At 48.4% G+C, this 71546-nt stretch overlaps 1 long non-coding RNA gene and 1 other non-coding gene across 3 annotated transcripts; one reads left to right on the forward strand and one right to left on the reverse strand.

The window, feature by feature from the left end:
* Nucleotides 1-19818: 19818 nt before the first annotated feature.
* LOC112427117 (U6 spliceosomal RNA) lies at nucleotides 19819-19922 on the reverse strand. The gene has a single exon (XR_003018593.1). It is a non-coding gene; the product is annotated as a U6 spliceosomal RNA (small nuclear RNA).
* Nucleotides 19923-34655: 14733 nt separating this feature from the next.
* Nucleotides 34656-52738, forward strand: LOC105483984 (uncharacterized). 2 transcript variants are annotated; one of them, XR_011624195.1, is made up of 3 exons: nucleotides 34656-34975; nucleotides 36249-36375; nucleotides 52157-52738. It is a non-coding gene; the product is annotated as an uncharacterized lncRNA (long non-coding RNA). The 2 variants fall into 2 exon arrangements; XR_011624196.1 differs by having other exon boundaries at nucleotides 36249-36364.
* Nucleotides 52739-71546: the final 18808 nt, after the last annotated feature.

A 71546-nucleotide genomic window follows, 5' to 3' on the forward strand; every position in this document is an offset into this window, starting at 1 on the left:
TTTATGCAGAATTGCAGAACTTCTAAAATTTTATTTTTGAGACAGAATCTTGCTCTTGTCACCCAGGCTGGAGTGCAGTGGCACAATCTCAGCTCACTGCAACCTCTGCCTCGCAGGCTCAAACTATCCTCCCACCTCAGCCTCCCAAGTAGCTGGGATTACAGATGCACGCCACTAAACCCAGCTAATTTTTGTATTTTTAGTAGAGACGGGGTTTGCCATATTGGCCAGGCTGGTCTTGGACTCCTGGCCTCCCAAAGTGTTGAGATTACAGACGTGAGCCACCGCACCCAGCCTCAGACTTCTTTTATAGATTCATGCTTTGCTGAGCGTAGGGTCTCCCCTTTGTTTCTGGCCAAGTGCCCAGTGCTTGGGGACTGCCATGAACGCCTCCTCTGCTCCCTGTGCACAGAAGGGAAGCCTGGCTGAGCGCTCGACCGCTCATTTTCTGGACAGGGTCAGGCAGGCGTACCTGGGAACAACCACACGGGCCTGTGGCGTGACTGAGGGACAGGTCTGGGAACCGTGGAAGCGCATTAGGCCTGAAGCTCAGAATACAGAAGCTTGAGCTGAGTACTGGGCAGCCATGGAAAATGCTGCATCCCTACTCTGCCTGGGGAACGAGGCAAGGCAGAGAGGACTCCGCGTAGTGGCGTCTGTGCAGGCTGTCCGCAGCCACAGGGCTCTGGACGGGCGTTGTCTGGGGAGAGGGAGCCAGTAGCCGTGGGGGAAGGTGCTGTGCCTGCCAGACCTGCAGCTCCTAGCCTGAGCCACTTTTGGACAGGTCTCCCCCGACCCCGGAGCCCCAATCCACAGTCCCCAGAGTGCCCTGTGCTGATAGCTTTCCTGGAGGGCGTGAACCTCGCTGAACGTTACCAGGTGGCCATCGGGTTAGCATGGACAAGTCCAGCCTGGAGCTACTGAACTGGGGACACACTCCAGTCCAAGGCACCTTCTCTTGACTCAGCCACGTACAGCAACTGCCTGGACTGTGGGCCGGCTCGCGTTTGGACAGGGCCTTTTAGCCTCCCCCTAGCCCAGGCAGGTCAGTTTGCAGATGAGGAAACTGAGGTTACAGAGGTTGGCACACGATTCTCCAGGGTGTTATGTGGCAGACGTGTCTTCACTCCCCTGCTGCCTGTCCCTGTCGTTTCTGGGTGGGGAAGGTGAGGGGGGTTTCCTGGCAGGAATCAGTCTGGTCCCTACAAAGGGCTGAGGCCATGATGCTGCGGCTGAGGCAGATGCCGGCCAGCAGGCTCCCTAGGGCAGAGAGGACCACACGGCACGCTCAGTGGCCAGAAGCACCAGTGCCAGGGCGAGCAGCCTGTCAGCAGCAGGGAGGTGGGGTGCACCTAGTGTGTCCAGAGTTTGTCCCTTCCGGTGGGTTCGTAGTCTCGCTGACTTCAGGAATGAAGCTGTGGACCTTCGTGTTGAGTGTTAAAGCTCTTAAAGGTGGTGTGTCCGGAGTTCCCTAGTCTCATTGACTTCAAGAATGAAGCTGTGGACCTTCGCACTAAGTGTTACAGCTCTCAAAGGTGGCACAGACCCAAAGACTGAGCAACAGCAAGATTTATTGTGAAGAGTGAAACAAAACTTCCACAGCGTGGAACGGGGCCCTAGGGAATTGCTGCTACTGGCCAGGGGTGGGGTGGGTGGCCAGCATTTTTATTTCCTTATTTGTCCCTGCCCAAGTCCTGCTGATTGGTCCATTTTACAGAGCGCTGATTGGTCCATTTTACAGAGTGCTGATTGGTCCGTTTTACAAACCTCTAGCCAGCCACAAAGCGCTGATTGGTGCATTTTTACAGAGCGCTGATTGGCACATTTTACAAACCTCTAGCTAGCCACAGAGCACTGATTGGTGTGTTTTACAATCCTAGCTACAGAGTGCTGATTGGTGCATTTTACAATCCTCTTGTAAGACAGAAAAGTTCTCCAAGTCCCCACTCAACCCAGGAAGTCCGGCTGGCTTCACCTCTCACTAGGGGCACCTGCAGGAGACACAGCAGATGTGGGCATCTTTGGTGAGTAGCCACTCCCTCTTATGGTGGCTCCCTTAGGGTTCTCTCCTGTCCCACTCTCAGTAGATTGGGTTCCAGCGAGATGGCCCTTTCTATGCCCCACACCAGGCCTGGGGCCGAGGCCTGAAGGCTGACCCATAGCATTCCATTCCCTGACAAAATTCCTACTGCTGAGGTGGGCACGAGTTCAACCCAGGACGACAGACACCATTCAGGGACTTTTGGAGGGACTGTTTTCTTCGGGTTTATTGAGCTGGGTGCATGGAAGTCAGCGGTGCTGGGGCCTGCGAGGGTGAAGCCAACACGAACTGCAGCTGAGCTGGGGGAGGTGGCAGAGCAGGGGAGGCACAGGCCTGGGGTCGGGGACGGGGCCCTGGCCAGGGATGCCCAGCGTCTACACATGGGGTCCTTTGTCTCAGATCCCATTTTCACTGGGTTTCCATCCCCACCAAGTAGAGTCCAGCGAGGCTCAGAGCCCAGCAGTCTGAGGCTGGAGCATGATGTCCTGATGGAGTGCAGCAGCAGGAGGCCATGGGGGCCTCCAGGTGGAGGAGGGTGGACAGAGGGTGGCCTCGGAGGTGCATGGGGCAGGGGCAGGGAGAGTCGGGGGCCTGAGCCAAGACCACGTTGTTGATGGGACCTGAGGCACAGAAGACAGGTGCTGGGAAGGGCCAGGGAGTCTTCCAGAGTCAAGATCCCAGAGCCTCCACCTCACACCCAATGCTGAGATTTGCAGCTGGGAGTGGGCTGGAGACAGGAGGGGACCTGGGAGGAGGGCTCTGATACTTTTCTGAGGAAGCCAGCTTTGTCGGGGGCTGCGTGAGTCATTTGTTCAACCAACCTCAGACCCGTGCCCACCCCTGTGAGGTGGGGGGCGTGGGACCTGGGTTAGACCCAGGTCTGATCTTGCCCTCCAGACCCCACGAGGATAAGGGGAGGCAGGCCTGGTCCTCACACCAGGCGCCCAGCATCCTGCCAAAGGCTTCGAAGCCTGCTCTGCCCAGGCTGTGCTGGGACTGACCACCCCGCAGTGAGGGTCTGTTTCTACCCTCTCCTGCAGAAAGGACAGAGTCTGTCTAGGGACAGATGTGGAGACCCTGAAAGGTGCAGCAGCAGGATGGGCCTGGGTGGGAGGAGCTGGAGGAAGCTGGGCACCAGCTGTGAGCCCCACCTCACATCTCCAGCTCACCTGGACTTCTCAGTAATCCCTCAGGCTGGGCTGGACTGGGCTGCAGACGGGGCCCCAGCTGCATCAGCAGGCAAGGCCTGCTCTGGGGCAGGCTGGGAAGCCCTGGCTTGTCAGAGAACTGAAACCACACTGAGCAGACGTGGCTGCAACCCGTGTAGAGAGAGAAGAGCAGCTTCCAAGGCTACTGACTTTGTGCTCAAACCCCAGATGACTCCTACAGACCCTGCTAAGCCTCTCCACCAGGCTGCGGCTTCCACGGGGAGGAGATGCCCCATGGCTGATGCGACAAGTTACCACAACTTGGTGGCTAACACAAGTTTATTCTCTACAGTTCTGGAGGCCACAAGTCTAAAGTCAGTTGTACGGGGTAAAGTCAAGGTGTCAGCAGGGCTGGTTCCCTCTGGAGGCTCCAGAGGAGAATCTGCTCCTGGCCTCTGCCAGCTCCTAAGGGCTGCCAGCATTCCTTGGCTTATGGCCACATCCTCCAGTCTCTGCCTCCCTGGTCACATCGAGTTCTCTTCTGTGTAATCTCTCTTCCACTTTCTCTTCTGTGTGTAGTCTCTCTTCCTCCCTCTCATAAGGACACTTGTGATTACATTTAGGGCCCACCTGGCTAACCCAGGACAACCTTTCCATCCCAAGTTCCTTAACTTGGCCAGGTGCGGTGGCTCACACCTGTAATCCCAGCACTTTGGGAGGCTGAGGCAGGTGGATCACTGAGGCCAGGAGTTTGAGATCAGACTGGCCAACATGGTGAAAATCCCATCTCTACTAAAAAATACAAAAATTGGCCAGTCGTGGTGGTGCCTGTAATCTCAGTTTCTCGGGAAGGTGAAGCTGGAGAATCCCTTGAATCCAGGAGGTGGAGTTTGCAGTGAGCCGAGATCGTGCTACTGCACTCCAACCTGGGCAAGGGAGTAAGACTCCATCTCAAAAAAATCCTGGCAGGGCCTGTAATCCCAGCACTTTGGGAGGCTGAGGCAGGCAGATCATGAGGTCAGGAGATCAAGACCATCGACCATCCTGGCTAACACGGTGAAACCCCGTCTCTACTAAAAATACCAAAAAATATTTAGCAGGGCGTGGTGGCGGGCGGCTGTAGTCCCAGCTACTTGGGAGGCTGAGGCAGGACAATCGCTTGAACCCGGGAGGCAGAGCTTGCAGTGAGCCGAGATTGCACCACTGCACTCCAGCCTGGGTGACAGAGCGAGACTCCGTCTCAAAAAAAAAAAAAAAAAATCCTTACCTTGATCACACCTGCAGAGCTCCTTTATGCCATATAAGGCAAGGTTTGCATGCTGCAGGGATTAGAACTGATGTCTGTGGGACCACTGTTCAGCTGACCACTGTCCCTCCCTGGGGAGACCCAGCCTCACCTGGAGCGTCCTTTGTTTCCACAGACACTCATGGTTGGGCTCCTGGGAAAAGACTGCTCTCAGAATATGCAGCCTCCAGGGCTGAGCAGGCCCCCCCCCACGTGGCCTGCGGAGCCCAGGAGCTTGGTGAACCACCGCTGGGGCAGCAGGGGCTATGTGGCTCCCGGAGAGTGGCTGTGGCTCCCCATGATGCTGCGCCTGGAAAAACATGATCCCACTCTCCCAAAGCAGGAGGGGATCGCTGGGGATGCACATTCCCAGGCCCAGGAACCTGGGACTTCCAGAAGGTTCCTTGGCACTTGGGTGCTATTGAGGCCTGGGCACCACTGGGGGGCCATTCTCTGCTGGCAAGCTTAGGGTCCCTCTGAGAATCACTCTCCTGGGGGCTGTTTACATTCGGAGCAATTCCTTCCTCTGAAGGTCTGGCCCTGAGGCCCTGTGAGTCCGGGGAACAGACGGGTGAGGCCCACAGCCTCTCTCCAGCCTGAGTGGGCAGCAGTGCGTGTGCAGGACACCACTGTGAATAAGGGACAAAAACCACGTCACCAAGGAGCTGAGCACCTGAGGATGGGTCAGGGAGGACTGATCCCCTCCGCACCCTCATCAGAAGAGCAGAGGTGAAAGCCCAGCTCACTGCCAGGAGCAAGAGGGGCAGAGAACGGAGAACAATGTCACTGATCTGCTGTGGCTGCCACCCCCGCTCTGCAGACCCAGGTGGCCTCTGCTCCCCCAGGTGCTCAGGGCTCGCCTGCCTCACCTCAGGATTCTCCATCTTGGCCGCTCCAAGTCCTAAGGGAATGTCTCCCCGCTATGATCTCTTACCCAGTCAGGTCACAAGCAGCGGTTCCCTGCCCATGAGAGAGGCAGGCCTGAGACACAGCATGGGGCTGAACGTCCTTGTGCTTCACCACCGACTCCTGCTGGGGGCCAGCTTGGTGGCCATCCATCGCCTCCCATAGGTGCTTCTCTTTACTGACCACATGTCTTCCCCAGGGCCCCACTAGCTTCTCTCCTGGGGATGGTGGAGAAAGGGGAAAGAGCTTCCCCGTGGGGGGTTGGGACTTGAAGTCCCATTGTGTCCGGAATTGGTGGGTTCTTGGCCTTGCTGACTTCAATAATGAAGCCGCGTACCCTCGCGGTGTCACAGTTCTTAAAGATGGTGTGTCCGGAGTTTGTTTCTTCTGATGCTCAGACGTGTCTGGAGCTTCTTTCTTCTGGTAACTTCATGGTCTCACTAACTTCAGGAGTGAAGCTGCAGACCTTCACGAGTGTTACAGCTCATAAATATGACACGGACGCAGAGTGAGCAGCAGGAAGATTTACTGCAAACAGTGAAGACCACATGCAGTAAGCAGACCCCAGCAGGTTGCCACTCCTTGCTAGGGCGGCCTGCTTTTATTCCCTTATCTGGCCCCACCCACATCCTGCTGATTGGTCCATTTTACAGAGAGCTGATTGATCCACTTTACAGAGAGCTGATTGGTCCGTTTTGACAGAGTGCTGATTGGTACATTTACAATCCTTGAGCTAGACAGAGTCACAGAGTGCTAGTCCTCCAAGTCTCCACTAGGTTAGCTAGACACAGCGTGCTGATTGGTGCACATATGATCCTCCGGCTAGATACAAAAGTTCTCCAAGTCCCCATCCAGTTCAGGAGCCCAGCTGGCTTCACCCAGTGGATTCTGTACTGGGGCTGCAGGTGGAGCTGCCCGCCAGTCCCCAGCCGTGCCTGCACTCCTCAGCCCTTGGGCTGTGGATGGGACCGGGTGCCACGGAGCAGGGGGCAGCGCCCATCGGGGAGGCTCAGGCCTCGCGGGAGCACACCGCAGGGGTAGGAGCTCGGACATGGTGGGCTGCAGGTCCTGAACCCTGCCCCGCCTGGAGGCAGCCAAACCGCGCGAGAATTTGAGTGCAGCCCCAGCAGGCCAGCACTGCTGGGGGGCCCGGCACAACCGCCGCAGCTGCTGGTCCAGGTGCTAAGCCCCTCACTGCCCTGGGCCGGTGGTGTCGGCCGGCTGGCTCCAGAGAGGGGCTCCCACGGTGCCGTGGCGGGCTGAAGGGCCCCTCAAGCGCTGCCAGAGTGGACGCTGAGGCTGAGGAGGCGCTGAGAGTGAGGGCTGCTAGCACTTTGTCACCTAGGAATGCCACTGCACTCTGGCCTGGGCAACAGGTGAGACCTTGTCTGTATTTCAAAACAAAAACAAACAAAACCACAGAACAGTTTTCTCTCATTTCCTACCAGAAAGCCCTTCCCTTCCCTCCGCACATGTAAAACGCTTCCTTCTTTAAGCTCTAGCTTTAATGTCACCTTCCCCAGAAACCTACCCCGGTGGCCTCTGAAAGGGCCCCCTCTCTTCCCTGGGGTCCTGCAACCCACAGTCAAATATCAGGCCTTTGTATCAGAGATGCTCAGTGCCTGGCTAGAGCCTAATTTAACAGTCAGGAAGTAGGATGGAAGTCCAAATTAGAGCAGATCACCCATGGAACAGAGCTGATACAACTCTGTAAAGGAGGATAGGTTGAAATGTGGCAAAAACGTTTAAACAGTACACCAGCCGGGTGCAGTGACTCCCATCTGTAAGCCCAACACTTTGGGAGGCCAATGCTGGAGGATTGCTTCAGGAGGGGCTCAAGACCAGCCTGGGCAATATAGTGATGTTACCGGTGGAGGGTCTTGACTACGGGTTGTCCAGGTTCTTGGTGTTTTCAACGTGAAATTGGACAAAATGCACAAAGCAATGAAAGAATTAAGCACAGATTTATTGAAACGAAAGTACACTCCACAGAGTGGGAGTGGGTTCCAGTAAGTGGCTCAAGAGTCCTGGTGACAGAATTTTCTGGGGTTTAAATACCCTCTAGAGGTTTCCCATTGGTTACTTGGTTGTACCTTATGTAAATGAAGGAGTGGCCCCTGACCAGTCTGACTGATTGCAGAAGGCAACCCAGGCTGAAGTGCAGTTACAGAGTTATACCCTGTGCAAACGTCTGATTGGTTACAGGAGGGGACCAATGAGAGGCTGAAGTTAAGTTACAAAGTTTTACCCTATGCAATTGAAGACCTGGCCCATGACCAGTCTGATTGGTTGCAGAAAGGGATCAGTCAGAGGCACTTTCCATTTTTCATCTGCCTCACAGAAAGGTGGAGGCAGTTGCAAAGGGAGTAGCCTCTGATCCTTTTGTTACTTGGGTGTGGAAAGTTGGGGTTTTCATTTTGATTCAATTCTAGGAAGTCAGCACTAATTGGCCTTAGGTTCCCTGCCTCAGGGAGACCCTGTCTCTACAAAAAAATACAAAAAAATTAGCCAGGTATGGTGATGCACGCCTGTAGCCCCACCTATTTGGGAGGCTGAGGCAGGAGGATTGCTTGAGCCCAGGAGTTTGAGAGTGCAGTGAGCTGTGATTCCACCACTGGACTCCGATCTAGGTGACAGAGTGATACCCTGTCTCTAAAAACAAACAAAAATGTCGAGCGCGGGGTCTCACGCCTGTAATCCCAGCTCTTTGGGAGGCAAAGGCGGGTGGATCACGAGGTCAGAAGATCGAGACCATCCTGGCTAACACGGTGAAACCCCATCTCTACTAAAAATACAAAAAATTAGCCGGGCATAGTGGCGGGCTCCTGTAGTCCCAGCTACTCCAGAGGCTGAGGCAGGAGAATGACGTGAACCCCGGAGGTGGAGCTTGCAGTGAACTGAGATTGTGCCACTGCACTGCAGCATGGACGACAGAGCGAGACTCCGTCTCAAAAAACAACAACAGCAACAACAAAAAGGGTACATAATTGGTCCAATACTTTCACTTTTTAGAACCTACCCTTTGGAAGTAATCCTTAAAAATTAAAACAAAATGTTGAAGAATTATACCAAGAACAGCAGTCTCTTCATTTCCTGTTCTTCTGTTTGATTCTTTAGGCATTAACTTCCATATCTCTAAATAGCAGCTTCTATTCTCGTTCTTGATTGTTTCATTTTAAGCTGCATTTATTGTGTTTCCACAATCCAAGATGAAAATTAGGCTCTTTCCCTCCCTCTCTGTCCCTAACCCCCACACCCACTTTTAATCCCTCATCTTCCCAAGAATATGCAGTTTTAATGGCATTTTGGCTAGATTGTAATGGCATTGTGAATATGTAAATGCTATTCACAGCTGAACCATGTGGTACTGTAATTACTTTCCATGTCCTAGAACAGCTTTTGTTTGTACTAGAGGCAATGACTGTCATCTATTTCTCTCTGTATTTATCACTATTTTTTTTTTTTTGAGATGGAGTCTCTCTCTGTTGCCCAGGCTGGAGGGCAGTGGTGCCATCTGGGCTCACTGCAGCCTCCACCTCCCGGGTTCAAGTGATTCTCCTGCCTCAGCCTTCTCAGTAGCTGGTATTACCAGTACTCGCCATGACACCTGGCTAATTTTTATATTTTTAATAGAGACACGGTTTCACCCTGTTGGCCAGGCTGGTCTCAAACTCCTGACTTCAGGAGATCCACCTGCCTCAGCCTCACAAAGTGCTGGGATTGCAGGTGTGAGCCACCGCATCGGGCCACTTATCACTAATTTTATCCCCGAACGTTTCCCTGGTTAGATAAATCTACTTTCAGTTGCATAAAAACACATTAGCTTCCTTTGCAGATTTAACTTCTTGAGGAACTCTCTCGTGAGGCCTCCTGCTCTGCTCGTGTCTGGATAGGTGACCCTCGTGCTTGGTACTAGCTTTCACCCAGGCACCTCCTGTCACCCTCCCTCAGGGCCTCTCCTTTGCCTCACTCCTGAGCTCGAGTCTCTTTCTTGGACTCTATGACTCCTCTTTTCTGTTTTTTTCCCCCTGTATTATTAACACATTCTATAGTAGCTTCTAGAAACCAGAAGCATAGGAGATAATTATTTTGAGAACCTGTATGTCTGCAAATGTCTTTAAGCTACCCTTATACATGATTGGTGGCTTTCCAGGATATATACATCTAAGTTGCAAGTGTTATTTTTCCCCATAATTCTGAAGATGCTTGCTTCCTTCCAGAGCTGCTGTGAAGACATCTGAAGCATTCTGATTGATCTTTCTTTTATGGAAACTGTTTTATTTCCCCCCCCCTTTTTATCTGGGAGCATATAAAATATGTGCTTTTCATTCAATGTGCTAACATTTCATAGTGATGTACTTTAATGTTGGTGTATTTTCATCAATTGTGCAGAGCACTTGTTCTGGGCAGTGCTTTTTTTTCATTCTGGAGACGTATGCTTCTGGTAGTTTCTTGACTATTTATTTGGTATCTCTGTCTCCTGTTTTCTCTGAAACTCCTGTTATTCAGATATTAGACTTCTTGGGCTGGATTAGCAATTTAAAAATCTTTTCTGCCCCTCATATTTTCCATCTGTCTGTTGAACTTTATATTTTTGTGATGTTTTTCTTTTCTTTTTTTGAGATGGAGTCTCGCTGTTTCACCTAGGCTGGAGTGCAGTGGCACAGTCTCAGCTCATTGCAGCCTCTGCCACCCGGTGTGTCCGGAGTTGGTTCCTTCTGGTGGGTTCCTGGTGTGGCTGAGTTCAAGAATGAAGCGGTGGACCTTCGCGGTGAGTGTTACAGCTCTTAAAGATGGCATGGACCCAAAGAGTGAGTGGTAGCAAGGTTTATTGTGAAGAGTGAAAGAACAAAGCTTCCAGAGGTGGAAGGAGACCTGAAGGGTTGCCAGGGCTGGCTGGGGGATGGCCAGCTTTTATTCCCTTATTTGTCCCCTCCCATGTTCCGTTTTTGTCCTATCAGAGTGCCCTTTTTTCAATCCTCCCTGCGATTGGCTACTTTTTTCTTTTCTTTTTTGACACGGAGTGTCACTCTGTCACCCAGGCTGGAGTGCAGTGGCCGGATCTCAGCTCACTGCAAGCTCCGCCTCCCGGGTCCACGCCATTCTCCTGCCTCAGCCTCCCGAGTAGCTGGGACTACAGGCGCTCACCACCATGCCTGGCTAATTTTTTGTATTTTCAGTAGAGAGGAGGTTTCACTGTGTTAGCCAGGATGGTCTCAATCTCCTGACCTCGTTATCTGCCCTCCTCAGCCACCCAAAGTGCTGGGAATACAGGCGTGAGCCACCGCACCCAGCTGCAATTGGCTACTTTTAGGATCCTGCTGATTGGTGCGTTTTACAGAGCACTGATTGGTGCATTTTACAGAGTGCTGATTGACACATTTTACAATCCTCTTGCTGGCTACAGAGTACTGATTGGTACGTTTTTACAGAGTGCTGATTGGTGCATTTTACAGTCCTTTTGCTAGCTACAGCGTGCTGATTCGTGCATTTTTACAGAGCACTAATTGTTGCATTTTACAATCCTCTTGCTAGCTACAGAGTGCTGATTGGTGTGTTTTACAATCCTGGCTACAGAATGCTGATTGGTGCATTTTACAACACTCCTGTAAGACAGAAAAGTTCTCCAAGTCCCCACTCCACCCACGAAGTCCAGCTGGCTTCACCTCTCACCAGGTTCAAGCAGTTCTCCTGTCTCAGCCTCCCTAGTAGCTGAGACTACAGATGTGTGCCACCACACCCAGCTAATTTTGTATTTTATTTATTTATTTATTTTTGAGACGGAGTTGGAGTGCAATGGTGTGATCTCAGCTCACTGCAACTCCACCTCCCAGGTTCAAGTGATTCTCTTGCCTCAGCCTCCTGAGCAGCTGGGATTATAGGCATGCACCACCACGCCCAGCTAATTTTTGTATTTTTAGTAGACAGGGGGTTTCATCATGTTGGCCAGGCTAGTCTCGCACTCCTGACCTCAGATGATCACCCAACTTGGCTTCCCAAAGTGCTGGGATTACAGGTGTGAGTCACCACACCTGGCCCACGTATTTATTTTCTAAAAACAGGTTTTTTTCTCTGTAGTTTCTCACTCTTTTATTTTTATTTACTTATCTACTTATTTAGAGACCGAGTTTTACTCTGTCACACTGGAGTACAGTGGTGCAGTCTCAGCTCACTGCAACCTCCACCTCAGCTTCAAATGATTCTCATGCCTCAGTCTCCTGAGCAGCTGGGATTACAGGCATGGACCACCACGCCCGGCTAATTTTTGTATTTTTAGTAGAGATGGGATTTCACCATGTTGGCCAGACTAGTCTCAAACTTCGGACCTCATGATCTGCCTGCGTTGCCTCCCAAAGTGCTGGGATTACAGGTGTAAGCCACCGCACATGGTCTCACTCTTTTATTAAAATATAAAATTCTGTTCTTGAATCATGGATGCACTACCTCCCTGGGTATATTCATAAGAGGATTTTTTTTTTTTTTAATGGAGTCTCGCTCTATCGCCCAGGCTGGAGTGCAGTGGTACGATCTCTGCTCACGGCAACCTCTGCCTCCTGGGTTCACGCTATTCTCCTGCCTCAGCCTCCTGAGTAGCTGAGACTACAGGCGCCTTCCACTACGCCCGGCTAATTTTTGTATTTTTAATAGAGATGGGATTTCACTGTGTTAACCAGAATGGTCTCGATCTCCTGACCTCGTGATCCGCCTGCCTCGGCCTCCCAAGGTGCTGGTATTACAGGCATGAGCCACCGCGCCTGGCCATAAGAGGCTTATTTTTAAAGCCTTTCTTTCCATGTGTGGTTTCTGCCTCATTCAAGCTCTTGTTTGTTTGTTTGCCTGTTAGTTTTGTTCTCTAGACTTGATATAAGAAGCTTTCCTCAAATGTGTGGTAATCTTTAACACTCCATTCACATTCAACAATGGGGAAAAATAGGATGGAGGATTTGCAGCTCTAGCCATGACAGAGAAACAAGAATTGGATTCAGCTTTGTGTTTTAGACAGCAATAATATTGTAGAAAATAGATGGAGTAAAACTGCAGAAATGTGACTTTGAAAGAAGAGAAATGCATGTGCTAAGTTCCTTATTAATCCTAGCTTTTTGCCCGGGAGAACTTTCCAAACAGTAAGCCAAAATTTAGCCGGGAGTGGTGGCATGCACCTGTAATCCCAGCTACTCAGGAGGCTGAGGCAGGAGAATCGCTTGAACCTGGGAGGCAGAGCTTGCAGTGAGCCGAGATTGCACCATTGTACTCCAGCCTGGGGGACAGAGCGAGACTCCATCTCAAAAAAAAACAAAAACAAAAACAAAAAGAAGAAAAAAAGAAAGGGTTAATAGAAACAAATCCAAAGATGACAAAGATTATAGAATTGGCAGCTAATGTTTTTTGACCAGCTGTCACAAGAAATTCAAGGATTTAAAGAAAAGCGTAGAAATAGTAAACAGATGGGGACTCAGCACAGACATGAAAGTGTGAAAAAGAAAAATTAGAAATTCTAGAACTAACAGATACAATATCGGAAATTAAAACTTCACAGGATGGACTTAGGAAAATCAATAGTGCAAAGAAAGGATTAGCAAATCTGAAGGCAGGTCAATAAAAACTATCCAATTTAAAGCCCACAGAGAAATACAAAAAGAATAGAGCTTTGGTGGTCTGCAGGGACATATCAAGCACTCTAAGCAAATGTAATCAGAGCCTTAGAAGGAGATATGTTATATTGGGGCAGAAAAATATTTGAAAAAATGGTTCCAAATTTTTTCTAATTTTGATAAGAATTGCAATCCATATATCCGAGAAGCTCAGTAAACTCCAAGCAGTATGAACAGACACCCCAGCCACATTAAAGTAGAATTGCTGAGTAAAAAAAAATAAAGAGAATATCTTGAAAGAAGTCAGAAGAAAAGGATGCAGTACATATAGGAAAACAACAGTAGGAATGACCGTGTTATTCTCACCAGAAATAACAGAACTCATAGAAAATGAAACAGCTCCTTTGAAGTTCTGAAAGAAAAAAAAATCTATTAATCAGAATTACACATCTATTGAAAATGCCATCAGAAATGAAGGTGAAATAAAGATATTTTAAATGAACAAAAGCTGAAATAATTTACTAACAGAAAATCTACATTACAAGAAATATTAAATAATTTTTCAGTATGAAGAGAAACAGTGCCCGATTGTCCGTTGTTTAATGAGTTGCCTTCAAATATTTGTCAAAAATTAGTTCTCCCAGTATATGTGCGTCTATTTCTGCACTCTGTTTTCCATTAATCAATTCTTTATTATGCCAATCCCACACAAGTCTGATTATATCGCTTTGTGATAAGTATTGAATTTAGGTAGTGTTACCCTTCTAACTTTGTTCATGTTTTTCAGAATGACTTTGGCTCTTCTAGTTGCTTTTAATTTTCATTTTTTTTCTTTCTTTCTTTTTTCCTGAGAAGCCTCTAATCTCTCGTAGGTGCTTTTAATTTTCTTTTCTTTTTAAAATTTTTAATTTTTTTTTTTTTTTTTTTTTTTTTTTTTTGAGATGGAGTCTCGCTTTGTCGCCCAGGCTGGAGTGCAGTGGCCGGATCTCAGCTCACTGCAAGCTCCGCCTCCCGGGTTTACGCCATTCTCCTGCCTCAGCCTCCCGAGTAGCCGGGACTACAGGCGCCCGCCACCTCGCCCGGCTAGTTTTTTGTATTTTTAGTAGAGACGGGGTTTCACCATATTAGCCAGGATGGTCTCGATCTCCTGACCTCGTGATCCGCCCGTCTCGGCCTCCCAAAGTGCTGGGATTACAGGCTTGAGCCACCGCGCCCGGCCTAAAATTTTTAATTTTTAATTTGTATTTATTTATTTATTTTTATTATACTTTAAGTTCTAGGGTACATGTGCACAATGTGCAGGTTTGTTACATATGTATACATGTGCCATGTTGTGACTTTTAGAAACAACTTTTCAATTTCTATATTTAAGAAAACCTACTGGATTTTAATTGGAACTGCATTAAATCTATGGATCAATTTGGGGAGAATTAATATGTTAATTTGCAATTCATTGTTAATATATGGGAATAAAATTGACTTTAGCACCTTGATCTGGTTGTATCCTGCAGTCTTGCTAAATTCATTTATTAGTTTCAGTAGCTTTTTTGGAGATTCCACCAGATATGTTCTAAAGTATATATACATTGTGGAGTGACTGAACCTAGATAATTAACATATGCATAATCTCACAGTGATTTTCTGTGGTGAGAATACATCCATTATGTTAGCATTTTTAAGATTACAATATACTGGCCGGGCGCGGTGGCTCAAGCCTGTAATCCCAGCACTTTGGGAGGCTGAGGCAGGTGGATCACCTGAGGCTAGGAGTTCAAGATCAGCCTGGCCAACACGTTGAAACCCCATCTCTACTAAAAATACAAAAATTAGCCGGGCATGGTGGCGTGTGCCTGTAATCCCAGCTACTCGGGAGGCTGAGGGAGGAGAAACGTTTGAACCTGGGAGGCAGAGGTTGCAGTGAGCCCAGATTGCGCCACTGCACTCCAGCCTGGGTGACAGAGTGAGACTCCATCAAAAAAAAAAAAAAAAAAAGACAGAAAGTGAAAAGACAACCCACAAAATGGGAGAAAGAAATTGCAAATCACATATCTCATAAAAACCTACTATCCAGAATATATATAAATTACTTCTTTTAGGAAATATCTATTCAGGTCCTCTGCCCATTTAAAAAACTGGGTTATTGTCTTGCTGTTGAGCTGTTTGAGTTCCTTGTATATTTTAGATGCCGACTTTGTAGCAGATGAGTAGTTTGCAAGTGTTCTCTCTCATTCTGGAGATTGTCTCTTCACTCTGCTGATTTTTTCCCTCGCTGTGCAGAAGCGTTTTAGAGCTGGGCGCAGTGGCTCACACCTGTAATCCCAGCACTTTGGGAGGCTGAGGTGAGCAGCCTGCTTGAGCCCAGGAGCTCAAGACCAGCCTGGGTAACATGGCAAAACTCTGTACCAAAAAGAAATTCAAAAAACAAAACTCAGCTGGGCATAGTGGCATGCACCTGTCCTCCCAGTTACTTGGGAGGCTGTGGTGGAAAAATCACCTGAGCCGACTAAGAAAGAAGAAAAGAGAAGAATCAAATAGACACAAAAAAAAATGATAAAGGGGATATCACCACTGACCCCATAGAAATACAAACTACCATCAGATAATACTATAAACACCTCTACACAAATAAACTTGAAAATCTAGAAGAAGGCCGGGTGCGGTGGCTCACGCCTGTAATCCCAGCACTTTGGGAGACTGAGAAGGGCAGATCACGAGGTCAGGAGATCAAGACCACCCTGGCTAACACAGTGAAACCCTGTCTCTACTAAAAATACAAAAAATTAGCTGGGCATGTTGGCGAGCGCCTGTAGTCCTAGCTACACGGGAGGCTGAGGCAGGAGAATGGTGCGAACCCAGGAGGTGGAGCTTGCGACAGAGCCAGACTCCGTCTCAAAAAAAAAAAAAAAAAGATAGAAGAAATGGATAAATTCCCGGATACATACACCCTCTCAAGACTAAACCAGGAAGAAGTCCAATCCCCGAAAAGAACCATAACAAGTTCTGAAATTGAGGCAGTAATTAAGAGCCTACCAACCAAAAAAAGCCCAGGACCAGATGGATTCACAGCCGAATTCTACCAGAGGTACAAAGAGGAACTGGTACCATTCCTTCCAAAATTATTCCAAGCAATAGAAAAAGAGGGAATCCTGCCTAACTCATTTTATGAGGCCAGCATTATCCTGTTACCAAAACCTGGCAGAGACACACACAAAAAAATTTTAGGCCAATATCCCTGATGAAAATTGATGCAAAAATCCTCAATAAATACTGGTAAACCAAATCCAGCAGCACATCAAAAAGCTTATCAACCACAATCAAGTCAGCTTCATCCCTGGGATGGCTGGTTCAACATATGCAATTCAATAAATGTAATCCATCACATAAACAGAACCAATGACAAAAACCACATGATTATCTCAATAGATGCAGAAAAGGCCCTCAATAAAATTCAACAGCCTTTCATGCTAAAAACACTCGATAACCTAGGTATTGATGGAATGTATCTCAAAATAATGAAAGCTATTTATGACAAACCCACAGCCAATATCATGCTGAATGGGCCAACACTGGAAGCACTCCCTTTGAAAACAAGCACAAGACAAGGATGCCCTCTCTCACCACTCCTATTCAACATAGTATTGGAAGTTCTGGCCAGGGCAATCAGGCAAGAGCAAGAAATAAAGGGTATTCAGATAGGAAGAGAGGAAGCCAAATTATCTCTGTTTGCAGATGACATGATTGTACATTTAGAAAACCCCATCGTCTCAGCGCAAAAACTCCTTAAGCTGATAAGCAACTTCAGCAAAGTCTCAGGATACAAAATCAATGTGCAAAAATCACAAGCATTCCTAAACACCAATAATAGACAAACAGAGAGCCAAATAATGAGTGAACGCCCATTCACAATTGCTATGAAGAGAATAAAATATCTAGGAATACAACTTACAAGGGATACAAAGGACCTCTTCAAGGAGAACTACAAACCACTGCTTAAGGAAATAAGAGCGGACACAAACAAATGGAAAAACATTCCATGCTCATGGATAGGAAGAATCAGTATCGTGAAAATGGCCACACTGCCCAAAGTAATTTATAGATTCAATGCTATTCCCATCAAGCTACCATTGACCTTCTTCACAGAATTAGAAAAAAACTACTTTAAATTTCATATGGAACCAAAAAAGAGCCCATTTAGCCAAGACAATCCTAAGCAAGAAGAACAAAGCTGGAGGCATCACACTATCTTGACTTTAAACTATACTACAAGTCTACAGTAACCAAAACAGCTTGGTTCTGGCACCAAAACAGATATATAGAACAATGGAACAGAACAGAGCCTTCCCAAATAACACCACACATCTACAACCATCTGATCTTTGACAAACCTGACAAAAACAAGCAATGGGGAAAGGATTCCCTATTTAATAAATGGTGTTGGGAAAGCTGGCTAGTCATATGCAGAAAACTGAAACTGGACACCTTCCTTACACCTTATACAAAAATTAACTCAAGCTGGATTAAAGATCTAAGCATAAGAACTAAAACTGTAAAAACCCTAGAAGAAAACCTAGCCAATGCCATTTAGGACACAGGCATGGGCAAAGACTTCATGACTAAAATACCAAAAGCAATGGCAGCAAAAGCCAAAATTCACAAATGGGATCTAATTAAATTAAAGAGCTTCTGCATAGCAAAAGAAGCTATGATCAGAGTAAACAGACAAACCTACAGAATGGGAGAAAACTTTTGCAATCGATCCATCTGACAAAGGGCTAATATCCAGAATCTACAAAGAACTTAAACAAATTTACAGGAAAAAAAAAAAAACATCAAAAAGTGGGCAAAGGATATGAACAGACACTTTTCAAAAGAAGACATTTATGCGACCAACAAACATTTGAAAAAAAGTTCATTATCACCAGTCATTAGAGACGTGCAAATCAAAACCACAATGAGATACCGTCTCACACCAATTAGAATGGCTATCATTAAAAAGTCAGGAAACAATAGATGCTGGAGAGGATGTGGAGAAATAAGAACGCTTTTACACTGTTGGTGGGAATGTAAATTAGTTCAACCATTGTGGAAAACAGTGTGGCGATTCCTCAAGGACCTAGAACTAGAAATACCATTTGACCAGCAATCCCATTACTGGGTATATACCCAAAGGATTATAAATCATTCTGCTATAAAGACACATGTACACATATGTTTATTGCAGCACTGTTCACAATAGCAAAGACTTGGAACCAACCCAAATGCCCATCAAGGATAGACTGGATAAAAGAAATGTGGCACATATACACCATGGAATACTATGCAGCCATAAAAAAGAATGAGTCCGTGTCCTTTGCAGGGACATGGATGAAGCTGGAAACCATCATTCTCAGCAAACTAACACAGAAAACCCAACACGACATGTTCTCACTCATAAGTGGGAGTTGAACCATGAGAACATATGGGCACAGGGAGGGGAACATCACACACTGGGACCTGTTGGGGATGAGGGGCAAGGGAAGGGATACATTAGAAGAAATACCTAATGTAGATGATGGGTTGATGGGTACAGCAAACCACCATGGCACTTGTATACCTGTGTAACAAACCTGCACGTTCTGCACATGTATCCCAGAACTTAAGTATAATAAAAAGAAAAGACACCCAGGAAGAACAAAAAATATAGAATTTACCATACTATATGGTTAACTACATGGTATGGTCATAGGCTGAGGGAAGAAATGTGAATTTACCATACTATATGGTTAACTACACGGTATGGTCATAGGCTGAGGGAAGAAATGTGAATTTACCATACTATATGGTTAACTACACGGTATGGTCATAGGCTGAGGGAAGAAATGTAACAGTGTGTCTGAATATACATTTTATATGCTTTTGAAATATTTTAGATACATACAAAAATAAAAGTAAATTTTAAAAAATCACCTGAGCCTGGAGGTCAAGGTGGCAGTGAGCTGTGATCACACTACTGCACTCCAGCCTGGGCAACAGAGTGAGACCCTGTCTCAAAAAAATAAAAAAGAAAAAAGAAACTTTATAGCTTGATGTAATCCCAGTTATCTATTTTTGCTTCTGTTGCCTATGCTTTGGGGGTTTTCTCAAAAACTCCTTACCCAGGCCAGTGCCATGGAGATTTTCCCCTACGTTTTCTTGTAGTAGTTTCATAATTTGGTACTTACATTTAAGTCATTAATTCATTTTGAGTTAATTTTTGTATATGGTGTGATCTGAGGGTGGGTTTAGAGTCTCAGTCCATGATTACTGGCCTGGAATATGGGATGTGGGGGTTTTCCCAGTGCTGGGCCTGGTATTGGGGTCTAAGGAAAAGTCCTTTGTTCACTTCCCTCTCTTCGTCCCCAGAGGATGGCATGTCTCTCAACTCTGTGCTGCCTGGGGCTGGGGAAGGATGATGTGGGTAATTTAAAACCGCCTATCCTACCCTCGCCAGTGTATAATTTCTCATTATGCTACAGCCAGGTACTGCGATCTCTCACCTGGTTTCCTGAGCTCGCGTGAAGATATTTTCAAGCATGAATAGTTGTTCAAATTGATGTTTCTGTGGCGGGACAATCACTGTAAAGTCCTATTTTGCCGTCTTGCTTCACTCCTATCCAGCAAAAGAGAGAATCTTCAAAGCATCACAAGAGAAGTAAACTTGTCACATATAAGGGATCCTCAATAAAATTAACAGCTGATTTCTCGTCAGAAACCGTGGAGGCCAGAAGGTTGGCATATTTAAAATGATGAAAGAAAAAAAACTGTCAACCAAGAATTATATATCCAAAAAACAATTCCTTAAAAAATTTGTAATTTAATTTTTATTTCTAATAAAATGAACACTTCACAAATTTGCATGTCATCCTTGCCCAGGGGCCATCCTAATCTTCTCTGTATCATTCCAGTTTTTAGTATATTTGCTACTGAAGCAAGGGAACTCAGAAAAACAATTCTTCAACCAATAATATTTCAAAGCCATTTCACAGAGAACAATCTCTTCAATAAATGATGCTGGGCTAGCCAGATATCCAAATGCAAAAAAATAAAGCTGAGGTCTTTCCTCACACTATAATCAAAAGGGACAAAGACCTAAGTGTAACAGTTAAAGGTATAAAACTCTTAGAGAAAACACTGGGGCAAATCTTAATGCCTTGGATTTGGCAATGGGTGCTCAGATGTCACCAAAGTCACATGCGATGTGACAATAACAATAGATAAATGTATACTTTATCAAGATTAAAAACTTTTGTGCATCAAAGAACACTGTCGGCCAGGTATGGTGGCTCACGCCTGTAATCCCAACACTTTTGGAAGGCCGAGGCAGGTGGATCACTTGAAGTCAGGAGTTTGAGACCAGCCTGGCCAACATGGTGAAACTCTATCTCTACTAAAAATACAAAAATTAGCCAGGCATGGTGATGCGTGCCTGTAATCCCAGTTACTCGGGAAGCCGAGGCACAAGAATCGCTTGAACCCAGGAGGTGGAGGTTGCAGTGAGCTGAGATCACGCCACTGCACTCTAGCCTGGTCGACAGAGCAAGACTCCTTCTCAAAAAAAAAAAAATAATAATAATAATAAATTAGCCAGGTGTGGTGGTGCACACCAATAGTCCCAGCTACTTGGGAGGCTGAAGTGGGAGGATCACTTGAGCCCAGGGGTTTGAGGCTGTAGTGAGCTATGATTATGTCATTGCACTTTAGCCTGGGAGACAGAATGAGACCCTGTTTCTTTTTTTGTGGGGGGGATGGAGTTTCGCTCTGTTGCCCAGGCTGGAGTGCATGGCACGATCTGCACTCACTGCAAGCTCCGCCTCCCGGGTTCACGCCATTCTCCTGCCTCAGCCTCCCGAGTAGCTGGGACTACAGGCGCTGCCACCATGCCCAGCGAATTTTTTGTATTTTTAGTAGAGATGAGGTTTCACTGTGTTAGCCAGGATGGTCTCAATCTCCTGACCTTGTGATCCGCCCACCTCGGTCTCCCAAAGTTCTGGGATTACAGGCGTGAGCCACCGCGCCCAGCAAGACCCTGTTTCTTAGAGAGAGAGAGGGAGAGAGAGTGAGAGTGAGAGAGAGACAGAGAGAGAGAAAATGTGAAAAGACAACCCTCAGAATGGGAGAAATTGCAAATCACATATCTGATAAAAAATCTACTATCCAGAATATATAAAGCACTATTATTACTATTATTATTATTAGTAGTAGTAGTAGTATTTTGTATTTTGAGTAGTAGTATTTTGAGAGGGAGCTTCACTGTTGTTGCCCAGGCTGGAGTGCGATGGTGCGATCTCGGCTTACCACAACCTCTGCCTCTCGGGTTCAAGAGCTTCTCCTGCCTCAGCCTCCCGAGTAACTGGGATTACAGGCATGTGCCAGCACGCCCGGCCAATTTTTTTTTTTGTATTTTTAGTAGAGATGGGGTTTTCCATGTTGGTCAGGCTGGTCTCGAAGTCCCAACCTCAGGAGATCCGCCCGCCTGGGCCTCCCAGAGTGCTGGGACTACAGGCGTGAGCCACCGCATTTGGTCGTATAAAGCACGGTTACAACCTAACCACAATAAAGACATACAACCCAACTTAAAAATGGACAGAATTTGAGTAGACATTTATTCAAAGAAGACACACAAAGAGCCGACAAGCACGTGAAAAGATGCTCAGCATCACTAATCATCAGGGAAACGCAAATCAAAATCACAATGTGATACCAGTTTACAACCACCACGATGGCGTGACAACAGAAATTAACAAGTGTTGACAGTGTCTTAGTCCCTTATGCTGCTGGAACACGACTCTGTGGACTGGGTAATTTGTAAACAACAGAACTTTATTTTCTCAGAACTCTGGAGGTTGGGGAGTCCAAGATGAAGGCTCCAGCAGACTTGGGGTCTGGCGGGGGCTGCTCCCTTTGCTTCCAGGATGGTGCCCTGTTCCTTCATCTTCTGGAGGGGAGGAGCACTGTGTTCTCACAGGAAACAGAGAAGGGGTGGAAAGACGAGGCTCCTAGCAGGAAACCCTGGCACATCCCATCTCCCTCAGTCTCTTCGCTGAGTCCCTCTCTAAGGGGCCTGGAGGGATGGACCATGTACCTGTTGGGAAAAGAGAACTCTGTCAGCCTTTAGGGCCACACTTAAATGGGACATGAGGGCCCAGCACCCTGAGGGTGGGGCTTGACATCAGATCCTGGGTCGATAATTGAGGAGGCTGGCAGTGGGCGGTGCAGTGACTTGCGCAAACCTGTAAGTGTTCAGCCTCAGTTTCCTATCTAAGAAGCCACAGTTGATACTGGAGAGAGAGAGAGAGAGAGATGACCTGGGCTGATTTCCCCCGGCAGCCTAGCCCCAGAGACACAGATCTGGGTTAGTATCTCAGTTTTACACGTAAAACCTTAGTAAACCTTTGTAAAGTTACCACTCCCTTGGAGCCTCAGCTTTGCCGTCTGTAAAATGAGGACAGTAATACCTACAGAAGACTATAGTGAAGGAAAAGTGAAGAAATATTTTATACTGCGCTGCATTCCCCAAACATTTTGAGGCAGCGAGATGATGTATGCAGAGGACCTGGACCAGTAAACCTCCTTTGCTGTGTTCCCTCTCCCGCCGCATCCCTTCCCTTCTTCCCTCCCACGCTGCCTTCATGACCTCACCTCTTTCCCGCCCGCGATTTCAGGAAAGGGTCTGATAACCCTATCCTATGCAGAAAGCCGGTCTGTGTGCAAGCCCAGGGCCCCAAGACTGGCAGAGAGGAATGGGGGGAAGACAGGGTCTCCCCAGGGCCCCCGACAACCGGCTTTGCCCAGTGTCAGCCTGGCTGGGTTTCCACCAGGTGTTCAGGGGTCACTCCAGGTCACAATCCATTTGCACTGAAGTTGTACGCGTGGCCACGGCAGCACGGTGCCAGCTTGCAAACACACCCTGACCCCGCCCCCTGCTTCCTAGCGGACCTGCCTCTCTCCCGATCCAGCCACCACACTCACCTCTCCAGGCTCCCCGCTGGCCAGGCCCCAGCGCACATGCCTTCACACAGCTGTAATCACAGCACCTTTCCAGCTGCTTGCGCAGACTTCCAAGTTGCGACACAGCCCTCGGAACTTTGCTTTCCAGTGCCATCAAGCCAAAGCACGTAACTCCAGAGCCACACCCTTGCTGTGAGTGGCTTTCCCTTCTTTCGGGTTATTTCATTAGGGCAACTCCCAGCAGTCAGAGTCTCGAGCTAGAGAACATGAATATGCGTATGGTTCTCGCTGCTTATTGCCAAATTATTTTCCCACAGGCTTGTATGCTTTTGCCATGAATAAATGAATAGACTGGTTTTACTATAGCATTACTGCCATTGATTCTTTTTCTTTTCTTTTTTCTGAGACAGAATCTCACTCCGTCACCCAGGCTGGAGTACAGTGACGTGATCTCAGCTCACAGCAACCTCCACCTCCTGGGTTCCAACAATCCTCCTGCCTCAGCCTCCCAAGTAGCTGGGATCACAGGCGTGCGGCCACCATGCCGGCGAATTTTTATATTTTTAGTAGAGATGGGGTTTCACAATGCTGTCAGGGTGGTCTCGAACTCCTGACCTCAAGTGATCACCACTCCTCAGTTTTTCGAAGTCCTGAGATTACAGACATGAGCCACTGCACCTGGCCTCATTGATTCTTATCATTAACTTTTCAAAAATTTTGCAAATAGCTTTTTGTGTGTGTGTGACACGGTCTCACTCTGTCACCCAGACTGGAATGCAGTTGCACAGTCATAACACCCTGCAGCCTTGACCTCCTGGACTCAGGTAAACCTCCTGCCTTAGCCTCCTGAGTATTTGGGATTGCAAATACCTTTATTTTTGTTTCTATAAATAAAAACTGCTTGTCAAAATGTTCTTACACTATAGACAAATAGGAAGGCCTCTGGCAAACAGATATGTTACACCAAATAACCATACGTTTTTGGTCTGCCATCATAGCTCTTCCTAAAAAGCAAATCCCATGTTATCCCTGTGTACTTCGTACGGACGTTTTTCCTGCACGATTGTAATGATATTGTGACACTTAGTGGCCAGGAAGTCTTCGATGTCATCTAATACCCTGGCCATAGTCGCACTTCCCCATTGCTTGAAAAATAAAGTCTCTTTTCATGTCTTTTGTTCAAATAGAATCCAAACAAAGGTCACCCATATTTGGGTGTTGTGCTTCTCAATTATCTTTTAACCGAGAGCGCCCCCTCCTCCCTTCTCACCATTGGCTTGTGGCACGAGCTGGTTTAGCTGTCCCGCAGAGGGACCCTCCCTCCCAATCTGGGCTGCCTTTAGTGTCGTTTACTGGCACCCTCCATCCCCTTCCTCCTTGAAACTGGAAGTCAGCTGTAAAGCGAGTGCGTAGGATTCACACTCAGCTTTTTTGGCAGAAAGTCTCAGAGGCGGGCTGGGAGCATTCTCACACATTCCTTTTGGAGGCACGGGGCATCTGGCTGCTCCTGTCTTGGGGATACAGTCAACGGCCCCTCCAAGGTACCTGTCCCCATCGACATTCTAGGTGTTTATCAGTGCCTATGGCTCAGCAGTCAGCAAGGATCTACTCCTCAGCTCAGTGCTCTGGGGGGCTGTGATTCCATCATTCGCTATTCATTGACTTTCCAGTTGAAAATAAATCTGGAAAGAGGAAGGAAGCTGGCGTTCATGGTGCACCTTCTAATGTGCTGGCTCGGTGTCTGATGCTGTGCTGTACTGTTTTATTTACCTATTTAATTTATTTGTTTTATTTGTTTATTTTAGACAGAGTCTCGCTGTTGCCCAGGCTGGAGTGCAATGGCGTGATCTCAGCTCACTGCAAACTTCCCCTCCTGGGTTCAAATGATTCTCTTGCCTCCCGAGTAGCTGGGATTACAGGCATGAGCCACCACGCCCAGCTAAGTTTTGTGTTTTTTGTGGAGACGGGGGTTTCACCACGTTGGCCAGGCTGGTCTCGAACTCCTGACCTCAGGTAATCTGCCTGCCTCGGCCTCCTAAAGTGCTGGGATTCCAGGCGTGAGCCAGTGCACCTGGCTGTTATATTTAATCTTCAGAACAGCAGGGCGAAAAAGAAAATTGATAGGATCACGACAGAAATCACAGCCGATAACACGGGCTGCCTCATCTCTTCAATCCCACCCTCGTGGCAGACTGTGTGTTAGATCCCTGATTTACCAGCAAAGAGAGCAAGGCTGGGATCCAGTACTGACAGGCCCCAGGGCACAGAGCCAGCAGAAGGCGGGACGGCTAGCACAGGTTTCTTCCCTTCTGCAGCCAACCTCCTTTCTGCACGGGCAGCGGTGGGCTCACGGCCCGCCTCAGTGCTGACTGCCCTCAGGTAGTGCCAACCCAGACGGGGTCTGTGTGTACACAGGCCCACCTAACGCTGCCTTTAGAACTGTCTGCTACAAAGACACGAGCATGACCAACAGTGTCCTTGGTTCAGCAGATGTTTATTCGCCCCGGTCCCTGCTCTTCAGAGTCCCTGTGCAACGTTGAGGCCAGTCCGGGAGTCCATGGGCTGTCCCTCGGAGGTGGCCAGGGAGGCTCACCTGGAGATGGAGCTGTGGGGGACACTGGCGTGGAGATGGGGCTGGGGCCAGGCAGTGCAGGAGACAACCAGGCTGTGTAGAGGGTGAGCGGCCATGGAGCTTCCAGGCAGCCCAGAATAACGGAGGAGGAATCATCTAACTCCTAGGAAGGTGTCTTAGTTCGTTCAGGCTCTGCCACTGCAAAATGTCACAGATTGGAGGGTTTATCAACAACAGAAACTGATTTCTTGGCCGGGCGCGGTGGCTCACGCCTGTAATCCCAGCACTTTGGGAGGCCGAGGTGGGCAGATCACGAGTTCAGGAGATCGAGACCATCCTGGCTAACACGGTGAAACCCCGTCTCTACTAAAAATACGAAAAATGAGCCGGGCGTGGTGGCGGCGCCTGTAGTCCCAGCTACTCGGGAGGCTGAGGCAGGAGAATGACGTGAACCCAGGAGGCGGAGGTTGCAGTGAGCCGAGATCGCGCCACTGCACTCCAGCCTGGGCGACAGAGCGAGACTCCGTCTCAAAAAAAAAAAAAGAAAAAGAAAGTGATTTCTCACAGTTCTGGAGGCTGGGAAATCCAAGGTCAGGGCACCAGTAGGTTTGATGTCTGGCAAGGGCCTGCTTTCTGGTTCTCTAGCTGTGTCCTCCCATGGCAGAAGGGGCAAGGGCCCCCTTTTATAAGGGCAATAAATTCCATTCATGAGGGCTTCATCCTGTGACCTAATAACCTCACAGAGGCCCTCCTAACACCCTCACTTTGGGGCTTATGCCTCCATATATGAATTGACGGGGTTGGGGACAAACATTCAGTCTACAGCAGATGGGAGCTGCAGAATCTTACCCAGAACCTCCACATCATCAGCGGGAGGGAGAGAGCACCAGCTGTCTCTTCACACGGGGAACACGCAGCCATCAAAAGAACAACAGGGGCCACACACTGGTGGAGGTTTCACTCAGCAAGACAGGCGAACAGTGAAAAAGTCAAAGGGGCAGAGAGCCATGTGGACACATCGTGCGCTTTGTGACATACTCATAGGAATTTTTTTTTTTTTTTTTTTTCTTAAGACAGAATCTCGCTCTTGTCACCCAGGCTGGAGTGCAGTGGCGTGATCTTGGCTCACTGCAACCTCTGCCTCCCGGGTTCAAGTGAGTCTCCTGCCTCAGCCTCCCGAGTAGCTGGGATTACAGGTGTGCACCGCCACACCCAGCTAATTTTTGTATTTTTAGTAGAAACAGGGTTTCACCATGTTGGCCAGACTGGTCTGGAACTCCTGACCTCAGGTGAACCTCCCGCATCAGCCTCCCGAAGTGCTGGGATTACAGGCGTGAGCCACCATGCCCAGCCAATAGAAACTCTTTTTTTTTTTTTTTTTTTTTTTTGTGAGACGGAGTCTTGCTCTGTCACCAGGCTGGAGTGCAGTGGCACGATCTCGGCTCACGGCAAGCTCTGCCTCCTGGGTTCACACCATTCTCCTGCCTCAGCTTCCTGAGAAGCTGGGACTACAGGCGCCCGCCACCACCCTTGGCTAATTTTTTGTATTTTTAGTAGAGACAGGGTTTCACCATGTTGGCCAGTCTGGTCTGGAACTCCTGACCTCAGGTGACCCACCCACCTCAGCCTCCCAAAGTGCTGGGATTACAGGCGTGAACCACCGCACCCAGCCAGAAACTCTTTATCCATGCTGCAGGTGGGCGTCAACACAGGAAAGGCCTGCAAGGAGAGGGAGCAAGCTGAAACCGCTGTTACCTGGGGCCTAGGATTTGGGCAGGGGGCGGGGGGCAGTTAATTGTTCATATATGTAAGAAAAATGAATTCATGGATTACTTGGATATTTAAAACTAATCTAACAATACAAATGGAAAGTGGTTCTGAGGCTACGTGGAAGCTGCCAAAGCTCAGGGACACTTCCAGGCACAGAAGGAAGGCAGCACAGACAGGCCTCTGGGAGCCAGGTCATGGCTATCATCCAGGCACGGAAGAATACAGGAGGAGACACGTGCGTAGCTCCCAGCACCAGGCCAGGCCCACAGTGGGCCCTTATGCACAGTGGCTGGGGCCACCGTCCTGGGCAGTCTCTCCCTGGCCTGCCTTTGTTTATTTTATTTTAATTTTTTGTTTAGAAATGGGATCTTGCCATGTTGCCTAGGCTGGTCTTGAACTCCTGGGCTTTAAGTGATCCTCCCACCTTGGTCCCCCAAAGTGCTGGGATTACAGGTGTGAGCCACCCGGCCCGGCCTCCCTGGTTTTCCTTTGACTGATGGGGGTGGGGACCAGCTGGGACCCTGGGGGTCAGACTCCAGCTAGCTGTGTGCTGACGATTCAACCCTGTTCTGTGGAGCCTTGAAGTCCTGGGCCTGAGGCTGCCCCTGGCTGGTGGTGCGGGCCTGAGGCTGCCCCGGGCTGGTGGTGCCAGGCCAGAGGCTGCCCTGGGCTGGTGGTGCCTGGCCGTTGGCTTCCCCGGAAGTCTTGCTCATCCAGGCCTGGTCTGTGGTCACTCCCCCAGCTCCAAAGCCCCTCAAGGTCAAGGCTGGAGGGAGAGGAGGTGCTACCGTCCTTAACACAGCACCATCACCTTCGTCAGAACGCTCAGACCTGGCCAAGCGGACGGAAGGGCCTTTGCTGGGGGTAGAGCCTGGGGAAAACTTTCTTCCCTCAAAAGATGGAGAAACGCCCAAGAGGCCTCTTTGCTCCTGCTTTGTGCTCTGGACCCCGGGCTCTGGAGGGCCAGGGCGAGGCCGACTAACCAGACACAGCTGAAAAGCAGAAGAGAAAAGAGAGCCCAGGTCCTCAGCACGTTGCTGGGCAGCTGAGCAGCCCGATACTGAAATCCTGTTCCACTCACATCGCCGGGCAGCTGGGCAGCCTGATACTGAAATCCTGTTCCACTCACTGCTGCCGTTTAGCATGTAGGGTGGGCATTCTGTTCCTCATAGCGAAATTGCCCTGCGGAGAAGCAGTACAAACTGAAACCCTGCCAGCAGCGTGCCAGTGTGCCGCCTCCTGCAGCCTTTCCTGGAGAGGGCTCTGTCCAAAACCCTTGATGAGAGGGCGAGGAGGATGCGATCTTGGGAAAAGGTCAAATGCCCTGACTCGGGCCCCTGGCCTGCCTCCCTGGCTGTGAAGCTGTGTGGACACTGTGGTGGACGCCCTACCCAGAGCCCAGGCCTGCCCTAAGGCCACACGACACTCCCCATCTCTCTCTGCAGGGCAGGCCAGGCCTGGGGTGCTGGGGAATGGATGCCCCCGGTAGAAGTGGGTGAGGAAATACCCCGTCTTCTTCCACTCAGAGGGACCCCTCGAGGTGTGAGCCTCCAATTCTCTACAAGATTCCAGGGGACAGAGCCTCAGTTGCTCCAGGGTAACTCGACACATTCTCATGGCCTTCCCCCCGCTTCCCTGCCTCCCTTCCCCAAGCCCCCACAGTGTTTCCAGGGAACTTGCACCCAAATAACCTACTTTCAGCACCCTGTTAACTACTTGCACGTACATCCTCATTTCAGAGTCTGTTTCTGGGGATCCCAACTGAGACAGCAACCTCAGGCAAGCAACATCCCCATTTGTGCCTCAGTATCCCCATCTGTAAAGGGGGGATAATCATGAGGGCTGATGCCCAAGTGCCAATGCCTCCTGCTTCAGGTCACAGCACCCCACTCATCTGGGGGACTCGCCATGCCCCATGCTCAGTTTTAGTGGCACTTTCCATCCTGGTGCCCAGGCCTCCCTAGGCCCAGAGGAGCAAGGCCCAACTAGGGCAGCCCACCTGGGCTATGAGCCCTGCAAGACGGGCAGTGAGGACAGACAGACGGCTCCGTGCCCTGGTGTGGCTGCCCATGGTGCCCCCCTGCTCACCTCTCAGCCCCCACTGCAGCAGGTCTGGCTTCTGCTCTGCCCGGCCCTGGTCTCAAGCCTTCCTGCCCATTCCAAAGGCTGCCCCTTGGCCTTCCATCACCCGGTCCATGCAAGCAAGCCAGGCTCCTGTGGACGGAAACAAATCCTGGTCCCCACTTCCTCTCTCCCCAGCTCTCTGCATTTCCAGGGGTCTCCAGGAGCATCTTTCATGTGTCTGATGTAACGTGTGTGGCACCCTTGTCTCCTGCCAGTGGGGGGCAGTGCCATGTTGCAACCCCCATTTCCATTTCCGGTGCCTTCACTAGGTACCTGAAACATGGGAAGCACGCACTTTACCCAGAGCATGTTTTGTAGACAGTGGCTCGGCCTCTGCCTCTCCCCACAGGGACCCAGAAACCAGCCCCAAGTGGGGTTCCCTGCACCCCTGCATCCTCCACCCCCTTCATTTCTATCCTCCCACTCTAAGCATCTACCCTCACAGCAACCACAAAAAAAAAAAAAAAAAATGCAAATAAGGGCTGGGCACGGTGGCTCACACCTGTAATCCTAGCACTTTGGGAGTCTGAGGCAGATGGATTGCCTGAGCTCAGGAGTTTGAGACCAGCCTGGGCAACATGGTGAAACCCTGTCTCTACTAAAATACAAATAAAAAAAAAAAATTAGCCTGTAGTCCCAGCTACTCGGGAGGCTGAGACAGGAGAATGGTGTGAACCCGGTAGGTGGAAGTTGCAGTGAACCGAGATCACGCTACTGCACTCCAGCCTGGGCGACAGAGCGAGACTCTGTCTCCAAAAAAAAATAAATAAATAAGACAGGAACCCACACAAGTCAGTGCACGGGGTCAGGGCTACTGACTCAGCAGTTCGGCTGCATCCTGGTCTGGGCTCATCCTAGATGACCCACGAGGTGCACAATTGAACAACACAGAGGGGCACATGGAAGTTGCTGGACACATGACTGCCATCAACAGCCACTTCTCCAACGACTCTACCTGCTCCCTCCAGCACCCCCAGGTCCCCACCCATCCATTAATGCAACACAAGAGGTGGGAAAATCATGGAGAAAAGAGATTGCCTCAATAGGGGATAACCAAGTAATCTGTGGGACGGCCATGTCATGGAAGACTAGGCAGCCTGGAAGAAGGGACTAAATGCGAACAAACTCACTGGGAGGAATTCCACAGTGAACTTCTAACCAGGATGCAGAGAAGTAACCAGAATACCCCAAAACAAAACCAACAAGAACTCCATGCGCGTGTGAATGGTTAATGAATGTGGAGAGCAACGTAGGGAAGGTTATACAGCACGAGGTTAGAAATAGATGCCTGGAAGGGCCGGGCACGGTGGCTCATACCTGTAATCCCGGCACTTTGGGAGGCTGAGGCGGGTGGATCATGAGCTCAGGAGTTTGAGACCAGCCTGGCTAACATGGTGAAACCCCGTCTCTACTAAAAATACCAAAATTGACCGTGCACGGTGCCCATGCCTGTAATCCCAGCACTTTGGGAAGCCGAGGCAGGCGGATCACGAGGTCAGGAGATCGAGACCATCCTGGCTAACACAGTCAAACCCCATCTCTACTAAAAATAAAAAAAATTAGCCGGGCCTGGTGGCAGGTGCCTGTAGTCCCAGCTACTCGGGAGGCTGAGGCAGGAGAATGGCAGGAACCTGGGAGGCAGAGTTTATAGTGAGCCGAGATGTCACCACTGCACTCCAGCCTGGCGACAGAGCGAGACTCTCTCAGAAAAAAAAAAAAAAAAAAGGAAAGAAATAGATGCCTGGAGCAGGAGGGAGAAGAGGGAGGAGGGAGAGAAAAAATAAGAGCAGGAGCCAGGAGTCTTTGAGGAACAATATCCTACCTCGGTACAATGCCTCCATGGACCGCTAGTGGCTCAGCCAGGACCCGTAGCTGTGCAGGGGCCCTGCCCCACAACCCAGGTGGGACAGGTGAGCAGCTGCTTCAGATCCTTTCCAGGACTGCATAGGTGAGGGAGGGGCCTCAAGACAGATCCAGGCCACACGCAAACCCTTTCTATTCGCTTATATATAAATATATCTAGTAAAGTATAGAGAATTCTAATTTAAAATAATGTCTCTATAAATGTGTCAATGAACATATTGTACAAAAAAATTTTTAATTAGTTTCCTGTCATTTTAGGGATCTGATCCAGACTGCCTAATGCAGAGCCAGAGGTCCTCCCACTGGCCCCCATGATCTGCCCAGTCCCTCCTCCCCACATCGGTGCTCAGACACAGCACTGGCGGTGCTCCGGCACTCAGACGCAGGACTGGTGGTGCTCTGGACAAGCCCAAGGAGGGAGCCCAGGCCATCCTGGTCATGGGGCCCCAGCTGGTCACGCAGCTCAGTTCCAGCAGACAATGGGGGCTGCTTGCCTCCCTTTCCCCAGAGAGTCCCAAGGCTGTGCTGCCTGGGGTACCCATCAGGGCAACCATATGTAAGGAGGTGGGATCCCTATGGCTCAACCCCAGCGCATCAAATCCCTTTGTCATCATTGACTTCAGTGACATCATCACCACCATCATCATCTTCATCATGATTGTCATCCTGTTGTCATCGCCATGATCAGGGCAGGGGCAATAACGATGCTGATGATGCTGCAGGCATCTGCTCGCCTAATCTCTTTTGATCTGCACAGTGACCCTATGACTTATGTGTTGCTATTTCTGTATTACAGATTAAGAAACTGAGGCTCATGCTGGGGGCAGGGCAAGGTCACCTGGCTCCATGGAAGGGTCTCTGACCCCGTGGGTTGTAGACCTGGGCATTCCCTCTGGTGTGGAGTCCTTCTTCTCTGCTGCACCTGGAATGGCCTCACGGCCCCAGGCTGCCACCTCTCATGGCAGACGGGCCTGATGATGTCCAAGAGCTCATCTGCTAGCTTTCCAGGCGTGCCAAGACAGGGACTGGGGGACCACGGAGAGGGCTGGTTTGAGGCAAGATGGGGCATTCAGGTGACCTAGGAGTCCGGAGCAGTGTCTGGCCCTGGCCACCAAGAGGGAAGAGCCACGCTCCCCATCACGGGTGTCGCAGCTCCTAGGGTTACGGCCACACCACCTGCTCCCAGTCTAAAACAAGCTCGCTCAGGCTCAGGCTCGGGCTCAGGCTCACCGCATGGGGGAAACTGGCAGAGTCCTGATTTCCCCACCATGCTGCCTTCCCCACCACACCACCTCTTCCACTGTCCTGATTTCCCCACCATACTGACTTCCCCAGTGCTTGCTGTGCTGTGTGTCACCCCAGGGGGCCTCACCACTTGAGACTGCCAATGTAACATGCCCCTCCTGGTGCCACCCTGTGCTAAGCATGTCACCCACATTCTCCCTGGCTCCTCCCAGCAGCCCTGGAGCCAGCCCTGCCTGCATTCTCCATCAACGGTCTGGGGAACAGTGGCTGAGGGTTAGAAAGCTGCCAGGATTTGGCCGGGCACGGTGGCTCATGCCTGTAATCCCAGCACTTCGGGAGGCCGAGGTGGGCTGATCACGAGGTCAGGAGTTCGAGACCAGCCTGGCCAACATGGTGAAACCCCATCTCTACTAAAAATACAAAAATTAGCCAGGCGTGGTGGCGCGTGCCTGTAGTCCCAGCTACTCGGGAGGCTGAGGCAGAAGAATTGCTTGAATCTGGGAGGCGGAGGTTGTGGCGAGCCGAGATCACAGCACTGCACTCCATGTGGGCAACAGAGTGAGACTCTGTCAAGAAAGACAGACAGACAGACAGACAGAAAGAAAGAAAGAGAAGGAAGGAAGGAAGGAAGGAAAGAAAGGAGGGAGGGAGGGAGGGAGGGAAGGAAGGAAGGAAGGAAGGAAGGAAGGAAGGAAGGAAGGAAGGAAGGAAGGAAGGAAGGGGAAAAGAAAAGAGAAAAGAAGAGAAAAGAAAGAAAAGAAAAGAGAAGGAAAAGAAAAGAAAAGAGAAAGCTGCCAGGATCACACAGGTAGGAAGTAGGGAAGGTGTTATTCAAACCCACACCCAAGCCACTTTGGCAGAATAGTGGATCTCTTTCTCTGTACTTCCTGCTCCCTGCCTATCCCCTGTCCAGGAAGCTTTCTATCCTCACGTCCCTTGGAGGAAGGTGCTTCCTGGAGAAACGCCTGGAGGAAGGCACAGAGCAGAGCTGGGTGCTTGCCGGGAGGCCTTAGAGATCCATGGCTTGGATCATCCATCGCTCTCACAGGAGAAGCTTTTAGGTACAAGAGACAGGGTGTGTTGAATTCCAAAGGAGAGAGTGAGCTTTTGGTTGGCATGATGCTGGGACAGCCAGGTTCCCCGGGCAGGTGTGGGGCCTCCCAGGGCTGGGCAAGTACAGCTGAGACGAGCCTGTCTGAGCCGCTGAGAAAGGACCCTGCTTTCAACTAACTCCTCCCACCTCTTGAGGGTGAGGCAGGCCCAGGATCCAGAAAGGCTCAAGGGACCCAGAATAGAGAGTATCTTCCCAAGTAGCCCCAGGAGCCAGGACTCCACTAGGAAGACCAGGTCTAGCACCACAGGCTAAAGTGCAGCAAATCCCCGGGCCCATCCAAGGAGGGTGGACCTGAGTGCAGCCTCTAGAGAGACACATGGGCTGCCACCCAGAGCTCATGAGGGAGACGGGGCAAGCGGGCTGAAGGAACCCCCGAGGCCAGTGAGGTGGGATGTGGCCGGGACGGTGGGAGTGTGGGCATCCCAGCAGCTGCAGGAGGCACCAAGGCTGGGGAGCCACCTACAGAGCTGCTGCAGCGCGAGCCCTCCATCCAGGCCCTGCGGAGCTGCTGCAGCGCGAGCCCGCCATCCGGGCCCTTCCATCCGGGCCCTGCGGAGCTGCTGCAGCGCGAGCCCGCCATCCGGGCCCTTCCATCCGGGCCCTGCGGAGCTGCTGCAGCGCGAGCCCGCCATCCGGGCCCTGCGGAGCTGCTGCAGCGCGAGCCCGCCATCCGGGCCCTGCGGAGCTGCTGCAGCGCGCGCCTTCCATCCGGGCCCTACGGGAGCTGCTGCAGCGCGAGCCCTCCATCCGGGCCATGCGGAGCTGCTGCAGCGCGCGCCTTCCATCCGGGCCCTACGGGAGCTGCTGCAGCGCGCGCCTTCCATCCGGGCCCTACGGGAGCTGCTGCAGCGCGAGCCCTCCATCCGGGCCCTACGGGAGCTGCTGCAGCGCGAGCCCTCCATCCGGGCCCTACGGGAGCTGCTGCAGCGCGCGCCTTCCATCCGGGCCCTACGGGAGCTGCTGCAGCGCGAGCCCTCCATCCGGGCCCTACGGGAGCTGCTGCAGCGCGAGCCCTCCATCCGGGCCCTACGGGAGCTGCTGCAGCGCGAGCCTTCCATCCGGGTCCCTCCCCAGCCCCTCTCACCTCTGAGCGCCTGGAACTCAGACACCACCCTGGGAGAAGAACTGTGACAGGACTGATTTCTAAACACAACATAGTTGAGAAATCATAAAAGTGGACAGGACTTACCGAGAGTGGCTCAGCAAGGATTCTGCAGCACAGATCTTGGGCCGGAGACCGTGGAGTCATGGCTTTTGAGCATCTGGCTTGAGGACTGTGGGGCTCGTGCCCTGCCTTGCCACTTGCTCACATTTGGAACATCTGGAGCTCCACAGCTGGCAACATCCAGGTTTGACTTATTCCCCAGTGTTGTGTCCTGCCCAGTGTTGTGCACATTACAGGAGCCAAATAAGGACTTATGGAATGGCTATGTAACTGGAGAAGAGTGTCCAGCATCTAGCCTTGGAGAAGGCTGGCCACAATCACAACTAGAATACAAAATATTGGCCGGGCGCGGTGGCTCACGCTTGTAGTCCCAGCACTTTGGGAGGCCGAGGCGGGCAGATCATGAGGTCAGGAGATCGAGACCATCCTGGCTAACACGGTGAAACCCTGTCTCTACTGAAAATACAAAAAAATTAGCCGGGCATGGTGGCGGGGCCTGTAGTCCCAGCTACTCGGGAGGCTGAGGCAGGAGAATGGTGTGAACCCGGGAGGCGGAGCTTGCAGTGAGCTGAGATCGTGCCACTCACTCCAGCCTGCGCCACAGAGCGAGACTCCATCTCAAAAAACAAACAAACAAAAGTAGCCAGGTGTGGTAGTACACACCTGTAGTCCCAGCTACTCAGGAGGCTGAGGCAGGATAATCGCTTGAACCCGGGAGGCGGAGGTTGTAGTGAGCCGAGATTGCGCCACTGCACTCCAGTCTGATGACAGAGCGAGACTCCATCTCAAAAAAAAAAATAGTTTAGCCACCCCCCGAAACTCCCTCATGCCACCCCTTTGTAGAAAACCCAGCCACTTGACAGGGTGAGGTGATTCACACCTATAATCCCAGCACTTTGGGAGGCTGAGGCGGATGGATCACCTGAAGTCAGGAGTTTGAGACCAGCCTGGCCAACATGGTAAAACCCATGTCTACTAAAAATACAAAAATTCAGCTGGGCATGGTGGCATGTGCCTTCAGCCTGAGCTACTCGGGAGGCAGAGGCATGAGAATCACTTGAACCTGGGAGATGGAGGTTGTAGTCAGACGAGATGGTGCCATTGCACCCTAGCCTGGGCGATGGAGTGAGACTCTGTCTCAAAAAAAATAAAAGGAAAACTCAACCCCTATACTTAACTCCTGGTTACCACTGATAGATTTATCTTTTTGGGTATGTCCTATAACTTCTTATTGAGTCTGACTCCAGCAGAGGGCCTCTGACATTCATGCATGTTACCGCATGCATCAATAACTCATTGTTCTTATTGCTGAGTAGTCTTTCATGTTATGAATGAACCACAGTTTATTTATCCTTCACTTGTTTGTGTTATTTCTGATTTTTTGGCAATTATGAATTGAGCTGCTGTAAATATTTGTGTAAGATTTTTGTGTGAATATATGTTTTCATTTCTCTCAGAAACACCTAAGAGTGGGACTCCCTAGTCATCTATAAGCACAAGTTTGACTCTGTAAGAAGCTGCTAAACTTACCCAGAGTGGCTGCACCGTGTTTACACTCCCACCAGCAATGGATGTGAGTTCCAGGTACTTTGTATCCAGCACTTGATATTGATAGAGTTTATTTGAGGGTTTGCTTAATTCTAGTCATTCTCAAAGGTATGTGATGGTATCTCATTTTGGTTTTAATTTGCAGAGCAAAACGTTTCCAGTTTGGTGAAGTCATATTTATCAAGTTTTACTTTTTTTTTTTTTTTTTTTTTCCCTTTGAGACAGAGTCTCTGTCGCCCAGGCTGGAGTGCAGTGGCACGGTCTTGGCTCACTGCAACCTCTGCCTCCCTGGTTCAAGCAATGCTCCCGCTTCAGCCTCCCAAGTAGCTGGGACTACAGGCACCCGCCACCACAACTGGCTAATTTTTGTATTTTTAGTAGAGAAGGGATTTCACCGTGTTGGCCAGGCTGGCCTTGAACTCCTGACCTCATGTGATCCACCCGCCCCAGCTGAGATTACAGACATGAGCCACCACACCTGGCTCTATTAAGTTTTACTTTTATGGGTCATGCTTTTGGTATTGTATCTAAGAACTCTTTGCCTAAGCTAAGATCATGAAGGTTTTCTCCTACACTTTTTAAGTTTTCTAAGTTTTCATTTTATATTTACATATATGATCCATTTTGACTTAATTTTTGTATAATGTGAGGTTTGGATTGAGGTTCATTATTATTGCAACAAAATTGTTGAAAATATTTTCCATTCTTTGTCAAATCGTCTTTGTACCTTTCTAAAAGATCAATTGGCCGTAATTGTATGGGTCAATTTCTAGACTTTCTATTCCTTCAAATTCGTCTGTGTGTCTGCCCCCTCTCCAGCACCACACTGTCTTGATTACCATAACTTTATAATGTCTTAAAATCAAAAAGCGGCTGGGCGCGGTGGCTCACGCCTGTAATCCTAACACTTTGGGAGGCCGAGGCGGGCAGATCACGAGGTCAGGAGATGGAGACCATGGTGAAACCCCGTCTCTACTAAAAATACAAAAAATTAGCCGGGCGAGGTGGCGGGCGGCTGTAGTCCCAGCTACTCAGGAGGCTGAGGCAGGAGAATGGTGTGAACCCGGGAGGCGGAGCTTGCAGTGAGCCGAGATTGCACCACTGCACTCCAGCCTGGACGACAGAGCGAGACTCCGTCTCAAAAAAAAAAAAAAAAAAAAAAATCGAAAAGCATGGAGTTCCACTTTTGGCCAAGATCGATAAGCAGGGACCAGACTGACCCTCCTTCCTAAAACAGCAGCAACAAATAAACAAAACCAGGAAAAATTTTGTAAAACAATGGTTTTCAAGACACAGGACAATGTGGGACAGTAATCCCTGACAGGAGAAGCAAACAAGATGCTCCCTACAATTATCCTCATTTGCCTTGAGAAGGTTCCAGGCCGTGGAGCACAAGAGGACACTGAGGCAGACTCAGCAGCCTCCCTGAGTTGAGGAGATGTGGTTGAGGGTGAGAGAACAAGGCCACTGAAGGTCACAGGACAGAATTCCAGGGAGGAGAGAGCTGTGCAGAGGGAGAACTGGGGAGATTTGTACAGGGCCCTCCTGAGTAGTCACCAGAGCACAAGAGCGCATCACATGTGGAAACTACCCATGGCCAGGGCAAGAACCTCATGGAAGGGTGACAAGGCGCACAGCCTGGACACAGCCTGAAACTCAAACAGGGCTGGGAACACTGTTCTCACCGGCTTATGGGAAAAACTCATCACTCACGGGCTATTGGGTACAGTGTTCAGGGAAGTCTTGTCTTAATAATACGGAATAATTACCCCTAGACAGCCCTGCTTTGGACCTGCATAACAAGTAGTGAAAGCAAGACCTGAAAGGATCAAGTAGTTTCCAAGTAACTTAACTGCATCTTAGAACAAAGTTCAAGAATTCCTATAGAATACAGAAATATTCAGCACACAACAAGATAAAATTCACAGGATCTAGCATCCAGTCAAAGATCACCTGGCATACAAAGAAGCCAGAAAGCATGACTCATAATGGGAAGAATCATCAAATCACGACTTCCCAGAACTGATTTATGTGTTAGAATTAGCAGATAAGAACATTAAGACAGTTACTGTGCCCAGATTACAACATTCAGTACGTTAATTATGAACACAGAACTTTCAGAGATGAAAATTATGATGCCTAATATGAAAAATACACTGAGTGGGATTAAGGGCAGATCAAACATTTTAGGGGGAAAAGGGTAGTGAATTTGAAAGACAAGGAGAAAAAAAATAAATTTAGAAATGAAAAGAGCATAAATGATTTGTAGGAAGGCTTCAAACAACGTAATACATGTGTAATTTGGAATCACCAAAGGAGAAGAGAGAGAAGAAAAGGAACAGAAAAAATACTTGAAGAAATAATGGTCCCAAGTTTCCCAAAGTTAATTAAAAATAAATCCACAGATGCAGGAAGCTCAACAAAGCCCAAGCAAAAGAAACCAGAAGAAAATCACATCATAATCACAATGCTTAACACCAGTAATAGGCCGGGCCAGGCGCAGTGGCTCACGCCTGTAATCCCAGCACTTTGGGAGGTCGAGGTGGGTGGATCACAAGGTCAGGAGATCGAGACCATCCTGGCTAACACGGTGAAACCCCATCTCTACTGAAAATACAAAAAATTAGCTGGACGTGGTGGCGCGCACCTTTAGTCCCAGCTACTTGGGAGGCTGAGGCAGGAGAATGGTGTGAACCTGGGAGGCGGAGCTTGCAGTGAGCAGAGATCATGCCACTGCACTCCAGCCTGGACGACAGAGCGAGACTTCGTCTCAAAACCAAACAAACAAACAAAAAACAGTAATAAAGAGAAAAACTTGAAAGCAACCAGCAAAATAAAACTTATATACAGAGGAACAAAGATGAGGATGACACTAGATTTCTTGTCTGGAGAAGACATTGGAATAGTGAAAATATTTTTCAAAAATAAAAGTGATGGGCAGGCATGGTGGCTCACAACTGTAAACCCAACACTTTGGAGGTGAAGGTGGGAGGATCTTTTGAGGTCAGGGGTTCAAGACCAGCCTGGGCAACATAGCAAGATCTTATCTCTACAAAGAAGATTTTAAAAATTAGCCAAGCATGCTGGTGCACACCTATAGTCCTAGCTACTCAGGAGGCTAAAGCAGGAGGATCCCTTGAGCCCAGGAGTTTGAGGCTGCAGTGAGCTATGATTGCACCACTGCACTCCAGCCTGGGTGGCATTGAACAACAGAGGCCAGATGCAGTGGCTCACACCTGTAATCCTAGCACTTTTGGAGGTCAAAGTGGGTGGATTGCCTGAGCCCAGGAGTTCAAGACCAGCCTGGGCAACATGGCAAAACCCCGTCTCTAGTAAAAATAAAAAAATTATCCAGGCATGGTGGTGTGTGCCTGTAATCCCAGCTACTTGGGAGGCTGAGACAGGAGAATTGCTTGAACCCAGGCAGGGGAGGTTGCAGTGAGCCGAGATAGCACCACTATACTCTAGCCTGGGCAACAGAGCGAGACTCCATCAAAAAAAAGAAAAGAAAAGAAAAAGAAGGGAAAGGAAAGGAAGAAGGAAGGAAAGAAGGAGAAGAAAGAAAAAAGAGAGAGAAAGGAAGGAAGGAAGGAAGGGGAAATCTTTTCTATAAATTTGAAAGCCTAGATAAAATTTGTAAATTCCTTGGAAGCCACAAACATTAAAAATGACTCAAGAAGAAACAGATTACTTAAATAGCACTTTGTTTATTAAATAAATTAAATTCGTAGTTACAAACTCACCCACAAAGAAAGCTACAGACCCTGGTGCTTTCACTGGAGAATTCTACCAAACATTTAAAGAAGAAACAATAACAATTTTACTCAAATCCATAAAATTGAAGTGAAGAGAATATTTCCCAACTATTTCTATAAGGCTGCTATTATGTTAATATCAAAACCAAAGACAAGGCCAGATGTGGTGGTGGGCACCAGTAATCCCAGCTACTTGGGAGGCTGAGACAGGAGACTCGCTTGACCCCAGGAGGCAGAGCTTGCAGTGAGCCAAGATACTGCCACTGCACTCCAGCCTGGGTGATGGAGTGAGAATCCATCTCAAAATAATAATAATAATAATAATCCAAAGATATTACAAGAAAAGAAAATTACAGACTAAAATCTCTAATGAATATAGATGAATTTTTTAAAAGAAAAGTTTAACAAATCACATTCTTCAATATATATAAAGATTAATACATTATGAGCAATAGGGGTTTATCTCAAGAAGACAAGTTTGGCTTAGCATTCAAAAATCAAACAATAAAATATGTCATGTTTAGTGGGTTGAATAATGTCCCTCAAAAATGTATGTTGGCTGGGCGCAGTGGCTCACACCTGTAATCCCAGCACTTTGGGAGACGAGGCAGGCAGATCACCCGAGGTCGGGAGTTCAAGACCAGCCTGACCAACACGGAGAAACCCCATCTCTACTAAAAATACAAAATTAGCCGGGTGTGGGAGTGCATGCCTGTAATCCCAGCTACTCAGGAGGCTGAGGCAGGAGAGACGCTTGAACCCGGGAGGTGCAGGTTGCGGTGGGCAGAGATTGCGCCATTGCACTCCAGCCTGGGCAGTAAGAATGAGACTCTGTCTCAAAAAAAAAAAAAAAATTGTATATTGGCCGGGCACAGTGGCTCATGTCTGTAATTCCAGCACTTTGGGAGGCTGAGGTGGGAGGATTGCTTAAGCCCAGGAGTTTGAGATAAGCCTGGGTAACATAGTAAGACACTGTCTCTACAAAAAATTTAAAAATTAGCTGTGTGTAGTGGCATGCACCTGTGGCCTTGGCTACCTGGGAGGCTGAGGCAGGTGGATTGCCTGAGTCCAGGTCTTTGAGGCTGCAGTGAGACGTGATCGTGCCACTGCCCTTCAGCCTAGACAACAGAGTGAGGCCATGTCCCAAAAAAAAAAAAAAAAAAAAGTCATGTCCACCCAGAACCTCAGAATGTGACCTTATTTGGAAATAGTCTTTTTAGATGTGATTAGTTAAGGATCTTAAATGAAACTGTCCTGAACTTAGGGTGGTCCCTGGGTCCAGTGACTGGTATCCTTGTAAGGAGAGAAGTGGTCACAGAGACAAACAAGGCCGTGTGAGGTGGAGGCAGACAGAGACCAGCGTGACGTCACCACTGCCCAAGGAAGGTCTGGGGCCTCCAGACGCTGGAAACGGCAGGAAGGTTCTTCCCTGGAGCTTGAGTGAGCATGGCACGGCTGACACCTTGATTCCAGATTTCTAGCCTCCATAACCATGACGGAATCAATTTTTGTGTTTTAAAGAGACCAAGTTTGTGGTAATCTGTTACCATAGGAAACTAGTACACCATATGAAGAAACTAAAAAATAAAAATCATATAATCACCTCAGTCAATAAAGAAAAAGCATTTGACAAAATCCAACATCTACTCCTGATAAAAACAACTTTCAGCAAACCAGGGAACTTCCTCCACCTGGTAAAGAGCATATGGAAAACCTCCAGCTAACCTAATATTAATACTGAAAGGCTAAATACCTTTTCCTACAACCAGGAATGTGGCAAAAATATTCACTGTCACCACCTCCACTCAGGATTGTACTGGAGGCTCTAGCCAGTGCAGTCAGGCATAAAAAAGAAATAAAAGTCATCCAAATTGGGAAAGAAGAAAAAAACAATGGTTTTATTCACAGATGGCATGATCCCCTATGGAGAAACTATGATGAAATCTACAAAAAAAAAAAAAAACAACCCTACTAGAATTCATAACTGGGTTTAGCAAGATTGCAGAGTTCAAAATAAATATACAAAATTAATTATATTTCTATACATCAGGATTGAAAAATGAGATATTGAAGTTAAAAATAAACATCATTTAAAATAGCATTAAAATATGACAAATCTTTGAAAATATGTGAAAGGCCTGTGTATTCACACTGCAAACCATATCTGAGAAACATTAAAGAATATCTAAATAAACGGGGAGATACTGCTAATATGTTTGTGCTACCACAGTTAACCTACAGATTCAGTACGATCTCAGTCACAATCCCAGGAAGCTGTTTTGTGAGCATTGACTAGGTGATTCTAAAACTCTTACGGAAATGCGAAGGACCGACAACAGCCAAGATAACTTTTGAGAACAATGAAGGACTAACTCATACCAGATTTCAGAATTTTTAAAGTTACAGTGATCAAGATAGTGTGGTTATCAGCCTGAAGATGCCATCTTTTGAGTTATTTGAGAATTTTTTCATATTTCTTTTTAATTTTTTTTTTTTTGTGAGATGGAGTTTCTCTCTTGTCATCCAGGCTGGAGTGCAGTGGTGCCATCTTGGCTCACCACAACCTCCGCCTCCCAGGTTCAAGTGATTCTACTGCCTCAGCCTCCTGAGTAACCGGGATTACAGGCATGCCCACCACGCCCAGCTGATTTTGTATTTTTAGTAGAGATGGGGTTTCTCCATGTTTGTCAGGCTGGTCTTGAACTCCCGACCTCAGGTGATCCGCCCACCTCAGAAAGTGCTGGGATTACAGGTGTGAGGTACCGTGCCTGGCCAGTTTTTTATTTTTAACATCAAACATGTTTTGTTTTTTTTCTTTTTCTTTTCTTTTCTTTTTTTTTTGAGACGGAGTCTTACTCTGTTGCCCAGACTGGAGTGCATTGGCGTGATCTCGGCTCACTGCAAGCTCCGCCTCCCAGGTTCACGCCATTCTCCTGCTTCAGCCTCCTCAGTAGCTGGGACTACAGGCGCCCGCCACCACGCCCAGCTAATTTTTGTATTTTTAGTAGAGACGGGGTTTCACCATGTTAGCCAGGATGGTGTCGATCTCCTGACCTCATGATTTGTCTGCCTCAGCCTCCCAAAGTGCTGGGATTACAGGCGTGAGCCACTACACCCAGCCTAACATCAAACATGTTTTAAAGTATTTTAAAGAACCTAATAGAAGAACAGCCTATGTATTTACCCACCTATTTACAGTTTGGGTTCTTCTTCCTTTATTTCTGCTGTTCCCCTTCTGTCTCAAAAAAAATTCCTCTAAAATATTTTAAAGCTAGTGTACCAGTGACAAATTATCTTAGTTTCTCTTCCTCTGAGAATGTCTTTATTTCACCTCATTCCTGGAGGAGATTTTTACTAGATCTGAAATTCCATATTGAACCATTCTTTCCTTTCCACAGTTTAACAATAGTCTTCCATTCTCTTCTGTGTGCCATGGCTTCTGATGCGAAATCCACAGTTATTTGAATGGATGTTTCCATATTTATACTGTGTCCTTTTTTTCTGACTACTTTAAAGATATACTTGTTTATCATTAGTTTCAGTACATGATGTGTGTGGGCATGGATTTCTTTAAGTTTATCCTGTTTGTGTTTTGCTTAGCTTCTTAAATTTGTAAGTTCCTGTGTAGTTTTTTTGTTTTTTGGGTTTTTTTGGTTGGGTTTTTTTTTTTTTTTTTGCCAAATTTGGGGAGTTTTCAGTCATTCTTTTTCAAAAATGTTTTCACACTCCTTTTCACTATTTCACCTTTTCTTTTGGAATTATGATGACATGAATGTTAGGCCCTTTGATATGTCTCACAGGCTTGAGGCTGTGTTCATTTTTTTCTACATTGTTCTTCTCTGTAGTCATCCAGTCATTGTAAGTAATTTACTTTGCTCTATCTCCAAGTTCAGTAATTTCTTCCCCAGTCTATTATTATTACTACAGACAGGGTCTTCCTCTGTCACCCAGGCTGAGTACAGTGGCCCAATCATAGCTCACTGCAGCCTTGAACTCCTGGGCTGGAGTGAGCCTCCCACCTCAGCCTCCCAAGTGGCTAGGACTACAGGTGCACACCATCACGTCAGGCTAATTTTTAAATTTTTTGTAGACATGAGGTCTTACTATGTTGCCCAGGCTGGTCTCAAATTCCTGGCCTTGAGAGATCCTCCCGCTTCGGTCTCCCAAAGCACTGGGATTACAAGTGTGAGCCACCACATCAGACCTGCTTATTGTTCTTTCAAGTTTTAAAATTGCCAATGGGTTATTTTTAATATCTTCTATTTCTCTGCTAAAAATGTCTATCTTTCCACTCCTTTCAAAGAGCTATTTGCCCTGACTTCCCGGAACATGACTGTGATCATTGCTTTAAAATCTTCTAACAGCTTCTGTGTCATCTCTGGGTTGTCATCTGTTGACTGTCTTTTCCCTTGAGAGTTGTCAAGATTTCCCCAGTTCTTCATATATTGAGCACTCTTGGGTCCTGGGCATTTTGAATATCACATTATGGAACTCTAAGTCTTGTATAGCTCTAATGGAGAACGTTGAGTTTTCGTTTCCATATTTTAGCAGCCAAGTGCTTACCTGCTTTCTGAGAACTGTGATTCCAATCTCAGTTCACTTTGCAAAGCCTTCGCAGTGGTATTTATATTTGTCCTGTGTGTGCGGCACCCAGTGGCTAATCTGGGACCTGAATGGTGGTCTACCCTATAGTTTAGATCTCAGAGCCATCAATTTGATGTTTAGGGTCAGACTCATGCATGCATATGGCCAGCTAAGAGGTGAGTGCAAGAGTTCAGACGAAATTATATACATATCAGATAGACTTTTTAAAGCTTCTTCCTCTATGCAATCTCTCCAACACTTTTTTACCTCCAGTCGCCCCACCCACCCCAAACTTCCTGAGTTTCTAACTAGAGTGCTAGGACTGTAGTTTTCCTGCTCGGTCATGTACTTCCTCCTGCTGTATCTGCCTGTGGAGCCAGGCGGTGTGAGAACACAGAAATCAGACGCTGTGGGGATTCCCCGATCCTCCTGGGCCCACAGTCAGGAAGGGTTTTCCTCCCTCAGAGTTTCAGGGACCTTCCAGAGCTACTGTTGCTGCAACACTGTGAGACCACCTGGAGGGCAGGGTGGAAGAGATGGAAGCAAGCAGATTTCCCCCACTCTCTTATACCTACGGGCCTCTGTCCCCACTCTTTGCATCAAGGGCTTCTCTTAGAGGTCTTTCTGTTCACACCCAGCACTTGCATCTGGGTTTCAGGCAGCCTGTGGGTCTAGGCCAGGCAATACCAAAGGGAAACAAAAGGCGAGAGGGGACTCAGGCTGGCTCAGCGGTATTAGGGATCTGTTTTCTGCCCAATTCTTACAATTTTAAAAAAATAAACTTTGTTTTGTTTGTTTGAGATGGAGTCTCGCTCAGCCGCCCAGGCTGGACTACAGTGGCGCCATCTCGGCTCACTGCAACCACTGTCTCCCGGGTTCAAGTGATTCTCCCGTCTCAGACTCCCGAGTAGCTGGAATTACAGGCACCCACCGTCATGCCCAGCTAATTTTTGTTGATTTGGTAGCAATGGGGTTTCACCATGTTGGCCAGGCTAATCTTGAACTCCTTGACCTCAGGTGATCCACCTGCCTCGGCCTCCCAAAGTGCTAGGAATACAGGTGTAAGCCACGGCACCTGGCCAAAAATAGACTATTTTTAAAGAGAAGTTTTAGGCTCACAGCAAAACTGAGTGGAAAGTACAGAGAATTCCTGTATATCCCCTGCACCATTGCCACTCACCCCTCTGCACAACCCCTCTGCTATTAACATCATTTTTTTCTTTTCTTTTTTTTTTTTTTTTGAGACAGAGTCTCATTCTGTCACCCAGACCGGAGTGTGGTGGTGCGATCTTGGCTCACTGCAAGCTCCGCTTCCTGGGTTCACGCCATTCTCCTGCCTCAGCCTCCCGAGTAGCTGGGACTACAGGCGCCGCCACCACGCCCAGCCAATTTTTTGTATTTTTAGTAGAGACTGTGTTTCACTGTGTTAGCCAGGATGGTCTCGATCTCCTGACCTCGTGATCCGCCCGCCTCAGCCTCCCAAAGTGCCGGGATTACAGGTGTGAGCCACTGCGCCCGGTTTTGCCCATTTTTAAAATTGGGTTGTTCTTTCTCTTACAGAGTTTTTTGTTGCATTTTGGATAACAGTCCTTTATCACATATTTTTTCTTTTGCAAATGTTTTCTTCCAGTCTATGGGTTGTCTTCTCATTCTTTTGACAGCGTCTTTTTCAGAACATGTTTTTATTTTTAATGAAGTCCAGCTTACCGATTTTTTCCTTCACAGATCATGCCTTTTGTATTTTGCATCTAAAAAGTCATCTAGGTTTTTTCCTATGTTATCTTCTAGGAGTTTTATAGTTCTGCATTTTATTTAAGACTGTGACCTATTTTGAGTTAATTTCTGTGAAGGATGGAAGGATTGTCTCTAGATTATTTCCCCTGCCCCCAACATAGATGCTGATATGGTTTGGCTGTGTCCCCACCCAGATCTCATCTTGAATTGCAGTTCTCATAATCCCCGAGTGCTATGGGAGGGACCCGGTAGGAGGTAATCATAGGGGTGGTTACTGTCATGCTGTTCTCATGATAATGAGTGAGTTCTCACAAGATCTAATGGTTTTATAAGGGGACTTTTCCCCTTTTGCTTGGCACTTCTTGCTGACATCATGTTAAGAAGGAAGTGTTTGCTTCCTCTTCCTCCATGATTGTAAGTTTCCTGAGGCCTCCCCAGCCATGCTGAACTGTGAGTCAATTAAATCTCTTTCCTTTATAAATTACCCAGTGTCAGGTATGTCTTTTTTTTTTTTTTTTTGAGACGGAGTCTCACACTGTTGCCCAGGCTGGAGTGCAGTGGCGCGATCTCGGCTCACTGCAAGCTCCGCCTCCCGGGTTCCCGCCATTCTCCTGCCTCAGCCTCCTGAGTAGCTGGGACTACAGGCGCCCGCCACCGCGCCCGGCTAATTTTTTGTATTTTTAGTAGAGACGGGGTTTCACTGTGGTCTCGATCTCCTGACCTTGTGATCCGCCCGCCTCGGCCTCCCAAAGTGCTGGGATTACAGGCTTGAGCCACCACGCCCGGCCAGTGTCAGGTATGTCTTTATCCGCAGTGTGAGAACAAATTAATATAGATGCCCATCACCATTTGATGAAGGCTATCTTTGCTCCATAGGATTGCCTTTGCTCCTTTGTCAAATATTAGTTGACTGTATTTGTGTGGGTCTATTCCTGTTTGGGCTCTCTATTCTGTTCCATCGATCTGTTTGTCTGTTCTGTCACCAACACCATACTGTCTTGATGGCTGTAGCTTTAAGTAATAGTGAAATCTGGTACTGTCAGTCCTCCAACTTTATTCTTCTCCTTCAATATTGTATTGATGGATCTGGGTCTTCTTGCCTCTCTATATAAACTTTAGAATAAATTCATAGATATTCACAAAATAACTTGCTGGGAATTTCACTATGATTGCATTTAACCTATAGCTCAAGTTGAGAAGAACTGATGTTATGGTTTAAATGTTTGCGTCCCCACAAAATTCATATATTGATACCTAATCCTCAATGCAATCATACTAAAATGTGTAGCCTTTGGACGGTGATTAAGTCATGAGGGCTCTGCCCTTATGAATGGGATTAATATCCTTATAGAAGAGGTTGTAGCTCTTTCTATAAGGCTTGTTTGCCCATTCTGCCATATGAGAAGGTGCCATCTGTGACGAACAGGCCCTCACCAAACACCAAATCTGCTGGCGCCTTGATCTTGGATTTCCCAGTTTCCAGAACTGTCAGCAATAAATTTTGCTATTTATAAAATACCCAGTTTAAGTTATTTTTGTTATAGTAGCCTGAACAGACTAAGACAACTGACATCTGGACAGTATTGAATCTTTCTATCCATGAACATGGAATATCTCTCCATTTATTTAGTTCTTTTATTTCTTTCCTTAGAGTTTCGCAGTTTTCCTCATACAGATCCTGTACATGTTTTGTTAGATTTATATCTAAGTATTACACTCTTTTGGGTGCTAATTAAAGTAGTATGTTTTTCCTTTCAAATTCCACTTGTTCATTGCTCACACATAAGGAAGGAACTTTTGTATATTTGCCTTGTATCCTGAAGCCTTGCTCTAATCACTTATGATTTCCAGGTTTTTTTGTTGCTGGTTCTTTTAGACTTTCTACATAGAAAGTCATGTCATCTGTGAACAAGGATAGTTTTATCTTCCTTCCCAATCCATATTCCTTTCAGTTCCTGTGATTGTCTTATTGCATTAACAAGAACTTCCAGTATGATATTGAAAAGAAAAGGTGAGAGGGGACATCTTTGCCTTGTTCCCAGTCTTTTTCTTTCTCTCTTTCTTTTTTTTTTTTTTTTTTTTTTTGAGACACGGTCTCACTTTGTTGCCCAGGCAGCAGTGCAGTGGCATGAACTTGGCTGACTGCAACCTCCTGGGTTCAAGTTATCCTTGTGCCTCAGCTTTGTGCCTCAGTAGCTGGGATTACAGGTGTGCACCACCTAGACTGGCTAATTTTTATATTTTTAGTAGAGACAGGTTTTCCTCATGTTGGCCACGCTGGTCTCAAACTCCTGGCTTCAGGTGATCCACCCACCTTGGCTTCCCAAAGTGTTGGGGTTATAGGCATGAGCCACGTGCCCAGCCCTTGATCCCAGTCTTAATGGGAAAACTGGTAGCTTCTTACCATAAGGATGATGTTAGCTGTAGGTTTTTGGTAGATGTTCTTCATCAAGTTGAGGAAGATGCTTTTTATTGCAGTTCCTGAGATTATCATATGATTTTTCTTCTTTTGTCTGTTGATGTAATGAATTACATTACATTAATTGGTTTTTGAATATTCAATTAGTCTCACATACTTGGTCAATGTGCATAAAGTTTTTTAGACGTTGTGGGATTCTATTTGCTAGTTTTTCTTTGAGGATTTTTGCATACATGTTTATGAGAGATACTGGTCTGCCATTTTATTATCTTATAATGCCTTTGTCTACTTTTGGGATTACGATAATGCTGACTTCACAGAGTGAGTTCAGAAGTATTCCCTCTGCTTCTAACTTCTGGAAGAGATTGTAGAGAATTTTAATTTCTTCTCTAAATATTTGGTAGAATTCACCAGTGAACCCATCTAGCACAGTCCTTTTTTTTTTTTTTCCTCTTTTTCTTTTTTTTTTTTGAGACAGAGTCTCGCTCTGTCACCCAGGCTGGAGTGCAGTGGCCGGATCTCAGCGCACTGCAAGCTCCGCCTCCCGGGTTTACGCCATTCTCCTGCCTCAACCTCCCGAGTAGCTGGGACTACAGGCGCCCGCCACCACGCCTGGCTAGTTTTTTTTTTTGTATTTTTTAGTAGAGACGGAGTTTCACCGGGTTAGCCAGGATGGTCTTGATCTCCTGACCTCGTGATCCGCCCGTCTCGGCCTCCCAAAGTGCTGGGATTACAGGCTTGAGCCACCGCACCCGGCCTCTTTTTCTTTTTTTTTTTGAGTTGGAGTCTTGTTCTGTCGCCCAGGCTGGAGTACAGTGGTGCAATCTTGGCTCACTGAAACCTCTGCCTCCCAGCTTCAAGAGATGCTCTTGCCTTGGCCTCCTAAGTAGCTGGGACTACAGGCATGTGCTACCACACCTGGCTAATTTTTGTACTTTTAGTAGAGATGGGGTTTCACCATGTTGGCCAGGCTGGTCTCGAACTCCTGACCTCAAGTGATCCACCTGCCTTGGCCTCCCAAAGTGCTGGGATTACAGACGTGAGCCACCACATTCAGCCTCACATGGTGCTTTCTATTTTGCAAGGTTATTAATTATTGAATCAATTTCTTTCTTTCTTCTTTTTTTTTTGAGATGGTCTGGCTCTGTTGCCAGGTGGAGTGCAGTGGCGCAATCTCGGCTTACTGCAGCCTCTGCCTCCTGGGTTCAAGTGTGAATCAATTTCTTTAACTGATATAGGACTATTCAGATAGTCTGTTTTTTCTTGTGTGAGTTTTGGCAGATCGTGTCTTTCAAGGAATTGGTCCATGTCATCTAGGCTATTTGTGGGCATAGAATTGTTTATAGTATTCCTGTAGTATCCTTTTAATGCCTGTGGGGACTATGGTGATGTCCCTCTTTCATTTCTGGAGTGCAGTGGTGTGATCTCGGCTCACTGCAACTTCCGCCTCCTGGGTTCAAGCTATTCTTCTGCCTCAGTCTCCTGGGTAGCTGGAATTAACAGGCACAGTCCACCACACCTAGCTAGTTTTTGTATTTTTCGTAGAGACAGAATTTCACCATGTTGGCCAGGCTGGTCTCAAACTACTGACCTCAGGCGATCCCCCAACCTCGGCCTCCCAGAGTGCTGAGATTACAGGCATGAGCCACCATGCCCAGCCACTCTTTCATTTCTTTCTTTTTTTTTTTTTTTTTTTTTTTTTTGAGACAGAGTCTCGCTCTGTCGCCCAGGCTGGAGTGCAGTGGTGCGATCTTGGCTCACTGCAAGCTCTGCCTCCCGGGTTCACGCCATTCTCCTGCCTCAGCTTCCAGAGTAACTGGGACTACAGGCACCCGCCACCACGCCCAGCTAATTTTTTTTATTTTTAGTAAAGATGGGGTTTCACCATGTTAGCCAAGATGGTCTTGATCTCCTGACCTCGTGATCCACCCGCCTTGGCCTCCCACAGTGCTGGGATTCCAGGCGTCAGCCCCCATGCCTGGCCTCATTTCTAATATTAGTAATTTGTGTCTTCTTTCTTTTTTCCTTAATGGTAAGATCTGTATAAATTTTACTGATCTCCTCAAAGAACCAGTTCATTTTCTCTATTGATTTTCTGTTTTCTTGTTTTTTTTTGTTTTGTTTTGTTGTGTTTTGTTTTTCCCTCTCTCTCTCTCTTTTTGGAGACAAGATCTGGCTCTGGCACGCAGGCTGGAGTGCAATGGCGTGATCTTGGTTCACTGCAACCTCTACTTCCCAGGTGCAAAGCATCTTCCCACCTCGGCTTCCTGAGTAGCTGGGACTACAGGCACACACCACCATGACAGGCTAATTTTTATATTTTTGGTAGAGACAGGTTTTGCTGTGTTGCCTAGGCTGGTCTCAAACTTGTGAGCTCAAGCCATCCTCCTGACTCAGCCTCCCAAAGTGCTGGGATGAGCCACCATACCTGGCAGATTTCTTGTTTTCACTTTCATTGATTTCTGCTCTAATTCTTATTATTTATTTTCTTATGTTCACCTTGGATTTCATTTGCTCTTCTTTTTCTATTTTCCTGTGGTAGAAGCTTAGATTATTGATTTCATATCTTTCTTATTTCCTAATATTTGCATACAATGCCATAAATTTCTCTCTAAGTACTGCTTTCACTGCATCCCACAAGTGTTAAGTTGCATATTTTAGTTTCATTTAGCTCAAAATATTCCTAAATTTCTCTTGAGATTCCTATTTTGACCCATGTATTATTTAGAAGTGAGTTAATCTCTATATATTCTGGGATTTTCTGGCTATCTGTCTGTTATTGATTTCTAGGTTAATTACATCGTGGGCCGAGTGCGGTGGCTCACCCCTGTAATCCCAGCACTTTGGGAGGTTGAGGGGGGATCACGAGGTCAAGAGATTGAGACCAACCTGGCCAACATGGTGAAACCCTGTCTCTACTAAAAATACAAAAATTAGCTGGGCGTGGTGGTGTGCGCCTGTAGTCCCAGCTACTTGGGAGGCTGAGGCAGGATAATCGCTTGAACCCAGGAGGTGGAGGTTGCAGTGAGCCAAGATCACACCACTGCACTCCAGCCTGGGTGACAGAGCGAGATCCCGTCTCAAAAAAAAAAAGAAAAAATTACACTGTGGTCTGGGAGCATACATTGTATGATTTCTATTCTTTTAAGTGTGTTAAGGTATGTTTTATGGCCCAGAATGTAGTCTATTTAATGAACGTTCCACGTGAACTTGGGAAGAATATTCTGCTATTGTTGGTTAAAGTTGTCTATAGACGTTAATTATACCCAGTTGTTTGATGTGCTGTTCAGTTCAACTATGTCCTTAATTTTTTTCTGTCCACTAGATCTATTTCCGATAGAGGGGTGTTGAAGTCTCCAGCTACAATAGTAGATTTATCTACGCGTTGTGGTTACACATTAAGCGTTGTTGTGTCTTCTGAACTGGCTTCATTATCATTATAGAATGGCCCCTTTTATCCCTGATAGTTTTTTTTGCTCTGAGGTTTGTGCCGTCTGAAGTTAGTATAGCCGCTCCACGTTTCTCCTCCACCCAGCTTTATTGACGTATAATTGACAAATAAAGACTGTATACACTTAAAACATACTGTGTAATGATTTGATATATGTATGCACTGTGAGATAATTACCATAATCAAGTTAGTTAACACATGGTTACTCACATTAGTAACTCACTTCTAAATAATACATGGGTCAAGTAGTCACATAGTTACTATTTTGTGAGTGTGTGTTTGTGTGTGTGTGTGTCAAGAACACTTAATATCTACTCTTTTCGCAAATTTCAAGTATACAATACAGTTTTGTTTTTTTTTTTTTTTTGAGATGGAGTCTCGCTCTGTCGCCCAGGCTGGAGTGCAGTGGCCGGATCTCAGCTCACTGCAAGCTCTGCCTCCCAGGTTCACGCCATTCTCCTGCCTCAGCCTCCTGAGTAGCTGGGACTACAGGCTCCCATCACCACGCCTGGCTAATTTTTTGTATTTTTAGTAGAGATGGGGTTTCACAGTGTTAGCCAGGATGGTCTCGATCTCCTGACCTCATGATCCACCCACCTCGGCCTCCCAAAGTGCTGGGATTACAGGCGTGAGCCACCGCACCCAGCCACAATACAGTATTATTAACTATAGCTATTATGTTGTACCTTAGAGTCTCAGAACTTACTTATGACTGAAAGTTTATGCCCTTGATATTTTCCCCACTTACCCCGCTCCCAGCCCCTGGCAACCACTGTTCTACTCTCTACTTCTCTGAGTTTGACTTTTTAAGATTCCACATATGGGTGAAATCATGCAATATTTGGCAATACTTGTCCTTTTTTTTTTTTTTTTTTGAGACAGAGTCTTGCTCTGTTGCCAGGCTGGAGTGCAGTGGCGCGATCTCAGCTTACTGCAACCTCTGCCTCCTGGGTTCAAGTGATTCTCCTGCCTCAGCCTCCCAAGTAGCTGAGACTACAGGCACACGCCACCGCACCCAGCTAATTTTTGTATTTTCAGTAGAGACAGGGTTACACCATGTTGGCCAGGATGGTCTCAATCTCTTGACCTCGTGATCCGCCTGCCTCCACCTCCCAAAGTGCTGGGATTACAGGCGTGAGTCACTGTGCCCAGCCGCAATATTTGTCTTTCTGTACCTGGCTTATTTCACTTAGCACAATGTCCTCCAGGTTCATTCACGTTGTTGCAAATGACAGAATTTCTTTCCTCTTTATGGCTGATTAATATTCCACTGTATGTGTGTATGTGTTGTATTTTCTTTACAGAATTCATATGTTTCACATTTATTCATCCATTAATGGCACTTAGATTGTTTCTGTATCTTGGCTCTTGTGAATAACGCTGCAATGAGCGTGGCAGTGTAGATACCTCTTCAAGATACTGACTTCATGTACTTTGGATATATATCTAGAAATGGGATTGCTGGGTCATATAATAGCTCTATTTTAAATTTTTTAAGTCCATACTGTTCTCTGATGGTTATACTCATTTGCATCCCCACCAACAATGTACAAGGGTTCCCTTTTCTCTGTACCATCACTCATTATCATTATCACTACTCTATGCCAACTACTAATTATTTCCTATCTGTTTTTCAAGTCTCTAAGATAAGAATGCATTTGATAACAGCATCTAGCTTTCTTTTGATTAGTTAGCATGGTATATTTTTCTCTATCTCATTATGTTTAATCTACATGTGTCTATATATTTAAATCAGATTTATTGTAGACAACATATAGTTCGATCTGTTTCTTGATCCACTCTGACAATCTCTCTTTTAATCTGTATATTTAGACCATTGATGTTTAAAGTGATTACATAACTGAATTAATATCTACCACATTTGTTACTGTTTGCTGTTAATGGCTCTTGCTATTTGTTCCTCTTTTCTTCTACTCTTTTTCTGCCATTTGTGTTTTTTACTAAGCATTTTATATGATCCCAGTCTTCCTTCTTTCTTAAGATATCAATTATACCCAGGCTGGTGTGCAGTGGCATGATCATGGCTTGTTGTACCCTCGAACTCGTGGGCTCCAGCAATTCTCCTACCTCAGCCTCCTGAGTAGCAGAGACCACAGGTGTGGGCCACCATGCCAGACTAATTTTTGTATTTTAGGTAGAAACAAGGTTTTGCTATGTTGCCCAGGCTCTTCTCGAACTCCTGAGCTCAAGCAATCCACCTGCCTCAGCCTCCCAAAGTTCTGGGATTACAGACATGAGACACCACACCCAGTCTACTCAATTATACTTTTTTAAAAACTTTGTTTCAGTGGTCATCCTAGAGTTTGCAATATGCATTTACAACTCATCCAAATTCACTTTCAGAATAACTCCACACCATTTCACAGGTAGTGCAAATACCTTATAATGATGAAATATTCTTAATCCCCCCTCCTGACTCTTATATCATTGTTGTAGTTCATTTCATTTATACATATGCTATAATCACTGAATACATTGTTGCTGTGGTTATTGGAACAGTTATCTGTTAGATCAATTAAGAATAAGAAAAATAAAAATTTTTCTTTTACCCTCACTTATTTCTTCTATACTACCCTTCCCTTTTTATGTAGATCTGATTTTGTTTTATCTTCTCTCTGAAAAACTTGTTTAACATTTCTTGCAAGAAAAGTCTACTGTTACCAAACTCTCTCAATTTTTTTTTGTCTGAGAAAGTCTTTCTTTCCCCTTTACGTTTGAAAGATAGTTTCACAGAATATGGAATTTTAAGTTGGTGGGTTGTTTTTTTTTTTTCCCCTTAACACTTAAAATATTTCACTTTACCCTTCTTGCTTTTGTGGTTTCTGAGAAGTCAGATGTGATTCTTATCTTTGCTGCTTTGTAGATGAGGCGTTTTCTCCCTCTGGCTTCTTTCAAGCTTGTTGTTATCTTTGATTTCTGCAGTTTGAGTGTGATACGCTGAGGGGTCGTTTTTGGGTTTTGGAGGGATTTATCCTGATTGGTGTTCCCTGAGTGTCTTTGCCTGTGTTTTGGTGTCTCACATTAATTGGGGAAAATTCTCGGTTATTATTGCTTCAAATATTTCTGTTTCTTTGTTTCTTCCCTTTCTGGTGTTCCCTTTATGCATATGTTACAACTTTCGTAGTTATTCCACAGTTCTTGGATATTATGTTCCTTTTCTTTTTTTCTGAGATGAGTCTCGGAGTCTCGCTCTGTTGCCCAGGCTGGAGTTCAGTGGTGTGATCTCACTGCAACCTCCACCTCCTGGGTTCAAGTGGTTCTCCAGTCTCGGCCTCCCAAGTAACTGGGATTAGAGGCGCGCACCACCACACCCAGCTAATTTTTGTATTTTTGGTAGAGATGGGGTTGCACTGTGTTGGCCAGGATGGTCTCGATCTCTTGACCTTGTGATCTGCCTGCCTCGGCCTCCCAAAGTGTTGGGATTACAGGTGTGAGCCACCGCACCCGGCTCCATTTTTTTTTTTCTTTTTTGTGTGTGTTCTCTTTTCTCCTTGCATTTCTGTTTGGGAAGTTTTTATCGACCTATCTACAAGCTCAGAGATTTTTTTCCCTCAGTTATGTGTAATCTACTAATGGTCCCATCAAAGGCATTCCTCATTCCCTTTACAATAGCTTCCATCTCTAACACTCCTTTTATTCTTTATTAGAATTCTGTCTTTCTGTTTACATTGCCCATCTCTTCTTGCGTGCAGTCTACTTTTCCCATTAGAGTTCTCAGCAATTTTTTTTTTTTAAGACAGAATCTCTCCCTGTCACCCAGGCTGGAGTGCAATGGCGTGGTCTCGGCTCACTGCAACCTCCACCTCCCGGGTTCAAGCGATTCTTGTGCCTCAGCCTCCTGAGTAGCTTGGATTACAGGCGTACACCACCACACCTAGCTAAATGTTTTGCATATTTAGTAGAGACGGGGTTTTGCCATGTTGGTCAGGCTGGTCTCAAACTCCTGACCTCAGGTGATCCGCGCCCCCTTGGCCTCCCAAAGTGCTGGGATTACAGGCGTGAGCCACCACTCCTGTCCAAGAGTGCTTAGCATTTAATCATAATTGTTTAAAATTCACAGTCATAATTTCAACATCCCTGCCACCTCTGAATGTGGGTTTGACACTTGGTCTATCTCTTTAAACTATTTTTTGCCTTTTAGTATGCCTTCCCTAGGGGAAGGGGGAGAGCACTACATCAAGGGAGCACCCCAAGGAACAAAAGAATCCGAACAGCAGACCTTGAGCCCCAGATCTTCCCTCTGACATAGTCTACCCAAATGAGAAGGAATTAGAAGTGTAATTCTGGTAATATGACAAAGCAAGTTTCTTTAACACCCCTAAAAGATCACACCAGCTCACCAGCAATGGATCCAAACCAAGAAGAAATCTCTAAAAAAATCATTAAACACTCATAAAATAACACTTAGGAGTGGTGACCCCATATTCAGCAGTCAGAAAAATTTTGAAGACTTAAGTTGCAGACTATTTGGACAGATGGAGAGTTCCCATGAATTACTCTTAGAGGGAAAGGCAGCACCCAAATGGTGTGAACATTCTCATCCCAGCCTCGGACATCTTATCAGCTCAGGTAGAAGGAAGAGAACCAGCACAGATGCTGGTCCCTACACAACAAAGCAATGGGGACTTGAGGCTTTATTTTACTTTTCATTGTCTATTTTATATTGCCTAAATATTCCATTAACTGAGAAATATAAAAACTGAATACATTAGTCATTGCTATGGGCCCTTACAAAGGGTTCCATACCCCCACCTCATTAGTTGGCCTTGGGGACACATATATTGGCTGAGTGGTAGCTTCCAAAAAGATATGTCCATGTCCTAATCCCTGAGACCTGTCAATGTTATCTTATTTAGAAAAAGGGTCTTTGCAGGCCAGGCTTGGTGGCTCACGCCTGTAATCCCAGCACTTTGGGAGGCCAAGGCAGGCGGATCACCTGAGGTCAGGAGTTCAAGACAAGCCTGGCTAATATGGAGAAACCCTGTCTCTACTAAAAATACAAAAATTAGCCTGGTGTGGTGGTGGGCGCTTGTAATCCCAGTACTCAGGAGGCTAAGGCAGGAGAATCACTTGAACCCCAGAGGCAGAGGTTGCAGTGAGCCAAGATCATGCCATTGCACTCCTGCCTGGGTGACAAGAGCTAAACTCTGTCACACACACAAAAAAAAGGATCTTTGCAGATGAAATTAAGTTAAGGATCATGAAATGAGGAGGTCATCCTGGATTGTCCAGGTAGACCCCAAATCCAATAAGTGCCCTTATCAGAGACATATAAGGGAATACACACATGGAGGAGAAGGGGGTGTGAAGACGCAGGCAGATATTGGAGTGATGTGGCCACAAGCCAAGGAAGCCCCAACCACCACAAGTTAGAAGAGGCAAAGAATGGGCCAGATGTGGTGGCTCACGCCTGTAATCCCAACACTTTGGGAGGCAGAGGTGAGTCTGAAGTTCAAGACCAGCCTGGGCTGGGTGCAGTGGTTCATGACTGTAATCCCAACACTTTAGGAGGCCGAAGTGGGTCTAAAGTTCAAGACCAGCCTGGCCAACATGATGAAACCCTGTCTCTACTAAAAATACAAAAATTAGCCTGGTGTGGTGGCAGACGCCTGTAGTCCCAGCTACTCGGGAGGCTGAAGCAGGAGAATCACGTGAGCCCAGGAGATGGTGGTTGCAGTGAGCTGAGATTGTGCCACTGCACTCCAGCCTGGGCAACAGAGTGAGATTCCATCTCAAAAAAAAAAAAAAAGAAAAAAAGAAAAGAAAAAAAAGAAGAGGCAAAGAATGGATTATTCTCTAGAACCTTGAGGCACCTTGCTGACGCACGTTGATTTTGGACTTACGGCCTTCAGAATTGTGAGAGAATAAATTTCTGTTGTTTTAAGACACCAAGTTTGTGGCAGTTTGTTACAGCAACAGCAGGAAGCTAGTACAGCTTCAGAGAGGCAAGACCATTGGTAGGGCATCCTGCCCAGGCCAGCTCAGTCCAGAAGTCAGACCCCAGACAGACCGGTGAAAAGTCGTTTCCATCTGAGGTGAGAGCAGAAGTGTAAAGGCAGGGGCCTGAGCAGGAAGCCAAGCCCTCAGCCAAGGAGGAGCACGGTGTCCTCTGAGCAGGGGCTCTCGGAAGGGCTGTGGAGCAGAAGCTTCTCCATTGTGTGTGTTACTCAACGTTACATCCTTTGGCAAATCTGTGCATCAGTCAGGATAAGCAAAGCCATGCTTCAATAACAAAGAGCCCTCAACTCTTAACAAGGTATAGTAGCAAAGCTTGACTTCTTCCTCATGTTACGTGTTTGCAGTAGGTCATCCGTGGCTTCTGCTCCATGTCTTATTTATCCAGGACTCAGGCTAAAAAAGCAGCCACCATTTCAACAGTCATTTCAGTTGTCGCCATGGCAGAGGGAAACCGAGAGCTTTGGCAGGTCTTGCCTAAGCAATTAAATGCTTCAGCTCATTTGTCTGACTCATTAGTCGTCCAACCCCACCCAAACACGGCGGCTGGGAAGTGTGAGCCTATCATGTGTTCAGAGGATGAAGAGCTAAAAATATTTGGTAAGGCAGGGTGCCATAGCTCACACCTATAATCTCAGCACTTTGGGAGGCTGAGGTAGGAGGATTGCTTGAGCCCAGGAGTTTGAGACCAGCCTGGGCAACATGGCAAAACCCTGTATCTACAAAAAATATAAAAATTAGCCAGGCACGGTGGTGCATGCCTGTGGTGCCGGCTACTTTTGGGAGGTTAAAGCAGGAGAATCACCTGAGCCCAGGAGTTCCAGGCTCCTGTGAGCCATTACTGTGCCACTGGACTCCAGCCTGGGCAACAGAGTGAGACCCTGTATATACATATTTTATAAACAGCTTAATGACAGACAGCACACCCTCTGTGCGTCTGAAGCCCTAGGTCCCACTGATCTTTTCATGATCACTGTCCAGCATGGGCCTTGCTGACGTTATGTTCAGCTACTGCTGAGCAGCAAGAAGGAAGGAAGAGAGGGAGGAATGGAGGGAGGGAGAAAAAAGGTTTTGACATGTAAAAAGTGTTGGAGGTGGTTTTCCAAAGCAGCACTGACAATGGAACACAGCAGACGTCCCATAAACATGTGCTGAACACAACTGAGTTGACTTTCATTTGTCTCCTGGTTTTGCCTTGTTTTTGGTCATGCCTGCAAAGCCTGGGGTCAGGTGTGCGGTTGGCACTCGTAGAGCCAACCTGAGCGGTCAGATCACAGGGTTGGCCTGGGTGCCCACAGACGAGCCTGGGTGTCAGGGGACACCACAGTGCTAGGTTGGGTGCCAGGGCTGCGCTTCTCTCCCCTGCCCTTGCTAAAGGTACGGGCACCACTGCAGCTGAATCCCGGTGAACCAGGGCATGCCTCGTCCTGCACACCATTGCATTCACTTGCTGTGTTCTGGAAAGTTCTGTCTGAGCCAGTATCTACATCCTGCCTCTAACCAGCCCCTTTGGACGACACAAGGCCTGTGACCTTGCTTTTGTTTTGGTTTTATCCTTGAATTAGCTTTGACTTGTTTCACGCAAGTCTCAAAACAGTTTACAAGGAAGAATGCAGGTGGTTCCAGGTGCGGTCGGATCGAGGGTCTGAAGCTGTGCTCCGCTTCTCGATTTGGCTTTCTTCTCTGTTAGCCTCATCCTCAGACTGGCTCCTCCCCACTTGGAAGCCGTGACCTGTGAGTCCAGGCCTCTGCCTAGAGCATAGAAAGGGTTCAATAAATGCTCGTATAATAAATGAAACACATGTGCAGTAAATGACGGCCCCCAGCACTCCAGGTTTATATCCTAATGGCTTAGCAACTTCAGGGAAAAGAGAGAAACTTTCCAAACCCAAGTCCTTAGGGCCCACTCCGATTAGTCTGGCTTCGGTTTGGCTCATATATTTGTCAGCGTAGGCTAGACTTTGTTATGGTAACACATAAATCCTGAGATCTCAGTGACTTAACATTATAAAATGTTACCGCTCACGTCATAGTCCAGTGTCAGGAGGATGGGAGCCCTCCTTCAAGTAGTGACTAACATGTCTGGGCTTCTCCCATTTTGTGACCCTAACATCTTCGGTGCCAGGTCTCGAGGTTATCCCAGAAAGGCAAAGGAGACAGTGTCACACCTGGGAGATATCACGAGGTGCAGGCCGGAAAGTGGCATGAGTCCCTTCTGCCCATATTCCATGGGTCAGAGCTGGCTCGGGGGAGAAGCACGTGGCTTGGGAAACCCCTCGTGTTGTATCTTGCTGTAGGCCACATGGCGCTCCCTGAGCTGATCACTGAGACCAGGAGGTCCTTGCTCTTATTGACCAGACCTGGTCTTCCTGCTCACCCCTAAAGTCCAGGGAGTGGCTCAGCCCCATCAGACTGCATGAGCTGCCCGTGGGGGACGGCTGCACCCCTGCGGGAAAATCAGGGCGCCTTTCCCAGAGAGGGGAATGGCTGTTGGGTGAGCAGAAATAACGCTGACCACTAGTCCCCAGGTGATGCTTCTGGCCTCCCCCTTAACCCCGTCAGGGCCAGCACACACACTGAGTACCTCTGCAGGGTCGGGCTGGCAAAAGGGCCCCGAGCAACTTTGGCTTTATTTAAATTATTCCCTAGTAACTTCCAGGCGCCAATATCCATTAAAATCTAATTTAGTGAGAATATTCAAGAATTGTTTTCATAACACAGACTCTAGACAGATCCAAGACTTGCCATAATGTGCTCGATGCCATTAGAGGAACATGTATTTTCACAGCTTACAGAAACCGATTATAAAACTCATACACAGGCTGGGCACGGTGGCTCACGCCTGTAATCCCAGCACTTTGGGAAGCTGAGGCAGGTGGATCACCTGAAGTCAGGAATTCGAGACCAGCCTGGCCAATATGGCAAAACCCCATCTCTACTAAAAATACAAAAATTAGCTGGGTGCCTGTAATCCCAGCTACTCAGAAGGCTGAGGCAGAAGAATCACTTGAACTCGGGAGGCGGAGGTTGCAGTGAGCTGAGATCGCGCCACTGCACTCCAGCCTGGGCGACAAGAGTGAAACTCTACCTCAAAAAAAAAAAATTAGCAAAGGACATTTTTCCAAAGACATGCAGGTGGTGAACAATCACATGATAGGATGCTCAGCATCACTAATCACTGGGGAATGTGTATTAGTCGATTTTGCATTTCAATAAAGAAGTAACTGAGGGCCGGACGCGGTGGCTCACACCTGTAATCCCAGCAGTTTGGGAGTCCGAGGCGGGTGGATCACGAGGTCAAGAGATCGAGACCATCCTGGCTAACACGATGAAACCCCGTCTCTACTAAAAATACCAAAAACAATTAGCCGGGCGTGGTGGCGGGTGCCTGTAGTCCCAGCTACTCGGGAGGCTGAGGCAGGAGAATGGCGTGAACCCAGGAGGCGGAGCTTGCAGTGAGCCGAGATCGCGCCACTGCACTCCAGCCTGGGCGACAGAGCAAGACTCCGTCTCAAAATTAAAACAAAACAAAACAACAACAACAGCAACAACAAAAAACCCAGAAAAACAGAACAAGGCAAAAGCCATGGGTGTGGCTCTGAGATGAGGCTGTAAGGCAGTGGCTCCACCTCACTGGCTCCCGGTCTTACCCACTGTCCCTGTCTTACCCACTGTCCCCCTCTTACCCACTTCGCTGGCTCACTCGGATGAAGCCAGCAGCCATGCTGTGAGCTACCCTGCGGAGAGGCTGATGTGCAAAGAAACTGAGCATGGCCTGTGGCCAACAACCAGCAAGGAACTGAGCTTCTCAGTCTGACGGTCTGTAAGTTTTGCCAACAACCATGTGAGTGGGCCTGGAACAACCATGTGAGTGGGCCTGGAAGCAGATCCCTCCCCAGTTGAGCCACCGAGCCTTGGGATCATTTGTTACACAGCAGGAGATAGCTAAGATGACCTCGGGGAGTACGAAAAGCTTGTGTGGTTTTTCCTGAAATGAAAATACTTTTAAATATTACGTGTTGAGAAGATGCGCTCTAGACGAGAGGGGACCAAGTGATCAATCACAAGCCAAAATCAACCTGCAGGTGGGTTTGCTGTGGGTTTCCCCTCCACGGACGTGGGATGGCCGACACAGCGTGTCCCCTCCATGGACGTGGGATGGACGACAAAGTGTTTCTTTTTTTCGAGAGGGAGTCTTGCTCTGTCGCCCAGGTTGGAGTGCAGTGGCACAATCTCAGGCTCACTGCAAGCTCCGCCTCCCGGGTTCACGCCATTCTCCTGCCTCAGTCTCCCGAGTAGCTGGGACTACAGGTGCCTGCCACTACGCTGAGCTAAATTTTTGTATTTTTTAGTAGAGACGGGGTTTCACCATGTTAGCCAGGATGGTCTCGATCTCCTGACCTCGTGACCTACCCGCCTCGGCCTCCCAAAGTGCTGGGATTACAGGCGTGAGCCACCGCGCCCAGCCCAGTATTTCAAAACATTTTGCACCAGCATTTAGAACTAGGAGAATCACATGCACACTGAGATTGCTGGCCTCCCTTAACAAGCTGGAAGCTGGGCAGCTGCGATCCTCATTCCTGCAGGGCAGCTACCAGCGGAGGTTGATTGTGCTGTGCTGAATTCGGGCAGGCGCTCCCCGTTTGTCACAAAACACACTGCTCCGGGCCAGGCACAGCGGCTCACGCCTGTAATCCCAGCACTCTGGGAGGCTGAGGCAGGCGGATCACCTGAGGTCAGGAGTTCGAGACCAGCCTGGCCAATATGGTGAAACCTTGTTTCTACTAAAAATACAAAAATTAGCCAGGCGTGGTGGCGGACACCTGTAATCCCAGCTACTCAGGCGACTGAGGCAGGAGAATTGCTTGGAGCCAGGAGGTGGAGGTTGCAGTGAGCCGAGATTGCACCATGGAACTGCAGCCTAGGCGACAGAATGTGACTCCATCTCAAAAACCAAACCAAAACAAAACAGAACAAAAAACACTGCTCCTTATTGTGCAGAGGCCAAATGCCAGCTGCAAGGTACTGCATTTCCACCACTTCTTATGATAGAGTTAAAAGAATGTTAAGATACAGCGAAACACTGTTACCACGCCTCCATCAAAGGACAGTGAAGACTGAGAGAGGCCGAAGTCCAGACAGAGCCCAGCGGGATGGCTCATCTCTGCTCCATGAGATGTCTGCTGAGGCTGGAATGCCCGGGGTGGTGTCTTCATTCATCTGTTTGGTGCTTTGGCTAGGATTGCTCCAATTGCCAGGGGTGGCTCAGCTGAAGCCTCGGTTCCTGCTGTTGGTTGAGTTCTTTGGTTCTCCTCCTCATAGTCTCAGGACGTCTTCCCTCTCCCAGGGGCCTTTGTGGGTCATCTTTCCAGCAGGGAGTCAGACTTCTTACATCTTACTTCTGACCTGACAGTTCTCGAGGGTGCAAAAGTGGAAACTGCCAGGCCTTCTCAAGGCTTAGGACTGCAACTGGCCCCGTGTCACTTCTGACTCATTCTGTCGGTTAAAGCAGGCAACACAGGCTCAGCGCATGTTGTAGAAGAGAGGACTACGCGAGGGTGTGAATGCCGAGAGGCATGACTCACTGGGGACAATCGAGGTTGCAAAATGTGTCCTTGCTTCCCAGGAACACTTACAGATATGCTAGTGGGGAACATTCTGGATTTTCTCACTTGAAAATTAAAAGAAGGGGGAGAAGCTGACCCCAGAGAACAGGAATACATGGAGCTACTTGGATTACACATTGAGAAGGTGAAAAGTGGTCTGGAAGCTGCCACAGGGGCTACAATATTCCCAAATGAATATAAACCGCTTTTGCATAATATCACAATAAGTGGGCAAGGCAAGCACACAACCACACCAACTCCAAAGAGTCCCTCTCTGGCTCCCCTGGGACACAATTGCTGTTTTGTTTTGTTTGACAGAGTTTCACGCTGTCGCCCAGGCTGGAGTGCAGTGTCACAATCTCGGCTCACTGCAAGCTCCACCTCCCGGTTCAAGTGATTCTCCTGCCTCAGCCTCCTGAGTAGCTGGGATTATACGTGCGTGTCACCATGCCCAGCTAATTTTTGTATAATTAGTAGAGACGGGGTTTCATCATATTGGCCAGGCTGGTCTCGAACTCCTGACCTCGTGATCTGCCCGCCTTGGCCTCCCAAAGTGCTGAGATTACAGGCGTGAGCCACTGTGCTCGGCCTTCTTTTTGTTTTGACAAGAGTCTCCGTCTGTTGCCCAGGCTGGAGTAGTGTCGCAATCTCGGCTCACTGCAACCTCCACCTCCTCGGCTCAAGCGATTCTCCTGCCTCAGCCTCCTGCGTAGCTGGGATTAGAGGTGTGTACTATCAATCCTGGCTAATTTGTATTTTTAGTAGAGACGGGGTTTCACCATGTTGGCCAGGCTGGTGTTGAACTCCTGACCTCAAGTGATCTGCCCACCTTGGCCTCCTGAAGTGCTGGGATTACAGGCGTGAGCCACTTCACCCAGCCCACGACTGCTTCTCAACCCAATGACAACATTAACCTTCCTTGTTCTTCCCATCTCCTTAGTAAATGATATGAAGAATCACCAAACTTCCCTGCTTCCTGATGGCACCCAGTTCAGAACCCACTTACACTCCTGAAAACCCTCCTCGGCTCACCCAGCATGAGCCCACATCCCAGAGGCCTCTCCCAACTCAGCCCTTCGTCTGGGTGCGCTCCTTAGTGGCAGCCAAGCTTACATGAGGGAATGGTCCTGGTGGTCCTCTGCTGGGGCAACATGTGTTCATACAGTCTTCACTCAGCGACTTTCAGTCTGACCCACACTTCTTCCTTTCTTCCCAAGGCTTCAAGCTGCCCCTCCCAGGGTCCAACTCCATTTCCAGCACTCAGCCCCATAGGACTAGCCTAGACACACAGACCTCCCGGGATGGAAAAGCACTGTCTTAGCACTGGCCAGAGGGGCAGCTTCCGAAGGCCCGACCTCAGCACGTGCAAAGGGAGGAGTGCCCAATCAGAATTGGCAGCCTTCTGGGTACGCACCCCTGTCTGAGGGGCACACCTGCCCACTCTCAGGGTAGGCTGGACTGGGGAATTGACCGACCTCAGCTGCTGGGCCGAGGTCAGCCTCTTCACTCGTGTCCCCAGTGAGGGACCGGGCCCAGCCCTGATCAGGGATGTGCTGGTGGGAGGTCAGCTCTGAAGAAGTCATGGGAAAAGAATGCTAAACTCAGGGAAGCAAAATGCAGAACTGAAGGTGGAGGTCAAAACCCATCCCTGATCAGAAGAGAGGACAGGATCAATGGGAAAAGCAGGAACAAGCTGAAGCCCCACAGGTCACTCTGGACATCATGGCTGAGGCCACCCCCTGTGCCCGCCATGGGCAGATGCTTTATTCTCTTTTTCTTTTTTTTGGCCTCGCCTCGCTCTGCCCTGTCCCGCCCCGCCCCGCCCCATCATGCCCCGCCCTGCTTCACTTCTTTTCTTTCTTTTTTTTTTTTAGATGGAGTCTCACTCTTGTTGCCCAGGCTGGAGGGCAGTGGCGCGATCTCAGCTCACTGAAACCTCCGCCTCCCGGGTTCAAGCAATTCTTCTGAGTAGGTGGGATTAGAGGCACTCGCCACCACGTCCGGTGAATTTTGGTATTTTTAGTAGAGATGAGGTTTCACCATCTTGGCCAGGCTGGTCTCAAACTCCTGACCTCATGATCCACCCGCCTCGGCCTCCCAAAGTGCTGGGATTACAGGCGTGAGCCACCGCACCCGGCCTCTTTTCCTTTCTTTCTTTTTGACAGAGTTTTGTTCTTGTTGCCCAGGCTGGAGTGCAATGGCACTGTCTTGGCTTAACGCAGCCTCCACCTCCCAGAGTCCAACTCCATTTCCAGTGATTCTCCTGTCTCAGCCTCCCAAGTAGCTGGGATTACAGGCACACGCCACCACACCTGGCTAATTTTTGTATTTTTAATAGAGATGAGGTTTCACCATGTTGGCCAGGCTGGTCTCAAACTCCTGACTTCGTGATCCGCCCACCTCGGCCTCCCAAAGTGCTGGGATTACAGGCGTGAGCCACCACGCCAGGCCTTTTTCTTTTTCTTTCTTTTTTTTTTTCTTTTTTAATACAGACAGAGTTTTGCCATGTTGGCCAGGCTGGTCTCAAACTCCTGGACTCAAGCAATCCACTCACCTCAGCCTCCCAAAGTGCTGGGATTTCAGGTGTAAGCCACTGTACCCACCTGGCAGATGTTTATAAATGCCCCCACAAGCCTCTGTTTCAGGGGTCTCAAGACCACCCTCAAGTCTGATATTTCACTAGAAGAGCTCACAAGACTCAATAGCAGGCTATATTCACAGCCAACCTTTATGACAGAAAAGGACACAAAGTCAAGGTGACAGTGAAAAGATATGCCCGGGAAGTCCAGAAAGGCCAGCACAGGCTCGCCAGCCTTTCCTCCCTTGAGGTCACACGGGACACACTTTTCTCCACAGCAGATTGCTGGAGGGACACAGGAAAAATGTCTCTGCCCAGGGAAGCCCACGCAGGTCTAAGGATCCCAGGCTCCCACAGTGGGCTCTGCACATAGGCTCCTCCTGCTGTGGCAACCAAAACTCAGGACCCCTGAGGTGAGGCCAGATATATCTGCTTTCTTGGTGTTTGCATGAAACAATCCTGATGGCCGGGCATGGTGGCTCATGCCTGTAATCCCAGCACTTTGGGAGGCCGAGGCAGGTGGATCACGAGGTCAGGAGATCAAGACCATCCTGGCTAACATGGTGAAACCCTGTCTCTACTAAAAAAATACAAAAAAAATTAGCCAGTCATGGTGGTGGGCACCTATAGTCCCAGCTACTCGGGAGGCTGAGGCAGGAGAATGGCGTGAACCCGGGAGGCGGAGCTTGCAGTGAGCCGAGATCGCACCACTGACTCCAGCCTGGGTGACAGCGCGAGACTCCGTCTCAAAAAGAAACAAATAAAACAAAGTGACAGGTGTGACTTGAACCTAGGGCCGGAGGGGAGGGCGCGTAACAGCTAAGAGCACAGACCTGGAGGACAGAGAAGTCTGGTTCCTGGTGTGGGTGCTGCTCTGAATCCCACTATTGCCACAGGCAATTTCAGCTTGTCTGTATAACAAAAACAAAAATAGTAATACTTATCTCAGAGGACTGTTACTAGAAACGCGTGAAACAGTTCAGTGAGGCCGGGTGCGGTGGTTCACGCCTGTAATCCCAGCACTTTGGGAGGCCGAGGCGGGCAGATCACCTGAGATCACCCGGCGTGGTGGTGTGTGTCTATAATCCCAGTTACTCAGGAGGCTGAGGGAGGAGAATCACTTGAACCTGGGAGGCGGAGGTTGCAGTGAACCAAGATGGCGCCACTGCACTCCAGCCTGGGTGACAGAGCAAGACTCCATCAAAAAAAAGAAAGAAGGAAGAAGGGAGGGAGGGAGGGAGGGAGGGATGAAGGGTGCAGTAGAGGTGCTTAGTGCAGTACATAGCACACTGTGTGTGAGTGACGCATGCATATGAGCTATCAGGATTGTGGCGATGGTGATGTGATAAGGAGAAAGGAGTGAGGAGGTGAAATTGCTCACCAGAGCATCTTTTATGCTCTGGTGAGGTGGCAAGATGTGCACCTTCACTCCAAGGGGACTGCCCCAGCTCAGCTTGGGGCAGCCTGGCCTTCCAGCCCCCAGAGCCCCTCCCCACTATGTCGGGAACAGCAGGTGAGGCCTGGAGAGGTGATCATAGCAGCCGCCCTGAGACAGGTCAGGAACAGCAGATGAGGCTGGAGAGGTGATCGTGGCAGCTGCCCTGAGACAGGTCGGGAACAGCAGGTGGGGCCTGGAGAGGTGATCGTGGCAGCCGCCCTGAGACAGGTCCAGGCGTGGCTCCTGGCTTGTTGGCACGTCAGCTCTGATGGGGTCCACAAGGAAGGGAGGCTTGGTAGGGGGAAGAGCAGCTTGAAGGGCTCAGCCTGTGCATATGGGGTGTCTGGGCCTGGGGAACCCTGGGCCCCCATTGGTCTGTTCTTCTATGCCCAGAGGGGAATCAGTTCTCAGGGCCTGCAAACTGTTCTAAGGCCCAGGCCTGGGCTTTGGAAGTGTGTCCCCAGGTGTTTATTGGGGGCAGGACTGCAGTGAGATCCTCTGCATGGCTCACCCAGAAGGGGTGGCAGTTCACTGAGCAGCCAGGTTGGTGCCACCATCCAGCCCGCAGAGGGGCAGCTCGACTCAGGCAGAGGGAGTGGGGGTGTCTACACCTGGCTCTGCCTCCTGTGGGTGGTCACTGTGGGTCTCTGGGCCTCAGTAACCTCATTTGTAAACTGGGGCCATGTTTCAGTGAAAAGCAGAGGATGCAGACGGCCAGTGGAGGCCACATCAGCCCACAGGCTTGTGTTAACTGGCCCTCATGGAGCATGCTCACATTTTGAACTGGTTGCCACATTTTAACATCAGAAGGCATTTACTTAATACCTGAATCTCCAGCCTCTCTTTAAAGATGGGGTGGGGCTGGCTCTGTGGTCTGGCCACATGTTCCACAAAGCCACAGGTGGGTGGTGCTGGGCAGCACCCACCCCTGTAGATAAGCTCCTCCTTTCCCAATTGGCCACAGCCCCAGCGGCTACTGATTCTCCAGCACAGGCCACCATGGTGATTCTCCCCACGGGAGTCAGAAGAGCCAGGTCGCACCCAGGCCTCCCCAGCTCCAGTCAAGGCTCCACCAAGTCCCAACCGTGCCCTGATCATGCACAAGGCAAGTCCCCCTCCCACCATCCATCTGTGGACATGTGCAGAATGGGTGGGGGTTGGGAGGGGGTGACTGCAGACGCCCTGAGTGGGGCCACACTGCCAGGTCCTCACCTTTCTCCTTCATGCCCAGGGTGGGGATAATAGAGCCCCCAAGGCAACCTGGGAGAGGTTGGCAGCCTGCCTCTTGGCCTGGGGTTTGTAGCCAGAGTGGTGAGCACTTGGAAATGACAGACACAGGGGGACAGGTGGGCCAGGGATGGGCAGGAAGGAGCCTTCCTCACTGTCAGAGCCGGGTGGCCTCAGGGACCTCCCTGGGGGGGAGGGGTCCCCATCAGAAAGCTGGCAGGGTGGGGCCTCACCTGTCATCTTTGGGCACTGGGGACCCAGAATGTGGAGTGCTCAGCTGCACCGAATCTGTGCGGCTCTGGGGCCCCTCTGGGAGGAGAAACAGAAGCCGGGGCAGATGGGTCAGCACGGCCAGGGCCCCAGTCCTTTGGCCTTTGAACTTGGCCTTTCCCAGACAGCCCTTCTTGGTATCCCTGCCTGGAATCCCTTCCCTTATCTTTCTTTGGCATGCTCCTTCAAGACACAGTGGACACATTTTCTCCTCCCAGAAGCTTCCCTTTCTTCTGGGTGCCCTGTGCCTTGGATCCTTGGACGTGCCCTGCTCTGCTGCCGGCTGGCTGCTCTGTATTGTGATAAAATGTTCACGTGACCATGTCCTCACCAGGGATCCCGGAGGCAAGGGCCACCCACTGTGTCCCCAGAACCTACGCCTGGGCCTGGCACACAGAAGTGTCGAGTACTTCTCATCCACGGCTCACGAGGCGGGGCCGGCATGTCCTCCCTGAGCCGCCCATGTCCCTGTGCTCCTTTCACAAGCTGCAGGCCCACCCCCAGGAGTGAGGCCCTGTGGCGTCAGGGCCCATGTGCAGCGGGCCCAGGGGACAGGAGGGGTCTGCCTGACCTCAGAGGGGTGTGTGCGGGACGAGTGTGAGGTCATGCTTGTTTACGAGGCTCTGACACAGCACCGTCATTTCCTCCCTCCTGGGCTGCACAGCCCTCCTCCCGGCTCAGCCAGCCTCTGACTTACTCACTGGCTTCCTGCACCGTTGCTCTGGACGCCCATTTCTCCTGGGACATGGGGTCAGAGCTGTTTGTAATTTGCAATCAGGAGTGTCGGGGAAGGACTTTGGCCTGAGGCTGAGAGACCCTCCCAGCAGCTGTCTGCCCCACTGCAGCTCAGCGTCTCTGCGGGACCGGGACAGACTTGTGGACAGCCCACCCCAGGGCGCTCCCAAAAGGAAATGGCCGGAGAGACAGAGTAGGGATGGCCAGCCCTGGTGGCCCTACCCCGCCCTTACTGCTCATGGGCCTCTCAGAGAAGGGCCCAGAGGGCCCAGGGAAGGGGGTCCCAAGGAATGAGTGCCAGAGGGGCCTCAGAGAGAGGGTGGGAGGGCCATGAACCTAGACGCAGGGCAGCAGTGGGGGGCTGGGGAGACCCCTCCCATGGCCCAGGTTGGAGAAGGGCCGGCTGGCAGGTGTCAGCACAGGGATGGGGTGGAGCGAGAGGGCCCTGGAATTTTGCGATGAAAGTGGGAGGGAGCCCAGTTCTACTCCTTTCCCCTGGGTTCTGCCATTTGCAACCAAGTGGAGTCCTGACTCCTCCGACCTGCTGGAACTAGAGTCTGAGCCCAGGAGATGGCCAGGCAGGCAGCCGGCAGCACAAAGGCGGCACCAGCGCTGTCCCCTTTGATGCAGGCACAGCCACTTTGTGGTTCCTGGCAAAAAGTCTGACAGGTCCTCACACCTCAAGAACGAGCTCTTTTGTCTGCCAGGGTCAGAGACTAAGCCAGGCCATGTTAAAAAAGAAGACATTTACCAGGCGCGGTGGCTCACGCCTGTAATCCCAGCACTTTGGGAGGCCGAGGCGGGCGGATCACGAGGTCAAGAGATTGAGACCATCCTGGCCAACAAGGTGAAACCCCGTCTCTACTAAAAAAAAAAATACAAAAAATTAGCCGGATGTGGTGGGGCGTGTCTGTAGTCCCAGCTTCTCAGGAGGCTGAGGCAGGAGAATGGTGTGAACCCGGGAGGCAGAGCCTGCAGTGAGCCAAGATCGCGCCACTGCACTCCAGCCTGGGCAACAGACCGAGACTGTCTCAAAAAAAAAAAAAAAAAAAAAAAAAAAGACATTTACTGCAAAGATAGCATAGGCAATTCTAGCTATTCTCTGGCTCTTGATTTCTTTCTTTCTTTTTTATTTTTTAGATAAAGTTTACAAACAGTAAAATGCACAAATCTTCTTAATTTTTTTTTTTTTTTGAGACAAGGCCTGGCTCTACTTGCCCAGGCTGGAGTGCAGTGCTGGGATCTCGGCTCACTGCAACCTCCATCTCCTGGGCTCACGCCATCCTCTCACCTCAGCCTCCCAAGTAGCTGGGACTACAGGTGCATGCCACCACGTCAGCTAATTTTTTGTATTTTTTTGTAGAGACAAGGTTTTGGCATGTTGCCCAGGCTGGCCTTGAACTCCTGAACTCACACAATCTGCCTGCATTGTCA

The sequence above is a fragment of the Macaca nemestrina genome, chromosome 6, assembly GCF_043159975.1.
Source record: "Macaca nemestrina isolate mMacNem1 chromosome 6, mMacNem.hap1, whole genome shotgun sequence".
NCBI classification, from domain to species: Eukaryota; Metazoa; Chordata; class Mammalia; order Primates; family Cercopithecidae; genus Macaca; species Macaca nemestrina.